Below are 70,328 nucleotides of genomic sequence, written 5' to 3'. Positions count from 1 at the left end.
CACAACTTCGGTAGTTGTAACAACAGCATACCCGGCCCTTCGTTTCCCACCCTGTACAAAACTGCTACCATCTGTAACTAGCTCCAACTCAGTGTTAGTCAAAAGTTCGTCATGCAGATCTGAGCGACTGGAATGGACTTAATTGTTTGCAGACAGTCGTGGCTCAAAGGGTCCTCGCTTTCCTCATTCAAGATTAAAAAAAAACTAGCCGGATTGACAGCAGAGGTGACTTTGAGCTCTACATCATCTTGTTTTAATAGTATCACTTGATATTTAAGCATTCTGCTGGGGGATAACCAATGTCCCCCCTTTTGTTCTAGAACTGTGGTAGCCATTTGGGGTGCATATACAAATTTTTTTTCTTTTTTTTTTCTTTTTTTTTTGGTTAATTTCCTGGCTTTCTGTATTAATAGGACGGTGGCCGCTACGGCTCGCAAACATCCCGGCCATCCCTTACTTACAGGGTCCAGTTGCTTAGAGAAGTACCCGACTGGTCTTTTCCAGTCCCCAATCTTCTGGGCCAGTACTCCCAAAGCGAGATGTTGCCTTTCATATACAAATAGTTCGAAGGGCTTAGATAAGTCCGGCAGCCCTAGTGCAGGCGCCATCATCAAAGCCTATTTTTTTAGTGCGCTGTGCCATATTTTCTTATGCCGCATTCAGGGTTCCAAGGCAGGTATTCTCCCTGTGCCTCCTTCAAGATGTTGTAAAGAGGTCTTACCAGCAGTCCACAGCTGGATATCCACACACGACACCATGCGGCCGTTCCCAGGAAAGCCCTCACAACTCTTGCTGTCTTCGGTTCTGGGATCTGACAAATGGCCTCTTGCCGATCCGTTCCCAATCTCTACCGGCCCTGTAAAATCTCAAGTCCCAGGTAAGTGACCATTGGTTTTGCCATCTGTGCCGCCTTCTTGGACACTTGGCATCCTTCTTGTCCTAAGAAGTTCAACAGTTATTTGTATACACTCCTCCCAGGTTTCTGCTGCTAATAGAATATCATCCACATATTGCAGCATAACTCCTCCAGGATGGTCTCTTCTCCATATTTCTAATTCTTTAACTAACTGGTTTCCAAAGATTGTTGGACTATTTTGAATCCTTGAGGCAACACAGTCCAGGTTAGTTGAGTTTTTCATCCCGTGGTGGGGCTCTCCCATTCAAAGGCAAAACCAGCCTGACTCTGTTTTTCGAGAGGTATGCAAAAGAAGGCATCCTTTAAATCTAGGACGGTGAACCATTTATGTTTTAATGTATAGGGATTTGCCACCACTGGGTGAATGTCCTGTGCTATTTGGTTCACAGCTTGTAAGTCTTGCACTAACCTGTATTCCTCACCCCCTGGCTTTTTAACAAGTAAGACTGGGGTGTTAAATTCTGATTCGCATTGTATGAGCAACTCATATTCTATAAAGTTGAGTAGTAACTTTTCTAATCCCTTTTTGGCCTCTATCCTCAATGGGTATTGTTTTTGTCTTACCGGATTTGTTCCAGGTTTAAGGATAATTCTTACTGGTTCCGGTCTTCTGGATCTACCTGGAACCTCACTAGCCCGTACCAAAGGTGTCACTGCATTCTCCACCTCCTCGGGAATTCCTTTGTTAGTCTGAGGTTGTTCCTGCAACATAAAAACTCTTGCCTCGATGGCTTTAGATGCAGGCGTTAATAATTGAACTTCCCCATCTTTAAGAGTGATCTGCATTTCCAATTTACTCAATAGGTGCCGTCCCAAGAGTGGTATAGGACATTCAGGCCTATATAAAAATTGGTGAGTTACCCTTTGTTTTCCGAGCTTAACATTTGGAGGATGGAAAAAGGCACGCTGTTCTGCTTTCCCTGTGGCACTCACAATGTTTACTGTAGCATTGCTCAATTTTCTTTGACAAGTATTTAAGAGAGTAAGTCGCCCCAGTAGCTACAAGAAAAATCTATTTTCCTTTTTCCCAGCTCTAGTGTAGCCAGGGGTTCCGCTGGGGAGGTTTCCCCCAGTCCCCTTCAGGACTTAAGGGGAACTGATGTGGCAAGGGAGCTGCTTCTTGATTGTATTGTGCCTCCTCCAGAACCTCTGGACTGATAGGCATAGGACCCCCTAAAACGGTCCTTAAATTTCTGACAATCCCATTTCCAATGTCCCAATTCTTTACAATGTGCACACTGATTATCTCCTAAGGTATTGCTGGGTTTTTTTTGTGCTGGAGGGGCCTCGCCTCTCCCCCCATAGTATTGCCATCCTCCCCTGAAGTTACTGTTTGCTGACTCCATGCAGTGCAGCTCTCAGGTTACCCTCTCTTTCCCTGTCTCTCCGTGCCTGTCTCCCCTCTCTTTTGTTTTCTTGTTGCTCTTCTCTAACTTCCTTCCCTTTCTGCCTGTTATCAAAAACCATCCATGCAACCTCCAACATCTTCCATTAATTCCAAATCATCCTCCTCATCACGCCCGCACTTCAAACACCTTTGCCCTGTACTACAACCAGAGCAACACCTTCACAGCCTCCCGCTGCCTTTTCCTGCTTTTCTAATGATGATGCCAATGCCAGGGGGTCTTGCGGGGTAAACCCCACAGTCCTTCAGCCACTCAGGATGATTTCGCAAGGTGAAAAAAAACAAATCAACATAAGGTACCTCACCCCATTTCTTCTCCCTTCTGCAAAACAACGTCAACTGTAATGGTGTATTATATTCCAAATTCTTATTCTTGGGCCATTTTTCCTGATCATCCAATTTATATGTCGGCCACCGGTGATTATAATATTCAATCAGTTGTCTTTTTACAAGAGGGTCCCCTCCTCTTTGTTTCCAAAGTTTTAAAATACACCCTAGGGGAGATTTCTTTACTATTCCCCCATCCACCGAAGGTTTGTTACCCATCGTAACACAAATACCACCAAAAAACCACAAAACAAAAATTGACAAGTGACAAAAGTGACAAAAGTAACACAAAACAAATACCACAAAAAAAAACACAAAACAAAAATTGACAAATGACAAAAGTGACAAAAGTAACACAAAACAATTAAAACACAAATTCTTGATTGATCAATATCTTTCAAAAGTTCTTACAAAATTCTTAAATTGCAGTACAATAGCCCCTCGCGTAGCTCACGCCACGGCTTACCTGAAGGCTAAGGGGGCCTCGAACCCAGAATGTGAATCAGAATTAAAAGTAAGAGAAATGCCTTTTACCTGTCCCAGGGAACGTGCTCAGAACTCTTCGGTCCGGGGGATCGAAGGGTCTCCCCGAGAATCCCTCGGTGCCGGCTGGAGGTCCTATGATCCCACGGATCCGTCGAGATTCTAAAGCCTTGTCCCATCTGGGTCGCCAAAACTGTCACCGAAATTCGGGAATGAAAGAAAACGCCTTAACACCAATTTAGCCTTAAGAGGCAGGCATTTCCTTTATTGCAGCGCTGGGTGTCAGGAGGATAGTTCCTCTAATCAGGCACCCCTAGCGCTAGTTCTCTTGTCATATTTATACACGTGTCACAAAGATTACAAAGTGGTACACTCCCCGTTACAATAATTGGTTCATATTTCTTCGCCTAGCATGCAAACTAGAACGCATGCTCAGTTCGGTTCTCCGCCTCTCTCTTTTGAGTAGGTGGGATAATTTGGGTAGGGGGCTTATGGGTCAGTGGTCGTGGGGACCCTGGCCCAAATTACCTTTCTCCTAGTTTCTCAGTACTTCCGTGTTGGGAATTGTTCGCTATATGCCTCAGCAAGATAAGGATGTTGCTGGAGGCAATTAATGTCCTCCCTTTCTGCAGGTATGTACATAAGGACCTTGAAGTGTCTTGCAGCTCCTCCTTTTTCTCATGATGTGTAGCAGGTGCTTATTCTAAGAATCGTTAGCCTTCTACCTAAAGTAATAATGAACAGTTTCTTACCACATATAATACAATTAGGCCTTCATTACAGGCCTTTCTTCTCGGCTACGTTTTCTTCTTATGTATAATAGAAGCAGGCCTTCATTACAGGCCTTTCCTTTTGGCTACAATAATTTCTAGAGCCGCTTGCAATCTGATTATCCGATTTAAGTTACAAATTGGTTCTCTTGCCCCTGATAGTTGTTCATTAGGGGTCCAGGTGGCAGGTCCGTAATGTTGAATTATTCGCTCAGGAGGCCACTCATTGTTTCCCCATTTTTGCGTCCCACCTAAATTTACCTCGATAGATCGTGTCTTACGGGCAATACTTCTATCTCCGAGGTTGTCATATAGTTTTATTCCTAACCGAGCTCCGCCTCTCTCCGGCAAAAGAAAAAATAAGGGCCGGATAATCCCTATGTTAGAGATTCCTGACCATCCTGCAGGTAAATGTTTATATGCGGTGTGTCTGCAGATCCAGCAATGCCCTTTCTTAGCCTTAACGCCATGAGCAAATGGTCCAGCTGCCCCTTTTGGGAGTTGAAAATAAGTTGTGTTGTCATCGCCCAGAGGGCTAAAAAACATGGTTGGGCAATTACTTGTTCGGCCGGTGCAATACCAAGCGCCAGAATTATTTTTCCACTCACAAATTTGCTTATAATTGGTTTGTGGGACAGACAGGTTTCATTTTTGTTTGACCAATATCCCTTGAATCCCTGAATGCGCCCCGTTTCATTAAGCCACATCCATATGTAGACTCTCCTATCTTTATCAACTAGCTTACGAGTGAGTGTCCATTGACATTTACTTTCCCCCACGTAAATCCCTCCCCTTTGAGTACGGTTTAGACAATACTGCCCTACAGTTGGATATTGAATTGGCCACGTCCCACTGTCGCCCCAAGTGTCGTCTGCGGTTTCACGATAGTTGCTTACGATCTGGTCGGGGGTGAGGGGTGCGGACGTCCATGGCCAACTCGACAACCCCAGAGGTCCTCCACAAACCCAACAATGACACAAATTGAAGGTTCGGCTCACTGCTTTAGCCAATAATACAAATTCGTTGTCCTTAAAGGGATCATATGGGTCGGGGGAAGGTAGAGGAATTGGTTTTCCATCGCTCATAAACACACGTCTGAATTAGAATAATCAAAAATAGCATGCGCATTCTGATCAAACCGCAATCGATGTCTGTCTGGCTTCTTCTGGGGCTATGTGTCTGGGTCAACTGCTTTGTCCTGAAAAACAAGAACAGAAACAAACTCACTCCTCGGGTTAGAAGGAAGGAATAATCCACTTAGCATGAATCTTCTGGATTTTCCCGCTGGCGTCTTTTGCTTTCCAAGTGTATTTATTTATTGGGGTGTCTAAGACTAACGGTAGTGCTCCCACGGTGGGGAGTTCAACTAAAACAGGTTGTCCGGGGAAGTGGGATGGGTTGTCAGGGTGATCAGGGCTATGTGAGGTGGGTATGATTGTCGGGGCTTGTGGGCAAAACGCCGTACTTTTTGGGCATCCATTCGTTCCCCAGCGGCTATTTACGCTGGTCACTGCGTCTCCCACCCGCTCAGCCCATGCTGGTCTGTGTGGTTTCAGGAAGCATTTGAGTAGCCCGTTTGTTCTTTCCATGATTCCATTCGCTTGCGGGTAGTAGGGGGTGTGGAACACCCATGAAATTCCCTCCCGGGCTGCCCATTCCTGAACTATCTTAACTGTAAAGTGAGAACCGTTGTCCGACTGAATCGACCGTGGTTTGGGGAAGGTACCAAACCACTCTTTCAATGCCTTCACCGTGTTCTCTCCAGTAGCTTTGGCAAATGCCACGGCTTGGACCAACCCTGACACTACCTCCACTCCGACCAACACATACTGCTTTCCTTCCGACTTCCGGAAAGGACCAATACAGTCCACTTGCCAGGTTTCCCACAGCCCCTTCCCCTCCCTCAAGTGTAGGGGATCGTCTTCCAGGGGGTGTCTTTCTAAGCAGGTACGGCATTGTTCGCAAGCGGACACACAAGTCTTACATTTCTCTCTAGTAACAGGCCAACCTCGAGCTTGGGCCTCACAGTAGAGGTCTTTGATCCCTGAATGTTTCTTCTTTACATGCAACCATTCCAACAATTGCTCCCAGTCTTCTGCTATTTGGGTGTTTTGAAGGGGAGCTAATCGGGCCAACTCATCTACTTCGGTGTTCCACCGGCTCGCTGGGGTGTCACTTTGTTGGTGGGAGGCCACCCACGCCACTGCAAATTCCCCACGTCTAGCAATTGCAAGGATGTCCTGCCATTTTTCCTTTTGCCATATCGGTACTCTGTTAACCTCCCATCCATTTTGCTCCCAGAATGGTAGCCATTCTATGCAACCTTTAAATACTGCATAAGTGTCAGTATAAATGTATACAGGGGAAGTGGTTTGGGCTTCATGTTGGAACACGCTCCATACCGCGACCAGTTCTCCCACTTGTGTGCTACCCTCCCCTTCCGTAATGATTTGTTCCTTGGTTTCTACTTGGAGTGCTACAGCTCGATATTTCCAGACCTTTCCTTCTCGCTTTGACGAGGCGTCTGTGAACCACACGTTGTGCATTTGTTCAGAAAACGGGGGAGCTATCTGTATCACAGGGGGAAGTTCAGCTGTTTCTCTATCTGGGCCCACCTCTTCTTGGATGGTTAACCTCTTTGTGGCTCCCTCAGACACTGTAAATATATCACAATAATGTTCTATTTGGGCATACCACTTTCGCACAGAGGCTCTCTGAGCCACCCCGTCAGGGGGTGGGGCTCCCACTAGGACTGCTTTAGTCACCTTAGACGGGCCCCAAAGAATTATGCGTTGCTTTCGAGTGGTTCGTTCGGCCTCTCTCAAAGCTAGACTAACTACAAATAGACCCTTCTCCCACACTGTGTATCTTTTTTCAGTGTCTTTAAAACTGCACGAATAAAACCCATAGGCCGAATGGGCCCCTCTGGCCCCTTTTGCCATAAATGAATCGAGAGCCCGGTCCGGGCAAACCCCCACTCAATTTGGATAGGATCTGTGGGGTGAATGGGACCGAGAGCTTGATGGGCAGTTGCTTCAAATATTAACAGTCGTAATGCCTCATCACGGACCGGGGTCCACTCCCATTGGGCCTTTTTTCGCAATAAGTCATACAGTGGCCTTGCAATAATCGAAAAATCAGGAATATGCTTTCTCCAAAACACAAATAATCCTAATACATGTTGCAAATCCTTTTTCGACTCTGGCATTTTAATCTGATCTAATGAGGAAAGGGTGTCCGGTGGAATGCGTGTCATTCCTCCTTTCCACCAGATTCCTAAAAACTTTACCTCGCTTGAGGGTGTTTGTACCTTCTCTGGTGGAATTTTCAACCCCAAACTTTCTCAGTGGGAAATTATATTGCCCTGAGTTATCCGCACTTTCTCTGTTTCATCCCCTCCCACAAGAATGTTGTCGATATATTGGTAAACACTGACTTCCTTCTCTGCTTGGACTACCTCGAGTTCCTGCGCTAACGCATGGTGGGCTAGAGTGGGAGAGTGCTTATATCCCTGTGGGAGTCGGGTGAAGGTGAATTGTTGGCCTTCCCACGTAAAAGCAAAGCGATCTTGGTCCTCAGGTTGCAGGGGAACCGTAAAAAACATATCTTTAACATCAATTGTTGCCATGATGGGGTGGGCTTGTTCCTGAATAGTCGCTATCAACTCGCCAATATTTGGTACCACTGCTGTCAATGGACCCGTATTTGCATTGAGCCTGCGATAATCTACTGTTAATCTCCACATGCCATCAGGTTTTTGTACTGGCCACACAGGAGAGTTAAAAGGAGATTGTGCCGGGACTACAACTCCTTGTTTTTTCAAATCCTCCGGTACTGGCGCAATACCTTCTCTTGCTCCCAACGGTAACGGATAGGGTTTTACATTGGTTAGCTGGGAAGGAGGGAGGGGAGGCGCCGCTTGTAGCAGGCGCACTGCCGCACCGAAGGTTCCGGTTAACTGCCTAATTTGAGGGACACCGAAAGACCATGAATTCCTCTGGGTATCCCGCCACTGTTTACCCTTCAGGATGTCTATACCTAAGAGGTTCATTTGGAAGGGCCCCACTGCTGCCATAGTGTTAACGGGACCTTCTTCTCCCGGTAGCCACAACGTCACCGGGGTCATAGGTACGGTTTGGCTTTTACCCAGGGCATTTAGGACTATGAGGCATTTGGACGGGATCGAGATACCGCATTGTTCCGCCTCAGTTTGTCTTAGCGCTGTAATTTGGGCTCCGGTGTCAATTAAAAAGGTTACAGGCCTTTTCTTTGGCCCTACCGCCACCGTAATCAATAAATCCCCTTTTTGTTGAGGTGAGTTGCCTTATAAACGTCCACCCTCCGCCTCCCCCCTCACCCTGGGGGGGGCGGAGGCTTTAGTTTCCCGCCATTCTTTCCTCCCCTTTTTGTTCCTCCCCCATGTTCACTACTGGTAAGGTATTACGACTTGGTCTAGGAGTAGTTCCCTGTGCGGACCATCTCTACACTAGCAACTCTGACTTCTTAGTCTGGAGTCCATCCATCAAATCCCGGGGAATGCCGTTTTGCAGCCCCAACTGCCATAACCCTTGTTGGGTTAGGGGCTTTCCTTTTCCAGTTAGATCTGGGCTCCTCCCAGAGAATGGCAGCCGCCCGCTTCCCTGTTCTGCCGCTCACACAGCTCTGGTTTCAACCTTCTGGTATGATCGGCTCACAGGGCCATACTTTCTCCCATAGTTAATTAACTCTTGCGCTATCTCCCCCCAGGTCCACACCTTCCTCCCTAGCCGCCAATGCTCGGGGGTCACCAGTCCCTCCAGGGCAGCCGCGATTCTCTCCTCCCTGGGTATATTCTGAATTTTCCCCCACAGTTGGATCCCGATAGGTTTTAAAGAATTGGGAAGTCCCTGTATCAGGGGCGTCATTCGTTCCGGATCTACTGGCAACAACATTGGGGAGCTCAGGTTGGGCTTGAGTTCCCGATCATACATCATTTGCAGACAAGCCGCTTTCTGCACACTTTCCAACAGCTGATCTACCGAGCCTGTTATGGCTAGGAGGTCTCCCCTTTCCAAGGGGTTCAACCCTCCTGCCCAATATGCAACCCTCTGAGTTAATGACCATGGGGCTCAGCGGTTGCCAGTGGTTAAAAACATGCCCGGGCCCCAATATCCTTCCGCCTCTTTCTCCGACAGCAAAATCCCATCTCGCCCCAACAGGGACACCCTCCAAACATATTCAGTTTCGGATTCTCTCACAGTCCTTGCAAAGTCCTTTTGCAGCTTGGCCAATTCGGTTGCCGTGAAAGGAGTTTCTTTGGTAATAACCTGGGGGCAATTGTCGTTATTGTCTTCATATACATATTCCGTCTTAACTAGTGGGCACATATGGGGGGGTTTCTTTACGGCCTCCTTTACTCCCTTTAGGTGTCCCCAGGGATAGACTTGCCATATCCCTTTCTCCTCGAGCAGTACTTCCGCTTCTGCTAGGGTGTCTGTCTCCCTTAGGAGTTGGTTTCTCAACTCCTCCTTCAAGATCAGGTTTTGGCGCTTCTCCTCCTCCAGCGCCCATTTATTTTCTTGTAGCTGTTCCTGCAGCGCTGTTATTGCTGCCTGCAGAGAAGCTACCACAGCCTCAGCCTGACAGGACCTCCGCTTCCTTTCCTCCACCACAGCTGCCAAACACACTCCCAACACGGCGCAAATTATAGCTTTTCCCTTCCCCTTTTTAACCTTAGCTTCCTTCTGCACTACTGTCATTCTGTCTATTACACTTCGCAACTGGAACCAATGGTCCCTTGCCCAATCTTGTCCCAGGAGCGAGGGACGAGATCAGTATAGTTCCAAAAAATCATCTAACTTACCAATTTCCCCAGTCTGTTCGGGCGCACAGTCACAAATATCTCCTGCCTTCTGGGCAGCCATATCCTACAAAGGGGATATCGTCCCAGGAGGGTCACGCCTTAAAGTCCAAATTTCCCCTATACACCCCCAGGACGCCAAGCTGTCTGCTACTACGCAAGTTATCAATAAAAAGGAACCAACATCCACTCCTTCCTTACGCTTCGTTCGTCTCCGGCTGCTTCCCTCGGGGGAGAGCAGAACCGCGGATCGGAACTCCGCACTCGCTTCGTACTTGCTTGTACGTCTCGTTCACACACACTCGCACAGCACACCACAACAAGGTTGTATGACACTCTCGTCTCAAGGGATCCTGTCCGTGACGCCAATTAAGATGTCCCGATCCGATATCGGGGAGGTTTCGATATGATCCCAAGAGCGAGATTAAGACAGAAACGAGGTCAGATGTGGTACAACGTTTTAGTTTTATTTTGTATGAACAGGGGGATAAGGACTGTATAGAAAGGGACAACCGGGAGAACGGGGGAGAGCAAAGGAGAGGGAGAGAGAGAGAGGGAGATAGAGAAATAGAGAGGTAGTGAGATAGAGAGGGGAAGGGACCAAGTCGGGGACGAGTCTAATTACCACCACTCCGAGTCCAGTGATGTTCCGTTGGCTCCCTCTGTGGTGCCCAAGCGTGGCAGGGTTTGTCGAAGCAGGTCCCGGAAGGTGCACGAGGAGGAGAGGAAGAAGGAGAAAAGCCCCGCCACTTACCGGAGCACGAGCACTCCTTTATAGAGGGTCCCACGCTCATGCGCAGATCGCGGCTGCGTACGTGCCGTTCGTGCGGCACGTGTGTTACGTGTTGCCTCCTCGGGAAGCCTTTTCACGCCCTGGCTCTCGCGCATGCGCACAGTGGCGCTCGTCCGCAGACCGCGGGTGGGGGGGGGGGGGGAGGGGGCAGTGCCCCCCGAGGCAGGACGGCAACGCAGGGAAATGGTGGTGCGACGGCAACGTCGAGACAAACTGCATACCGTAGCAGTCCGCTACCCACGAGTGGCTGTGAGCTCCATGGAGCAGTCTGCCCCTTACCAGCTGTGCTTCCACCACCTCCGGCAGCACAGTCTCCGGCGCCTCTGCCTCCTTCTTCCTCTGCTGCTGGCTGCAGGCAACAGGGCTTGCTTGGACGAGTTACGGACCTCCATGGTGTGGGATGCCGGACTAGTCCAGGCTTGTTGGTGCCGAATACAGGGCCATTAGGAGCCAGCAGAAGGGGCCCTGGGGGAGTCCAGCTTGGGCGAGAGCAGGGATTGAGCAACTTGCTTATCTTGCACTGATAAGCACCGGACCTGAACAGGGGCAGGAGATGAGCCCTTAACAAGGTGCAGCGCCTGACAGGTCTACTCCTCAATCAACTAAGTGACGCCTGGGGTGAGGGGGAGCCTTCACAGCTTGACGTCACTTTGGTAAAACTAAACAGACCACCGCTCCTCTGTACTGAACGCCTTTGTTCTCCGCCACTGCCCCCCCCAGCCCCGATCAACTGCGCAACAAGCCTTGTTAAGGGCCAATCGGCACACAATACCTGACTTAGTCCCGCCTCGCCAAAAGTATAAATCTGGCATTTAGAATCCTCTTTTTTGAGGATGAGAACTCCAACTATCCGGACGGGTCGACGGGCCTGGACCTCTCTCTCTCCTCCCCAAGCAGGGACGCCTCTTTGGTAAGACTTGCGCCTCCGATTATGTCGGATGTTACCCCGGGAAAACTATCATTAACAAAAGCGCTTGTCCTGGTTTTAGCTGAGAGGGTTGATTTTCTTCATAGTAGCTAGTGTGGGGATATGTTTTGGATTTGTGCTGGAGACAGTGTTGATAATACAGAGAAGTTTTTGTTCTATGGACTTACTGCTCAGCAGTGTTTACATGGGGCCAAGGCCTTTTCTGCTTCTTGCGCTGCCCTGCCAGCAGGATGGCTGGGGGTGCACAAGAAGTTGGGAGGAGACACAGACAGGACAGGTGACCCAAACTGACCAAAGGGATATTCCATACCATATGACATCATGCTCAGTTTATAAGGAGCTTGGGGGAAGAGGAGGGGGGGCGGCGGCGTTCGGAGCAATGGCGTTTGTCTTCCCAAGTAACCGCTGCGCGTGACAGAGCCCTGCTTTCCTGGAGAGGGCTGAACACCTGCCTGCCCATGGGAAGTGGTGAATGAATTCCTTGCTTTGCTTTGCTTGTGCGCGCAGCTTTTGCTTTACCTATTAAAATGTCTTTATCTCAACCCGTGAGTTTTCTCACTTTAACTTTTCCAATTCTCTCCCCCATCCCGATGGGGGGGAGTGAGCGAGAGGCTGCGTGGTGCTCAGCTTCCAGCTGGGGTAAAACCTATTAACTATTAACTTGAGCTCAAAATTGTTGCAGCAAGTGCATTTCTCAATGGCAATTCTGAACTTTTTATATCTGTCGCCTCAATAAATTACCTATTTTTCTTTTCGACTTTGTGAAGCTGTTTCAGTGAAAGTCCTTAGCGGGGCTCTGGCAGGCAAACGTTGACTCTGATATGTGGCTACACACATAATCCTTTAGACATAAACCGTTGACCAAGTCTGGGACTAAGACTGGACCTAGCTGCACCGAGGCTCCTCTCTGAGAAGGAGTTTAGAAAGCAAGGGGGTCCTTTCTGAACCTCGTGACTCAACGGGAGGGCCTCCCTCAGCCACACATCAGACTCGTACCCTTTCACGCGACAGTAAAATTGGCGTCACGGACAGGATTGCAATGGATAAACTGCTGCAAAAATATAAGAGTGCACCATCCCAAGTTTGGCCCCTTTCGGGGTCTAGGCGAGCCCGCAGCCCCAGTGTGAGTGGGGCCGTGCGAGGGCCGCTGAGGGAGGTTTGAGGCCAGGCAGCCCTTTTGGGGCTGGCACCTTTGGCCTGGGAGCAGGGGCTGGATGCTGACAGTTTGGAGGCTGGACGAGCGAGAGTGACAGTAAGCCATGCTCGCACTGTAGGTGTCTAGCCAAGCCCGCAGCCCCAGGTTTGGCCCTGGTGGGACCCCATGTCTCCATGTGTCCGCCCGTAGATGACAGCACCATCCCAGTTTGGCCAAGTCTGGCTGTGATGGCACCTCATGTCACCCCATGGTTGACAGTGCCATCCCAGTATGGCCCAGTCGTGCACTGGTGGGACCCCCACAGCACCCCACGTCCCCATCCAGGTGGCAGTGCCATCCCACTTTGTCCCGGTCACTTACTGGTTCTTCACATGCCAGTGTCCCAACACTTTCTTTTAGTTCTTTTTTTAGAGTTTTGCCCCTTTTGTGCAGTGTTTCGGCCCATTGAAGCTCATGGAGGTGAGATCAGCAGTGGCACTGTGTCCTGCCGGGGGGGACACTTGGGGACACTTGGGGGGGGCGGAGGGGATGTCCCCAAAAAAGGCCGGGAGGGTCCTGCGGGCGGTCAGGAGGACCCGGGGGGCGCCCGCTGCCGTTGCCATGGTCAGCCGTTGCCACGGCGCCCCCGCGGCGCGCGAGGCCGGAGTGCCATCCCCTTGGCAACGCTCGTCCCACCCCCCGCGCACCGCCATTGGCTGCCGTGCCCCCGCCTTGCGTGCGCTGATTGGCTGGTGCAGAAGAGGCGGTAAGCTGAGGGGGCCCTGAACTGGGAGCCGGCCCCAACCCAGTGCAGGGCGTGAAGTGGGAGCTGGCCTGAAAGTGGGAAAGGGCGTTAAACTGGAACGGAACCTCATCTGGGCCAGGTGCTGAGTGAAAGTGGGCTGGAGCCTTGAAGTGGCTGGGATGTTAAGTGGTACAGAGTCTGGGCTGGGCCTGGGCTGGACCTGTCACCGAAATTCGGGAATAAAGAAAACTCCTTAACACCAATTTAGCATTAAGAGGCAGGCATTTCCTTTATTGCAGCGCTGGGTGTCAGGAGGATAGTTCCTCTAATCAGGCACCCCTAGCGCTAGTTCTCTTGTCATATTTATACACAAATGTCACAAAGATTACAAAGTGGTACACTCCCCGTTACAATAATTGGTTCATATTTCTTCGCCTAGTATGCAAACTAGAACGCATGCTCAGTTCCATTCTCCGCCTCTCTGTCTTTTGAGTAGGTGGGATAATTTGGGTAGGGGGCTTATGGGTCGTTGGTCGTGGGGACCCTGGCCCAAATTACCTTTCCCCTAGTTTCTCAGTAGTACTTCCGTGTTGGGAATTGTTCGCTATACGCCTCAGCAAGATAAGGATGTTGCTGGAGGCAATTAATGTCCTCCCTTTCTGCAAAGTCTGTACATAAGGACCTTGAAGTGTCTTGTAGCTCCTTTTTCTCATGATGTGTAGCAGGTGCTTATTCTAAGAATCGTTAGCCTTCTACCTAAAGTAACAATGAATAGTTTCTTATCACATATAATACCAGTAGGCCTTCCTTACAGGCCCTTCTCCTTGGCTACATTTTCTTATTCTGTATAATAGAAGCAGGCCTTCGTTACAGGCCTATCTTTTTTGCTACAGGCCTAGAGGCCTGGGCTGAGTTGTGACTTGAACTGGTGCAGAGCCCTAAAGTGGAACAGCTGTCAGCTGGGCTGAGACCTGAACTGGGCCAGGAGCTGAGCTGGGACTGTTGAGAAATTCTTTTACCAAACAATGATTAGCTTTGAATGTAACAAGGCCTATGAGTAATTAATGTGTATGGAGAAGATATCCTGACCTTGAGAACAGAAACCTCCTGGCAGGATTGCCCAGACAGGGTTGATGAGGAAGAACAGCTTGGCCGGGCAACAGAGTTGGGAAAACTACAAGGAGAAGAAACTCTCCTCAAAGAATTGTGACCATAAAAGGGAAAAAGGAGTGCGGGGCTAACTCCCCAAACGACCACGTGAGACCCCCCCCACGCATGCGTAGTGTAGTTTTGCAATGCCAGCGTTATGTACTAAAAGAAAGTATTGGAGAGTTTCTTATCCCATAGTTTGTGACAAAGGCACCGGGGAGACCTAATTGTGGCCTTCCAGTACCCGAAGGGGCCTAGAGGAAAGATGGGGAGGGACTGTTTATCAGGGGGCGTGGTGGCAGGAGAAGGGGGAATGGGTTTGAGCTGCAGGAGGGGAGATGGAGATGAGATGTGAGGCAGAAATTCTTCCCTGTGAGGGTGGTGAGGCCCTGGCACAGGTTGCCCAGAGAGGTTGTGGCTGCCTCTGGCTCCCTGGCAGTGTTGAAGGCCAGGTTGGATGGGGCTTTGGGCAATCTGGGCTAGTGGAGGGTGTCCCTGCCCATGGCAGGGGGGTTGGAACTAGATGGGCTGTGAGGTCCCTTCCAACCCAAACCATTCTGGGATTCTCTGATTCTATGACGTCATGCTGAGCATAGAAGGGGGCTAGTCGGGGAGGGGCGACAGAGCTCCAGGCCTTGCAGACAGCGTGCTTGCAGAGTCTTGCTGGGTGAAAAAACTGGCTGGAAGGCCGAGCCCAGAGAGTTGTGGTGAACGGAGTTCAATGCAGTTGGTGGGTGGTCACAAGCGGTGTTCCCCAGGGCTCCGTCTTGGGGGCCAGTCTTGTTTAATATCTGTATCAATGATCTGGACGAGGGGATCGAGTACGCCCTCAGTAAGTTTGCTGATGACACCATATTGGTTGAGAGTGTCGATCCGCTCGAGGGTAGGAAAGCTCTGCAGAGGGATCTGGACAGGCTGGATGGCTGGGCCGAGGCCAGCTGGATGAGGTTTAAGAAGGCCAAGTGCCGGGTCCTGCCCTTGGGTCACACCAACCGCAGGCAAGGCTACAGGCTTGGGCCAGAGTGGCGTGAAAGCTGCCTGGAGGGAAAGGACCTGGGGGTGCTGGTTGCCAAGCGGCTGAACGTGAGCCAGCAGTGTGCCCAGGTGGCCGAGGCGGCCAACAGCATCCTGGCTTGGATCAGGAATAGTGTGGCCAGCAGGAGCAGGGAGGTGATTGTGCCCCTGCACTCTGCTGTGGCGAGGCCGCGCCTGGACTACTGTGTTCAGTTTTGGGCCCCTCACTCCAAGAAGGACACTGAGGTGCTGGAGCGAGTCCAGAGAAGGGCAACGAAGCTGGTGAAGAGTCTGGAGCACAACTCCTGTGAGGAGTGGCTGAGGGAACTGGGGTTGTTTAGCCTGGAGAAGAGGAGGCTGCGGGGAGACCTGATCGCTCTCTACAGCTGCCTCAAAGGAGGTTGTAGTGAGATGGCTATTGGTCTCTTCTCCCAAGTAACTAGCAAAAGGTTGAGAGGAAATGATCTCCAGTTGTGTCAGGGGAGGTTTAGATTGGCTCTTAGGAAAACTTTCTTCACCAAAAGTGTGTTCAGGCATTGGAACAGGCTGCCCAGAGAGGTGGTGGGGTCACCATCCCTGGAGGTGTTCAAAAGAGACGTGGACGTGGCACTCTGGGACATGGTTTAGTAGACATGGTGGTGTTGGGTTGACAGGTGGGCTCGATGATCTTAGAGGTCTTTTCTAAGCTTAACGATTCTATGATTCTCTGAGTCCCAGGAGGAAGGCGGTCTGTCCCGTGCTGAGAGAGCCGCGGCTGCCGCAGGCGGGGGGACAGCAGGAGGAAGGGGTGGGGGCACGTGGCAGAAGGCAGGCAGTGACCGCCGTGCTTCAGGCCTGGCCCCTCGAGTGGCTGCGTGCAGCAGCGCCGCATTCCGGAGTCGGCAGGCCGCATCGCTCCGGCCTCCATGCGACAGGGCCTTTCCCCTCGGCAGCCAAAGCGTGGGGCTGTGGGGAGGGAGAAGGGCAGGGCCTGTGGGGTGCTGTGGGGAGCTGTGGGGAGCTGTGGGGAGCTGTGGGTATGAGGGAGGGTCTTGGAGGGTCTGTGGGTGTGTGGGTGACAGCATTTGCCGGCCTCGGTGTAAATGAGTCCCCGGCTGCTGGAGCCTGAGCAGTCTCAGCCACGCTTACGGGGTGTCCTGCACATTGCTAAAGGGCTGCCGAAAAGGGGGAGTAAAACCCTGACCATGGCCGGAGGAGATGGGGGTTCCACCTGACTATCCAGCGCCATCAATCCTGCGGGGACAGAGGGAGGGAGAGAGGGAGGGAGGGAGGGAGGGAGGGAGGCCGGGTGAGGCTGACACGCAGGGGCCTGGCTTGCTGCAGGCAGGGCGGCAGCGCCCGGTGCCTTGCAGATGAGACTGGGCCTGGCCTGGAGGGGCTGGGGGGAGCGGCACGCGGGGCAGGACCCTCTCCCTGCGCCCCACCAAACACACCTGAGCCCATGGAGGTGGAGACAGAAAAGGCTTTATTGGCGGGGGCTGTCAAAAGGGCAGCAGCCCCTCACTGGCCACGGGGAGGATCTTTCCCAGGGCGTAGGCCAGGTCGGTGTAGGTCTCCTCACACAGCACACGCGGCAGCAGGCGGTAGAAGAGCTCGGGGTCGTAGGAGGAGGCGTAGAGCACCGCAGCAGCCAGAGCAAAGCCGACGGCCAGCTGCAGGCCGACCAGGAGCAGGCAGAGTATCCTGCGGGGCAGAAGAGGGATGGGAGACAGGGCAGGGTGGATGCATGCCAAGCCCATCTTGCCTATGGGATGGAGGGGGCTGTCCTGGGAGCCCCGGGGGCTGCCTCCCCAGCCGTTTTGCGTTGCAGCCTCGGGCAGGGTGGGACAGGAGACTCGGCAAGCCCGGGAGAACGCCCCGGCCCAGGGAAAACCGACGCTGAGCACTTGCCAGCGGCAAAGCCCACAGCCGGCCAGCAGCTCCCCAGCAGCCTGGACTTGTGAGCCGCGGCGGCTGGAGCAGGTGTCCGGCCCATCGCACCCGCTGCCTGGGAACGGGCCCCCGGGGACCCAGAGGGGACACTCACTGCAGCCAATACATGAAGCCGCGTCTCCTCGCCAGCAGGTCCCTCTCCTGCAGGTCAACACAGAGCAAGGACACTTGTCAGGCACTGCCGTGCGGTCGGGACAGCTGGGGGTGCGCGGTGCCCCTCCGCCTTGCGCAGGACTACAGCCCACGCGTGGCTGTGAGCTCCATGGAGCAGTCTGCCCCTTACCAGCTGTGCTTCCACCACCTCCGGCAGCACAGTCTCCGGCGCCTCTGCCTCCTTCTTCCTCTGCTGCTGGCTGCAGGCAACAGGGCTTGGTTGGACGAGTTACGGACCTCCATGGCTGCGCGGGAGGTCCCCTTGCAAACATACAGCACCCCAGGCAGGGACTGGGCTCCCCTGTCACACGTGCTGCACATGTGCGTGCTGCACGTCCCCCCCACCCCATTGCCTGGCACCGGCATTGGCAGCCCCATCGCTCCGGGTGCTGCAGAGACCCCCCCGGACACCCGTGTGGGGCTGGGGCTCAACTCACCAAATCTCTTCCTGCTCCACTGCCTCTTCAAGCTGCCCTATTTCCTGGCGCAGCACCTGGGAGAAGGAAGGGTCTGAGTCCCGGAGCCCGCCGCGGCCCTCCTCCAGCCCCCCCAGTCTCGCAGGGCCCGTGGGCACCCACCCGATTTCCCCCAGCCCTTTCGGCACTACCTCATTGTAGCGCTTCTCCTCCTGCAGCCAGGCCTTCATCTGGGCACAGTGCTTGTCCCCCTGCAAAACACCAGGCACATCATGCGGGCAGCTGGGCTGGGACCTGGGCACCCTCAGCCCCCTCCAGCCCCAGGGCCACACCCACTCGCTACCCCACTGCCCCAGGGCACTGGGAGACTGGGCGACTGGCAGGGCCAGGCAAAGGGAAGTAAGTGGTGGATGCCCCCCGCGTCTGGGGAAAACGTCCTCCCCGGTCACGCTCCTGCCCATAGCCGCTGGGCAACCGGCGTGAGGTGACCCTCCTTGAGCGGGGGGGTTTGGACAAGACAAGATGACCTCCAGAAGTCCCTTCAAAGCTCTCAGCCCCGGCTGACTCAGCCCTGGGACTTGTGCAGAGGAGAGGACACCCACCTTGCTGTTGAACTTCTCTATGGCTTCGCGCACCTCCCGATGGGTCTCCTCCTGCATGCGGAAAGGAGAGCAGGGGCTCAGGGCCTGCAGCCCCAGCCCCCGCGGACCAGGAGCCACTCCACACCTACCATATGCTGCAGTAGCTCCTTGCTCTTTGCCATGTTTGTGGAGCTCTGCACAGAACCTCTGCCGGCTGCTCCATCGGTCCCCAGAGCCTCTGCTGCCTGCAGGAATGGGGAACCATCAGATTCCCTGGCACAGCCGTGGACGCACCTCGCCCGTGGCGCTGCCCCAGCTTCCCAGGTCCCAGCGCCCATCAGCCACCTGCACACCCGCACCCGGCCAGCGGTCCTGCGCACCCTTCGCCCTGTGCCCGGCTCGGCCAGCGCTAGCTGGGTGCACTGGCACCCCCCTCCCTGACCCTGTCAGGACGGGCCTCCTTCTCCCCTCTACCTTCTGCGCCTCTTCCAGGTTCGCGGGTGTCTCCCTCGTCTCCATCCGAAAGTTCTGCTGTGGGAGAGGAGGGGAAGAGGAGCAGCCGTCAGGGCAGTGGCACACTCCCACGAGCGCGCTGCCCTCCTCCGCCTTATCCCCTCCCGGCTCCCTTTGGGCACTGCCTTTGCCCTCGCGTCCCCTCTGCTTCCCAGCCCTGCAGGCACTGTGGGCAGACAGAGGGACCCCCAGGCCCAACTCTGGACACGGTCCACGCCTGGACGTGGTCCCGAGCGCCTGGCTCTTGCTGACCCTGCTCGAGCAGGGGCAAGGGCACGAGACAAGATGGTCTCCAGAGGTGTCACAGCCCCAGGCCCCGGGGACACGGGGAACACTCCACACCTACCAGACACCGCAGCAGCTCCATGCGCCTTACTGACCACGCAAAGCGCTGCGCCAGTTGCTCCCAGAGCACGCAGAGGCCTTGCTTCACCACTTCTAGCTCCATGACTGGACCTGCGTGGTGGGAGCCATGGTCACGGTCACGGTCGGGGATGCCCAGGGCTGGCACGGGAGCCTCCCCCCAGAGAGGAGCACCGTCAGCCGCCTGCACTCACGCGCCTGCAGCCCCCACAGCCAGCGGTCCCGTGCGAGCACGCGCACTAGTTCTGTGCCCGGCTGGGTGTGCGCCAGCTGGGGGCTGGGCACGTGGCAGGAGGGGGTGGGGGGCACCCGGGACCAGTCCCCCCCCATCAGCCCCAGCAGCACACATGCGTCCTCCCCACCCGGCCCTGCCCCGGCCCAGGCAGCTGCCTTCCCCCCGCCGCTGGCAGACACGCGCAGACCCCCGGCCGAGGGCTGCAGGGACCATGGGCATCCTCTGCCCTCACCTCCTCTTTTCTGTGGGGCGCCTTCCACTGCACGGCGGACACAGGACAGGTCGTTGGTGACTCCTCTCCAAACTCCTGCCCAGTAGCACCGAGGTTGGGTTCTCCTCCAGATGCTTCCCCACCTCTGGGAGCAGCTCCCTTTATAGCAGCCAGGGCGCCCGTGTCACAAATGCGCAGTGACATCACAGTGACATGGCCACCGCTGCCCACTGTGACACGGCCATCACCTCCCTGGGGTGGTGCCAAGAGCTGAGGTGGGGCATGTCCCGGTTTCAGCTGAGAGACATTGAGCTGTTGGAGCGAGTGCAGAGGAGGCCACGAAGTTGATCCGAGGGCTGGAGCACCTGTGCTATGAGGACAGGCTGAGAGAGTTGGGATTGTTCAGCGTGGAGAAGGCTCCGGGGAGACCTAATTGTGGCCTTCCAGTACCCGAAGGGGCCTAGAGGAAAGATGGGGAGGGACTGTTTATCAGGGGGCGTGGTGGCAGGAGAAGGGGGAATGGGTTTGAGCTGCAGGAGGGGAGATGGAGATGAGATGTGAGGCAGAAATTCTTCCCTGTGAGGGTGGTGAGGCCCTGGCACAGGTTGCCCAGAGAGGTTGTGGCTGCCTCTGGCTCCCTGGCAGTGTTGAAGGCCAGGTTGGATGGGGCTTTGGGCAATCTGGGCTAGTGGAGGGTGTCCCTGCCCATGGCAGGGGGGTTGGAACTAGATGAGCTGTGAGGTCCCTTCCAACCCAAACCATTCTGGGATTCTCTGATTCTATGACGTCATGCTGAGCATAGAAGGGGGCTAGTCGGGGAGGGGCGACAGAGCTCCAGGCCTTGCAGACAGCGTGCTTGCAGAGTCTTGCTGGGTGAAAAAACTGGCTGGAAGGCCGAGCCCAGAGAGTTGTGGTGAACGGAGTTCAATGCAGTTGGTGGGCGGTCACAAGCGGTGTTCCCCAGGGCTCCGTCTTGGGGGCCAGTCTTGTTTAATATCTGTATCAATGATCTGGACGAGGGGATCGAGTACGCCCTCAGTAAGTTTGCTGATGACACCATATTGGTTGAGAGTGTCGATCCGCTCGAGGGTAGGAAAGCTCTGCAGAGGGATCTGGACAGGCTGGATGGCTGGGCCGAGGCCAGCTGGATGAGGTTTAAGAAGGCCAAGTGCCGGGTCCTGCCCTTGGGTCACACCAACCGCAGGCAAGGCTACAGGCTTGGGCCAGAGTGGCGTGAAAGCTGCCTGGAGGGAAAGGACCTGGGGGTGCTGGTTGCCAAGCGGCTGAACGTGAGCCAGCAGTGTGCCCAGGTGGCCGAGGCGGCCAACAGCATCCTGGCTTGGATCAGGAATAGTGTGGCCAGCAGGAGCAGGGAGGTGATTGTGCCCCTGCACTCTGCTGTGGCGAGGCCGCGCCTGGACTACTGTGTTCAGTTTTGGGCCCCTCACTCCAAGAAGGACACTGAGGTGCTGGAGCGAGTCCAGAGAAGGGCAACGAAGCTGGTGAAGAGTCTGGAGCACAACTCCTGTGAGGAGTGGCTGAGGGAACTGGGGTTGTTTAGCCTGGAGAAGAGGAGGCTGCGGGGAGACCTGATCGCTCTCTACAGCTGCCTCAAAGGAGGTTGTAGTGAGATGGCTATTGGTCTCTTCTCCCAAGTAACTAGCAAAAGGTTGAGAGGAAATGATCTCCAGTTGTGTCAGGGGAGGTTTAGATTGGCTCTTAGGAAAACTTTCTTCACCAAAAGTGTGTTCAGGCATTGGAACAGGCTGCCCAGAGAGGTGGTGGGGTCACCATCCCTGGAGGTGTTCAAAAGAGACGTGGACGTGGCACTCTGGGACATGGTTTAGTAGACATGGTGGTGTTGGGTTGACAGGTGGGCTCGATGATCTTAGAGGTCTTTTCTAAGCTTAACGATTCTATGATTCTCTGAGTCCCAGGAGGAAGGCGGTCTGTCCCGTGCTGAGAGAGCCGCAGCTGCCGCAGGCGGGGGGACAGCAGGAGGAAGGGGTGGGGACACGTGGCGGCAGGCAGGCAGTGACCGCCGTGCTTCAGGCCTGGCCCCTCGAGTGGCTGCGTGCAGCAGCGCCGCATTCCGGAGTCGGCAGGCCGCATCGCTCCGGCCTCCATGCGACAGGGCCTTTCCCCTCGGCAGCCAAAGCGTGGGGCTGTGGGGAGGGAGAAGGGCAGGGCCTGTGGGGTGCTGTGGGGAGCTGTGGGGAGCTGTGGGGAGCTGTGGGTATGAGGGAGGGTCTTGGAGGGTCTGTGGGTGTGTGGGTGACAGCATTTGCCGGCCTCGGTGTAAATGAGTCCCCGGCTGCTGGAGCCTGAGCAGTCTCAGCCACGCTTACGGGGTGTCCTGCACATTGCTAAAGGGCTGCCGAAAAGGGGGAGTAAAACCCTGACCATGGCCTGAGGAGATGGGGGTTCCACCTGACTATCCAGCGCCATCAATCCTGCGGGGACAGAGGGAGGGAGAGAGGGAGGGAGGGAGGGAGGGATGGAGGGAGGGAGAGAGTGAGGGAGGGAGGCCGGGTGAGGCTGGCACGCAGGGACCTGGCTTGCTGCAGGCAGGGCGGCAGCGCCCGGTGCCTTGCAGATGAGACTGGGCCTGGCCTGGAGGGGCTGGGGGGAGCGGCACGCGGGGCAGGACCCTCTCCCTGCGCCCCACCAAACACACCTGAGCCCATGGAGGTGGAGACAGAAAAGGCTTTATTGGCGGGGGCTGTCAAAAGGGCAGCAGCCCCTCACTGGCCACGGGGAGGATCTTTCCCAGGGCGTAGGCCAGGTCGGTGTAGGTCTCCTCACACAGCACACGCGGCAGCAGGCGGTAGAAGAGCTCGGGGTCGTAGGAGGAGGCGTAGAGCACCGCAGCAGCCAGAGCAAAGCCGACGGCCAGCTGCAGGCCGACCAGGAGCAGGCAGAGTATCCTGCGGGGCAGAAGAGGGATGGGAGACAGGGCAGGGTGGATGCATGCCAAGCCCATCTTGCCTATGGGATGGAGGGGGCTGTCCTGGGAGCCCCGGGGGCTGCCTCCCCAGCCATTTTGCGTTGCTGCCTCGGGCAGGGTGGGACAGGAGACTCGGCAAGCCCGGGAGAACGCCCCGGCCCAGGGAAAACCGACGCTGAGCACTTGCCAGCGGCAAAGCCCACAGCCGGCCAGCAGCTCCCCAGCAGCCTGGACTTGTGAGCCGCGGCGGCTGGAGCAGGTGTCCGGCCCATCGCACCCGCTGCCTGGGAACGGGCCCCCGGGGACCCAGAGGGGACACTCACTGCAGCCAATACATGAAGCCGCGTCTCCTCGCCAGCAGGTCCCTCTCCTGCAGGTCAACACAGAGCAAGGACACTTGTCAGGCACTGCCGTGCGGTCGGGACAGCTGGGGTTGCGCGGTGCCCCTCCGCCTTGCGCAGGACTACAGCCCACGCGTGGCTGTGAGCTCCATGGAGCAGTCTGCCCCTTACCAGCTGTGCTTCCACCACCTCCGGCAGCACAGTCTCCGGCGCCTCTGCCTCCTTCTTCCTCTGCTGCTGGCTGCAGGCAACAGGGCTTGGTTGGACGAGTTACGGACCTCCATGGCCGCGCGGGAGGTCCCCTTGCAAACATACAGCACCCCAGGCAGGGACTGGGCTCCCCTGTCACACATGCTGCACATGTGCGTGCTGCACGTTCCCCCCACCCCATTGCCTGGCACCGGCATTGGCAGCCCCATCGCTCCGGGTGCTGCAGAGACCCCCCCGGACACCCGTGTGGGGCTGGGGCTCAACTCACCGAATCTCTTCCTGCTCCACTGCCTCTTCAAGCTGCCCTATTTCCTGGCGCAGCACCTGGGAGAAGGAAGGGTCTGAGTCCCGGAGCCCGCCACGGCCCTCCTCCAGCCCCCCCAGTCTCGCAGGGCCCGTGGGCACCCACCCGATTTCCCCCAGCCCTTTCGGCACTACCTCATTGTAGCGCTTCTCCTCCTGCAGCCAGGCCTTCATCTGGGCACAGTGCTTGTCCCCCTGCAAAACACCGGGCGCATCATGCGGGCCGCTGCGCTGGGACCTGGGCACCCTGTCCCCATCCGATATGTTCCGTTGGCTCCCTCTGTGGTGCCCAAGCGTGGCAGGGTTTGTCGAAGCAGGTCCCGGAAGGTGCGCCAGGAGGACAGGAAGGAGCAGAAAAACCCCGCCGCTCACCGGAGCACGTGCGCCCCCTTATATAGGGTCCCACGCTCATGCGCAGATCGCGGCTGCGTACGTGCCGTTCGTGCGGCACGTGTGGTACGTGTTGCCTCCTCGGGAAGCCTTTTCGCGCCCTGGCTTTTGCGCATGCGCATGGCGGTTCCCGCCGCGCGGTACATGCTGCCTCCTCGGGAAGCCTTTTCGCGCCCTGGCTCTCGCGCATGCGCACGGTGGCACTCGTTCGCAGACCGCGGGGGAGGGGGGGAAGGGGGGGCAGTGCCCTCCGAGGCAGGACGGTGACGCAAGGAAATGGTGGTGTGACGGCAACGTCGAGACAAACTGCATACCGTAGCGGTCCGCTCCACCACCCCGTGGCTCGACATTGCAGTCTCCTTAGTGGTGGGGGAAAAGTGGAAAGAGAAGGAGAAGGTAGAGGGAAGAGAGTAAGAGTGAGAAATAGGGACGGGGCAAAGGGAAGTTGTGGGAAGGAAGAACGACGTGGGGTATGGTAGAAGAATGCTCAATAGCAAACGTTTAACTTTGCAGAACAAACTTGAAAAATGAGGTTAATGAGGTAGTTTTCCATTATAGCACACATAGAACAACTGGCAGGTACGATATGGGTACTAATATGAAGTCTTTCTCTCAGACAATTTGGGAATTTGAAAGGGTTTAAACAATGGGTACTGTGATTGGCTCTGACTGGTGAACGGCACGGATCCGTTTTATCAGGTGAGGTGGTAGGAACAAATTGCATATTAGATACTACATGTCGGATTAATTGAATAAAACAAGGGATTACACATGGCAAAAATATTAAAGCGACAACTGCGCATAACAAACACAATAGCAGCTGTTTTACCCACGGTGCTCCCGGTAACCAGGACCACAAATTACCATTCCAACCGTTCCAGGTTTGGACGGGGACATGGGCTAATTTTCTAATGTCTTTGGTCAGTTGGAGGACCACTTCACCTATGTCATTGTGGTGGATTGAGCCTGGCTGGGGGCCAGGTGCCCACCAGAGCCGCTCTATCACTCCCCTCTTCAGTAAGGCAGGGAGGGAAGAAAGGAGGATGAAAAAAAAAACAACCCCAAACTTGTGGGTCGAGATAAAGGCAGTTTAATGTAGCTAAAGCAAAAAAAGCCGCGCGCGGAAGCAAAGCAAAAAGCAAAAGATTATTCTCTACTTCCCATCAGCAGGCGATGTCCGGCCACTTCCTGGGAAGTAGGGCTTCAGTATGTGTACCCCTTACTCCGGAAGACAAACATTGTAAAAAAAAAACAACGAATGCCCCCGCCCTGTTCCTCCCCCTATTCTCAGTTTCTTATTGCTGAGCAGACGTCCTATGGTATGGAATATCTCTTTGGTCAGTTTGGGTCAGCTGTCCTAGCTGTGTCCCCTCCCAAGATCTTGCCTACCCCCAGCCTGCTGCTGGGGAAAAAGAAATGTTGGAAAGACAGCCTTGATGTGTGCTGGCACTACTCAGTAGTAGCCAAAACACTGGTGTGTTATCAACAGTTCGCTAGCTACCAATACACAGCACAGCACCATGAGGGCTGCTGTGGGGAGAATTAACTCCATCTCAGCCAGACCTAATACAATCTCCACCCCTTATTCCATACCATTTGTGTCATGCTCACGCTCCACACACTTTAATACATATATGTATATATTTTATAACCGTTTCATTGTATTTCGTTCTTATTAACTATAATCTCCAGTCCTTTAATAGATGGATGTTACTCTCCCGTTCCATGAGCTTCCTCTGCTCCTCCAGATGTTCATGAACCGACTATGACTTGGGCCCAATCTGTCAGGATGGCTGTTCAGGTTCAGTTGTTGGGCACCAACACCGGCTTGCTTCGGGCTGTTGTTGCATTCATCTGGCTCCTTGAGAAACTTGCTCTTCGTTGGTTTGGGTCATTCCTTTTACATTACTTCCTAGAACGTACAACTCACAGATTATTTTACCCCAAGGTTAAATCTCCTTGAGGCACACACCGGGTCTCCCCATCCTTCCGCATTACCCACCAAGTACACCCAGGTCCCTGAGCGAAGACAATCCCAGAAATGGGTTTGCCTTTTCCCATGGGAGGAGCAATCCACACCGCCTTCCCCAGCCACTTTCCCATGTGTACTACAGGGACCTTGTCTCCTCCCACAGTATGTAGGGGTTTCGTTTGGGCAGGACCAGGACGGTTAGCAGATCCTCTGGTATTAATCAGCCAAGTGGCTTCTGCTAAATTTGTATCCCAGTGCTTCCATGCCCCATTACCTAATGCCCTCAACATAGTCTTTAACAGTCCATTATATCTCTCGATCTTTCCAGAGGCTTGTGGGTGATAGGGGATGTGATACACCCAGTCAATACCATGTTTCTTTGCCCATGAGCTTATGACGTTATTTCGAAAATGAGTTCCATTGTCTGATTCAATCCTTTCTGGGGTACCATGTCGCCATAAAATTTGTCTTTCAAGGCCTAGGATGGTGTTTCGGGCAGTGGCATGGTTTACAGGAAATGTCTCTAGCCAACCAGTAGTTGCTTCCACCATGGTGAGTATGTAGCGCTTGCCTTGGCGTGTTCGTGGCAGTGGCCCAATATAGTCAATCTGCCAGGCCTCACCGTATCGAAAACCCAGCCACCGCCCTCTATTCCAGGGAGATTTTACTCGTGTCGCCCGCTTGATCGCAGCACATATTTCACATTCATGAGTGACTTGTGTGATGGCCTCCATGGTCAGGTCCACCCCTCGATCACGAGCCCATCTGTATGTTGCGTCTCTCCCTAGATGTCCTGATGTTTCATGGGCCCATCGAGCTACAAATAGCTCACCCTTACGCTCCCAGTCCAGGTCCACTTGAGCTACTTCAATTTTGGCAGCCTTGTCTACCTGTTGATTGTTTTGATGTTCTTCAGTGGCACAGCTTTTGGGTACGTGAGCATCTACATGACGTACCTTCACAGCCATGTTTTCTACTCGGGCAGCGATGTCCTGCCACAATGCAGCAGCCCAGATGGGTTTACCCCTGCGCTGCCAATTGGTCTTCTTCCACTGCTGTAGCCACCCCTATAGGGCATTTGCCACCATCCAGGAGTCAGTATAGAGATAGAGTACTGGCCACTTTTCTCGTTCAGCAATCTTTAGGGCTAGCTGAATGGCTTTCACTTCTGCGAACTGACTTGACTCACCTTCTCCTTCAGTGGCCTCAACGACTTGTCGTGTGGGACTCCATACAGCAGCTTTCCACTTCCGATGGTTTCCTACAACACGACAGGATCCATCAGTAAATAGAGCATAACGCCTTTCATCTTCTGGTAACTCATTATATGGTGGTGCCTCTTGGGCACGAGCTACCTCCTCAGGCAGTGCTCCAAAATCTCTACCTTCTGGCCAGTCCATAATCTCTTCCAGGATTCCTGGGTGATTGGGTTTCCCTAGTTGAGCTCGCTGCGTGATTAGTGCTACCCACTTCTCCATGTAGCGCTGGTTGCATGATGTGTAGAGGGCATGTTTCCTTTGAACATCCAGTGTAGCACAGGCAATCGCGGTGCCAAGAGGAGAGATGCTTCTGTACCAACAACTTCTGAAGCAGCTCGAATCCCTTCATAGGCTGCTAGGATCTCTTTTTCAGTTGGGGTGTAGTGGGCTCCTGATCCTCGATACCCCCGGCTCCAAAACCCTAATGGTCGACCTCGGGTTTCTCCTGCTGTTTTCTGCCAGAGGCTCCAGGTAAGGCCATGCTCCCCAGCTGCAGTGTAGAGTACATTTTGTACAGTTGGTCCTGTTCGGACAGGCCCAAGAGCTACAGCACGAGCTATTTCCTGTTTGATATGCTCAAAGGCTTGTTGTTGCTCAAGGCCCCATTCAAAATAGTTCTTTTTCCGGGTTACTTGATAGAGAGGGCTCACAAGCTGACTATAACCTGGAATATGCATTCTCCAGAACCCCACAAGGCCCAAGAAGGCTTGTGTCTCCTTCTTGTTAGCTGGTGGAGACATAGCTGCTATCTTGTTGACCACATCCATAGGCACATGACGGCGTCCATCCTGCCATTTTATTCCCAAGAACTGGATTTCTTGTGCAGGTCCCTTGACCTTACTTTTCTTTATGGCAAAACCAGCTTTCAGAAGAATCGGAATTATTCTTTTTCCCTTCTTGAATACTTCTTCTGCCTTATTACCCCACACAATGATGTCATCGATGTATTGTAGATGTTCTGGGGCACCACCCTTTTCCAGTGCAGTTTGGATTAGTCCATGACAAATAGTAGGACTATGCTTCCACCCCTGGGGCAATCGATTCCAGGTGTATTAGACACCTCTCCAAGTGGAAGCAAACTGTGGCCTGCATTCGGCTGCCAAAGGAATTGAGAAGAATGCATTGGCGATGTCAATTGTAGCATACCACTTGGCTGCTTTTGACTCCAGTTCATATTGGAGCTCTAACATATCTGGTACAGCAGCACTCAGTGGTGGTGTCACTTCATTCAGGCCACGATAGTCCACTGTTAACCTCCACCCTCCATCAGACTTTTGCACTGGCCATGTGGGACTATTAAAAGGTGAATGAGTCTTGCTGATGACTCCCTGGTTCTCCAGTTGATGAATCAGCTCATGGATGGGAGCCAGGGAGTCTCGATTTGTGCGGTATTGCCTCCGGTGCACTGTCCTTGTAGCAATTGGCACCTGTTGTTCTTCAACTTGCAGCAATCCCACAACAAAGGGATCTTCTGAGAGACCAGACAGTGTAGATAACTGTTTGATCTTCTCTGCGTTCACAGTGGCTACACCAAAAGCCCATCGGTACCCCTTTGGGTCCTTGAAGTACCCTCTCCTGAGGTAATCTATGCCAAGGATACAAGGGGCCTCTGGGCCAGTCACAATGGGGTGCTTCTCCCACTTGTCCCCTGTTAAGCTCACCTCAGCCTCCAATACGGACAGTTCTTGGCATCCCCCTGTCACTCCAGAGATCCGGATGGGTTCTGTGCCCCTATACCCTGATGGTATCAGTGTACACTGTGCACCAGTGTCTACCAAAGCCTTATACTTCTATGGGTCTGATGTGCCAGGCCATCGAATCCACACAGTCCAGTATACCCGGTCATCCCTTTCCTCCTCCTGGCCGAAGGCAGGGACCCTCTATTCCTGTTCCTGGTCAGAGTATTCACTGTCTGACCCTCGCAGTGACAGACCAGAAGTCCCCTCACCAGGATCAAGGGAGGTGATTTTAGTTTTACATCTGGGAGATCACTGTTTGCCTTCTCGGGTCTCTGTAGCAACTACACTGATGGCCTTCTTGGGTGTCCCCTTCTTAACAGCTGTCTTCCCTCTTAGTTCACAAACACGGGCTTCCAACTTAAAGGTGGGTTCACCATCCCACTTCCTCATGTCCTCCCCTTGGTCACGCAGGAAAAACCAGAGTGTACCACGTGACATATACCTGGGGCTCCCTTTCCCTCTGACCGGAGCAGGAGATGACTGATTTCTTGGGGTACCTCTGACAGCCAATGTGCTGGCCCGTAGGGAGGAGGAGGTACAGAGGTTTTCTTCAAAGTTCTGAAGCCAAGAAGACACCTTCTCCACAGTTGGTGTGTCCCTATCTGGGAAATACATTGCTGCCAAGCTGTTAGAATACGATGCTGGGGCACTTTGAATCACCTTCCTCCACATGGCCCGTGTGCACAGGACATCCTCTGGATCTTTGGAGACCTCCTCATCATCTAGATCACTATAGATGACTTCCAACACTGCTAGTTCTCTCAGGTACTGGATGCCTTCATCTGCGGTGGTCCACTTTCCTGGGAAGTTGACAAGATCTTCTTTGAATGGGTATCTTGTCCTCACACTTGAAAGCAGCCGTCTCCAGAGACTGCAAATTGCTGTCTCTTTTCCAATTCCCCTCTCAATTCCTCGGTTTCTAGCGAGGGATCCCAGCTGTTGGGCTTCCCTGCCTTCCAGTTGCTGACTGTCGGCCCCATTATCCCAGCATCGAAGCAGCCAGGCAGCAATTCGCTCACCAGGCTGACGGCTGTAATCTTTCCGCATATCTCGAAGTTCGGATGAGGTCAGAGACCGGGTAGTTTCTGCTTCTTGTCTGATTTCTCTCACTCCTTCCTCCTACTTCTTTGCTGAAGGACCGGCTTCCTGCTCAAACCTCTCCTCCTCTTCTTCCTCTTCCCTTACTAGTCGATGATATGGACCTGTTGACCTCCTGGTCCACTGTTTCTTTTTTACTACTGGGGCAATTACTGTAGTTGTCATTGTTTGTGTCCCTATCTCAGCCACGGTGTCCCCAGCTGCAGTTTGGGTGCCTTCCTCAACCACAGTCCTCTGGGAGTACTGCACTGTGGATCGATAGGCACAGGCCAGGCCCCAATACAGCGCTAGAAGCTGTTGGTTTTCGTTGGGGTAGGCAAGGCACCCTTCTATCAGGTGGCGTGTCAGTTTGCTGGGATTGCTTGCCTGTTCGGGTGTGAAGTCCCAGGCTATAGGAGGTGATAATCGCCCCAGGAACCTGCCCAAATCCTTCCATACACCCTGCCACCCAGGGACCGGCTGCCTCAGGGCACGTTTCACTATTGCTTCACTAAAAGTTGTCTCCCCTTAAACCAGGATGAAACCAAACTCCACAACACCCGTAATATGCCAGCAGTATTAATGAGCTTACATAAGGGTGAACAAGGACCTTGGGAGCCTGCATAATGAAACCATCCACGTCAAACCCAGGTAGAGAGAGAGAGATGTATTCCCCCATCATCTCCACAAGATAGCTCCCCCAGCACAGCAATAGCAACGATGCCAGGGCCATGCACATAACCATTGTTTGTACTAGCATGCTCCCAAGTTCCTTCATCATCCCCACAAAATAGCTCCCCCAGCACAGTAAGATCATCAACACTAGGCCAAAGCACAGAGCAGCCATTGTTTGTATCAGCATGTTCCTAAGTTTAGGAAAATAGAGATAAGCAGCACAGCTAACAAACCCCATGACCTGCACAGGAGCTTGCAACTTAATAACTACTATAGCTGTAGCACCCTTAATACTAAACTGCCTTTGTCGAACCCCACGTTGGGCGCCAAAAAGGACTGTGGTGGATTGAGCCTGGCTGGGAGCCAGGTGCCCACCAGAGCCGCTCTATCACTCCCCTCTTCAGTAAGGCAGGGAGGGAAGAAAGGAGGATGGAAAAAAAAAAACAACCCCAAACTCGTGGGTCGAGATAAAGGCAGTTTAATGTAGCTAAAGCAAAAAAAGCCGCGCGCAGAAGCAAAGCAAAAAGCAAAAGATTATTCTCTACTTCCCATCAGCAGGCGATGTCCGGCCACTTCCTGGGAAGTAGGGCTTCAGTATGCGTACCCCTTACTCCGGAAGACAAACATTGTAAAAAAAAAACAACGAATGCCCCCGCCCTGTTCCTCCCCCTATTCTCAGTTTCTTATTGCTGAGCAGACGTCATATGGTATGGAATATCTCTTTGGTCAGTTTGGGTCAGCTGTCCTAGCTGTGTCCCCTCCCAAGATCATGCCTACCCCCAGCCTGCTGCTGGGGAAAAAGAAATGTTGGAAAGACAGCCTTGATGTGTGCTGGCACTAGCTACCAATACACAGCACAGCACCATGAGGGCTGCTGTGGGGAGAATTAACTCCATCTCAGCCAGACCCAATACAATCATCTATTTCTAAACAGCAGTTGGAAGCGTTTAGCTTCCCGCACACCCCTCCATCTTCAGCTAACAGGTAATCTAGGACCATGCGGTGTTGAAGGATTACCGTGCGCATCTCTTGGGACTGCTGGGTTAAAAGATCTATTGCATTGGCAGTCTTATTGGTGATAATGTCACCGAAATTCGGGAATGAAAGAAAACTCCTTAACACCAATTTAGCCTTAAGAGGCAGGCATTTCCTTTATTGCAGCGCTGGGTGTCAGGAGGATAGTTCCTCTAATCAGGCACCCCTAGCGCTAGTTCTCTTGTCATATTTATACACATGTGTCACAAAGATCACAAAGTGGTACACTCCCCGTTACAATAATTGGTTCATATTTCTTCGCCTAGCATGCAAACTAGAACGCATGCTCAGTTCCTTTCTCTGCCTCTCTCTTTTGAGTAGGTGGGATAATTTGGGTAGGGGGCTTATGGGTCGTTGGTCGTGGGGACCCTGGCCCAAATTACCTTTCCCCTAGTTTCTCAGTACTTCCGTGTTGGGAATTGTTCGCTATATGCCTCAGCAAGATAAGGATGTTGCTGGAGGCAATTAATGTCCTCCCTTTCTGCAAGTATGTACATAAGGACCTTGAAGTGTCTTGCAGCTCCTCCTTTTTCTCATGATGTGCAGCAGGTGCTTATTCTAAGAATCGTTAGCCTTCTACCTAAAGTAATAATGAACAGTTTCTTACCACCTATAATACAAGTAGGCCTTCATTACAGGCCTTTCTTCTCGGCTACGTTTTCTTCTTATGTATAACAGAAGCAGGCCTTCATTACAGGCCTTTCTTTTTGGCTACAACTCCCCCCTTTTGAAACTTGTCAGATCCTTTCAGATTCTTATAAGTTTCACCTTCACCATTTTCTATCAATCAGAGCCATATATAAATCAGTAGATATATTACCAGTACTTGTTTGCAGACAGTCGTGGCTCAAAGGGTCCTCCCTTTCCTCATTGAAGATTAAAAAAACTAGCCGGATTGACAGCAGAGGTGACTTTGAGCTCTACATCATCTTGTTTTAATAGTATCACTCGATATTTAAGCATTCTGCTGGGGGATAACCAATGTCCCCCCTTTTGTTCTAGAACTGTGGTAGCCATTTGGGGTGCATATACAAATTTTTTCTTTTTTTTTTTCTTTCCCCCCCCCATGGTTAATTTCCTGGCTTTCTGTATTAATAGGACGGTGGCCGCTACGGCTCGCAAACATCCCGGCCATCCCTTACTTACAGGGTCCAGTTGCTTAGAGAAGTACCCGACTGGTCTTTTCCAGTCCCCAATCTTCTGGGCCAGTACTCCCAAAGCGAGATGTTGCCTTTCATATACAAATAGTTCGAAGGGCTTAGATAAGTCCGGCAGCCCTAGTGCAGGCGCCATCATCAAAGCCTTTTTTTTTTAGTGCGCTGTGCCGTATTTTCTTACGCCGCATTCAGGGTTCCAAGGCAGGTATTCTCCCTGTGCCTCCTTCAAGATGTTGTAAAGAGGTCTTACCAGCAGTCCACAGCTGGATATCCACACACGACACCATGCGGCCGTTCCCAGGAAAGCCCTCACAACTCTTGCTGTCTTCGGTTCTGGGATCTGACAAATGGCCTCTTGCCGATCCGTTCCCAATCTCTACCGGCCCTGTAAAATCTCAAGTCCCATGTAAAAGAGACCATTGGTTTTGCCATCTGTGCCGCCTTCTTGGACACTTGGCATCCTTCTTGTCCTAAGAAGTTCAACAGTCATTTGTATACACTCCTCCCAGGTTTCTGCTGCTAATAGAATATCATCCACATATTGCAGCATAACTCCTCCAGGATGGTCTCTTCTCCATATTTCTAAATCTTTAACTAACTGGTTTCCAAAGACTGTTGGACTATTTTGAATCCTTGAGGCAACACAGTCCAGGTTAGTTGAGTTTTTCATCCCGTGGTGGGGCTCTCCCATTCAAAGGCAAAACCAGCCTGACTCTGTTTTTCGAGAGGTATGCAAAAGAAGGCATCCTTTAAATCTAGGACGGTGAACCGTTCATGTTTCTCTCTGAGGGCTGTAAGTAATGTATAGGGGTTTGCCACCACTGGGTGAATGTCCGGTTCACAGCTTGTAAGTCTTGCACTAACCTGTATTCCTCACCCCCTGGCTTTTTAACAAGTAAGACTGGGGTGTTAAATTCTGATTCGCATTGTATGAGCAACTCATATTCTATAAAGTTGAGTAGTAACTTTTCTAATCCCTTTTTGGCCTCTATCCTCAATGGGTATTGTTTTTGTCTTACCGGATTTGTTCCAGGTTTAAGGATAATTCTTACTGGTTCCGGTCTTCTGGATCTACCTGGAACCTCACTAGCCCGTACCAAAGGTGTCACTGCATTCTCCACCTCCTCGGGAATTCCTTTGTTAGTCTGAGGTTGTTCCTGCAACATAAAAACTCTTGCCTCGATGGCTTTAGATGCAGGCGTTAATAATTGAACTTCCCCATCTTTAAGAGTGATCTGCATTTCCAATTTACTCAATAGGTGCCGTCCCAAGAGTGGTATAGGACATTCAGGCCTATATAAAAATTGGTGAGTTACCCTTTGTTTTCCGAGCTTAACATTTGGAGGATGGAAAAAGGCACGCTGTTCTGCTTTCCCTGTGGCACTCACAATGTTTACTGTAGCATTGCTCAATTTTCTTTGACAAGTATTTAAGAGAGTAAGTCGCCCCAGTAGCTACAAGAAAATCTATTTTCCTTTTTCCCAGCTCTAGTGTAGCCAGGGGTTCCGCTGGGGAGGTTTCCCCCAGTCCCCTTCAGGACTTAGTTAAGGGGAACTGATGTGGCAAGGGAGCTGCTTCTTGATTGTATTGTGCCTCCTCCAGAACCTCTGGACTGATAGGCATAGGACCCCCTAAAACGGTCCTTAAATTTCTGACAATCCCATTTCCAATGTCCCAATTCTTTACAATGTGCACACTGATTATCTCCTAAGGTACTGCTGGGTTTTTTTGTGCTGGAGGGGCCTCGCCTCTCCCCCCATAGTATTGCCGTCCTCCCCTGAAGTTACTGTTTGCTGACTCTCCCTGCAGTGCAGCTCTCAGGTTACCCTCTCTTTCCCTGTCTCTCCGTGCCTGTCTCCCCTCTCTTTTGTTTTCTCGTTGCTCTTCTCTAACTTCCTTCCCTTTCTGCCTGTTATCAAAAACCATCCATGCAACCTCCAACATCTTCCATTAATTCCAAATCATCCTCCTCATCACGCTCGCACTTCAAACACCTTTGCCCTGTACTACAAGCAGAGCAACACCTTCACAGCCTCCCGCTGCCTTTTCCTGCTTTTCTAATGCTGATGCCAATGCCAGGGGGTCTTGCGGGGTAAACCCACAGTCCTTCAGCCACTCAGGATGATTTCGCAAGGTGAAAAAAACAAATCAACATAAGGTACCTCACCCCATTTCTTCTCCCTTCTGCAAAACAACGTCAACTGTAATGGTGTATTATATTCCAAATTCTTATTCTTGGGCCATTTTTCCTGATCATCCAATTTATATGGCGGCCACCGGTGATTATAATATTCAATCAGTTGTCTTTTTACAAGAGGGTCCCCTCCTCTTTGTTTCCAAAGTTGTAAAATACACCCTAGGGGAGATTTCTTTACTATTCCCCCATCCACCGAAGGTTTGTTACCCATCGTAACACAAATACCACAAAAAAAAACCCACAAAACAAAAATTGACAAGTGACAAAAGTGACAAAAGTAACACAAAACAATTAAACCACAAATTCTTGATTGATCAATATCTTTCAAAAGTTCTTACAAAATTCTTAAATTACAGTACAATAGCCTCTCGCGTAGCTCACACCACGGCTTACCTGAAGGCTAAGGGGGCCTCTAACCCAGAATGTGAAATCAGAATTAAAAGTAAGAGAAATGCCTTTTACCTGTCCCAGGGAACGTGCTCAGAACTCTTCCGTCCGGGGGATCGAAGGGTCTCCCCGAGAATCCCTCGGTGCCGGCTGGAGGTCCTATGATCCCACGGATCCTTCGAGATTCAAAAGCCTCGTCCCATCTGGCTCGCCAAAACTGTCACCGAAATTCGGGAATGAAAGAAAACTCCTTAACACCAATTTAGCCTTAAGAGGCAGGCATTTCCTTTATTGCAGCGCTGGGTGTCAGGAGGATAGTTCCTCTAATCAGGCACCCCTAGCGCTAGTTCTCTTGTCATATTTATACACATGTGTCACAAAGATCACAAAGTGGTACACTCCCCGTTACAATAATTGGTTCATATTTCTTCGCCTAGCATGCAAACTAGAATGCATGCTCAGTTCCTTTCTCTGCCTCTCTCTTTTGAGTAGGTGGGATAATTTGGGTAGGGGGCTTATGGGTCGTTGGTCGTGGGGACCCTGGCCCAAATTACCTTTCCCCTAGTTTCTCAGTACTTCCGTGTTGGGAATTGTTCGCTATACGCCTCAGCAAGATAAGGATGCTGCTGGAGGCAATTAATGTCCTCCCTTTCTGCAAGTATGTACATAAGGACCTTGAAGTGTCTTGCAGCTCCTCCTTTTTCTCATGATGTGCAGCAGGTGCTTATTCTAAGAATCGTTAGCCTTCTACCTAAAGTAATGATGAACAGTTTCTTACCACCTATAATACAAGTAGGCCTTCATTACAGGCCTTTCTTCTCGGCTACGTTTTCTTCTTATGTATAACAGAAGCAGGCCTTCATTACAGGCCTTTCTTTTTGGCTACAACTCCCCCCTTTTGAAACTTGTCAGATCCTTTCAGATTCTTATAAGTTTCACCTTCACCATTTTCTATCAATCAGAGCCATATATAAATCAGTAGATATATTACCAGTACTTGTTTGCAGACAGTCGTGGCTCAAAGGGTCCTCCCTTTCCTCATTGAAGATTAAAAAAACTAGCCGGATTGACAGCAGAGGTGACTTTGAGCTCTACATCATCTTGTTTTAATAGTATCACTCGATATTTAAGCATTCTGCTGGGGGATAACCAATGTCCCCCCTTTTGTTCTAGAACTGTGGTAGCCATTTGGGGTGCATATACAAATTTTTTCTTTTTTTTTTTCTTTCCCCCCCCCATGGTTAATTTCCTGGCTTTCTGTATTAATAGGACGGTGGCCGCTACGGCTCGCAAACATCCCGGCCATCCCTTACTTACAGGGTCCAGTTGCTTAGAGAAGTACCCGACTGGTCTTTTCCAGTCCCCAATCTTCTGGGCCAGTACTCCCAAAGCAAGATGTTGCCTTTCATATACAAATAGTTCGAAGGGCTTAGATAAGTCCGGCAGCCCTAGTGCAGGCGCCATCATCAAAGCCTTTTTTTTTAGTGCGCTGTGCCATATTTTCTTATGCCGCATTCAGGGTTCCAAGGCAGGTATTCTCCCTGTGCCTCCTTCAAGATGTTGTAAAGAGGTCTTACCAGCAGTCCACAGCTGGATATCCACACACGACACCATGCGGCCGTTCCCAGGAAAGCCCTCACAACTCTTGCTGTCTTCGGTTCTGGGATCTGACAAATGGCCTCTTGCCGATCCGTTCCCAATCTCTACCGGCCCTGTAAAATCTCAAGTCCCAGGTAAGTGACCATTGGTTTTGCCATCTGTGCCGCCTTCTTGGACACTTGGCATCCTTCTTGTCCTAAGAAGTTCAACAGTCATTTGTATACACTCCTCCCAGGTTTCTGCTGCTAATAGAATATCATCCACATATTGTAGCATAACTCTTCCAGGATGGTCTCTTCTCCATATTTCTAAGTCTTTAACTAACTGGTTTCCAAAGACTGTTGGACTATTTTGAATCCTTGAGGCAACACAGTCCAGGTTAGTTGAGTTTTTCATCCCGTGGTGGGGCTCTCCCATTCAAAGGCAAAACCAGCCTGACTCTGTTTTTCGAGAGGTATGCAAAAGAAGGCATCCTTTAAATCTAGGACGGTGAACCGTTCATGTTTCTCTCTGAGGGCTGTAAGTAATGTATAGGGGTTTGCCACCACTGGGTGAATGTCCGGTTCACAGCTTGTAAGTCTTGCACTAACCTGTATTCCTCACCCCCTGGCTTTTTAACAAGTAAGACTGGGGTGTTAAATTCTGATTCGCATTGTATGAGCAACTCATATTCTATAAAGTTGAGTAGTAACTTTTCTAATCCCTTTTTGGCCTCTATCCTCAATGGGTATTGTTTTTGTCTTACCGGATTTGTTCCAGGTTTAAGGATAATTCTTACTGGTTCCGGTCTTCTGGATCTACCTGGAACCTCACTAGCCCGTACCAAAGGTGTCACTGCATTCTCCACCTCCTCGGGAATTCCTTTGTTAGTCTGAGGTTGTTCCTGCAACATAAAAACTCTTGCCTCGATGGCTTTAGATGCAGGCGTTAATAATTGAACTTCCCCATCTTTAAGAGTGATCTGCATTTCCAATTTACTCAATAGGTGCCGTCCCAAGAGTGGTATAGGACATTCAGGCCTATATAAAAATTGGTGAGTTACCCTTTGTTTTCCGAGCTTAACATTTGGAGGATGGAAAAAGGCACGCTGTTCTGCTTTCCCTGTGGCACTCACAATGTTTACTGTAGCATTGCTCAATTTTCTTTGACAAGTATTTAAGAGAGTAAGTCGCCCCAGTAGCTACAAGAAAATCTATTTTCCTTTTTCCCAGCTCTAGTGTAGCCAGGGGTTCCGCTGGGGAGGTTTCCCCCAGTCCCCTTCAGGACTTAGTTAAGGGGAACTGATGTGGCAAGGGAGCTGCTTCTTGATTGTATTGTGCCTCCTCCAGAACCTCTGGACTGATAGGCATAGGACCCCCTAAAACGGTCCTTAAATTTCTGACAATCCCATTTCCAATGTCCCAATTCTTTACAATGTGCACACTGATTATCTCCTAAGGTACTGCTGGGTTTTTTTGTGCTGGAGGGGCCTCGCCTCTCCCCCCATAGTATTGCCGTCCTCCCCTGAAGTTACTGTTTGCTGACTCTCCCTGCAGTGCAGCTCTCAGGTTACCCTCTCTTTCCCTGTCTCTCCGTGCCTGTCTCCCCTCTCTTTTGTTTTCTCGTTGCTCTTCTCTAACTTCCTTCCCTTTCTGCCTGTTATCAAAAACCATCCATGCAACCTCCAACATCTTCCATTAATTCCAAATCATCCTCCTCATCACGCTCGCACTTCAAACACCTTTGCCCTGTACTACAAGCAGAGCAACACCTTCACAGCCTCCCGCTGCCTTTTCCTGCTTTTCTAATGCTGATGCCAATGCCAGGGGGTCTTGCGGGGTAAACCCACAGTCCTTCAGCCACTCAGGATGATTTCGCAAGGTGAAAAAAACAAATCAACATAAGGTACCTCACCCCATTTCTTCTCCCTTCTGCAAAACAACGTCAACTGTAATGGTGTATTATATTCCAAATTCTTATTCTTGGGCCATTTTTCCTGATCATCCAATTTATATGGCGGCCACCGGTGATTATAATATTCAATCAGTTGTCTTTTTACAAGAGGGTCCCCTCCTCTTTGTTTCCAAAGTTGTAAAATACACCCTAGGGGAGATTTCTTTACTATTCCCCCATCCACCGAAGGTTTGTTACCCATCGTAACACAAATACCACAAAAAAAAAACCACAAAACAAAAATTGACAAGTGACAAAAGTGACAAAAGTAACACAAAACAATTAAACCACAAATTCTTGATTGATCAATATCTTTCAAAAGTTCTTACAAAATTCTTAAATTACAGTACAATAGCCTCTCGCGTAGCTCACACCACGGCTTACCTGAAGGCTAAGGGGGCCTCTAACCCAGAATGTGAAATCAGAATTAAAAGTAAGAGAAATGCCTTTTACCTGTCCCAGGGAACGTGCTCAGAACTCTTCCGTCCGGGGGATCGAAGGGTCTCCCCGAGAATCCCTCGGTGCCGGCTGGAGGTCCTATGATCCCACGGATCCTTCGAGATTCAAAAGCCTCGTCCCATCTGGCTCGCCAAAACTGTCACCGAAATTCGGGAATGAAAGAAAACTCCTTAACACCAATTTAGCCTTAAGAGGCAGGCATTTCCTTTATTGCAGCGCTGGGTGTCAGGAGGATAGTTCCTCTAATCAGGCACCCCTAGCGCTAGTTCTCTTGTCATATTTATACACATGTGTCACAAAGATCACAAAGTGGTACACTCCCCGTTACAATAATTGGTTCATATTTCTTCGCCTAGCATGCAAACTAGAATGCATGCTCAGTTCCTTTCTCTGCCTCTCTCTTTTGAGTAGGTGGGATAATTTGGGTAGGGGGCTTATGGGTCGTTGGTCGTGGGGACCCTGGCCCAAATTACCTTTCCCCTAGTTTCTCAGTACTTCCGTGTTGGGAATTGTTCGCTATACGCCTCAGCAAGATAAGGATGCTGCTGGAGGCAATTAATGTCCTCCCTTTCTGCAAGTATGTACATAAGGACCTTGAAGTGTCTTGCAGCTCCTCCTTTTTCTCATGATGTGCAGCAGGTGCTTATTCTAAGAATCGTTAGCCTTCTACCTAAAGTAATGATGAACAGTTTCTTACCACCTATAATACAAGTAGGCCTTCATTACAGGCCTTTCTTCTCGGCTACGTTTTCTTCTTATGTATAATAGAAGCAGGCCTTCATTACAGGCCTTTCTTTTTGGCTACAACTCCCCCTTTTGAAACTTGTCAGATCCTTTCAGATTCTTATAAGTTTCACCTTCACCATTTTCTATCAATCAGAGCCATATATAAATCAGTAGATATATTACCAGTACTTGTTTGCAGACAGTCGTGGCTCAAAGGGTCCTCCCTTTCCTCATTGAAGATTAAAAAAAAACTAGCCGGATTGACAGCAGAGGTGACTTTGAGCTCTACATCATCTTGTTTTAATAGTATCACTCGATATTTAAGCATTCTGCTGGGGGATAACCAATGTCCCCCCTTTTGTTCTAGAACTGTGGTAGCCATTTGGGGTGCATATACAATTTTTTTTTCTTTTTTTTTTCTTTTTTTTTTCTTTTTTTTGGTTAATTTCCTGGCTTTCTGTATTAATAGGACGGTGGCCGCTACGGCTCGCAAACATCCCGGCCATCCCTTACTTACAGGGTCCAGTTGCTTAGAGAAGTACCCGACTGGTCTTTTCCAGTCCCCAATCTTCTGGGCCAGTACTCCCAAAGCGAGATGTTGCCTTTCATATACAAATAGTTCGAAGGGCTTAGATAAGTCCGGCAGCCCTAGTGCAGGCGCCATCATCAAAGCCTTTTTTTTTAGTGCGCTGTGCCATATTTTCTTATGCCGCATTCAGGGTTCCAAGGCAGGTATTCTCCCTGTGCCTCCTTCAAGATGTTGTAAAGAGGTCTTACCAGCAGTCCACAGCTGGATATCCACACACGACACCATGCGGCCGTTCCCAGGAAAGCCCTCACAACTCTTGCTGTCTTCGGTTCTGGGATCTGACAAATGGCCTCTTGCCGATCCGTTCCCAATCTCTACCGGCCCTGTAAAATCTCAAGTCCCAGGTAAGTGACCATTGGTTTTGCCATCTGTGCCGCCTTCTTGGACACTTGGCATCCTTCTTGTCCTAAGAAGTTCAACAGTTATTTGTATACACTCCTCCCAGGTTTCTGCTGCTAATAGAATATCATCCACATATTGTAGCATAACTCTTCCAGGATGGTCTCTTCTCCATATTTCTAAGTCTTTAACTAACTGGTTTCCAAAGACTGTTGGACTATTTTGAATCCTTGAGGCAACACAGTCCAGGTTAGTTGAGTTTTTCATCCCGTGGTGGGGCTCTCCCATTCAAAGGCAAAACCAGCCTGACTCTGTTTTTCGAGAGGTATGCAAAAGAAGGCATCCTTTAAATCTAGGACGGTGAACCGTTCATGTTTCTCTCTGAGGGCTGTAAGTAATGTATAGGGGTTTGCCACCACTGGGTGAATGTCCTGTTCACAGCTTGTAAGTCTTGCACTAACCTGTATTCCTCACCCCCTGGCTTTTTAACAAGTAAGACTGGGGTGTTAAATTCTGATTCGCATTGTATGAGCAACTCATATTCTATAAAGTTGAGTAGTAACTTTTCTAATCCCTTTTTGGCCTCTATCCTCAATGGGTATTGTTTTTGTCTTACCGGATTTGTTCCAGGTTTAAGGATAATTCTTACTGGTTCCGGTCTTCTGGATCTACCTGGAACCTCACTAGCCCATACCAAAGGTGTCACTGCATTCTCCACCTCCTCGGGAATTCCTTTGTTAGTCTGAGGTTGTTCCTGCAACATAAAAACTCTTGCCTCGATGGCTTTAGATGCAGGCGTTAATAATTGAACTTCCCCATCTTTAAGAGTGATCTGCATTTCCAATTTACTCAATAGGTGCCGTCCCAAGAGTGGTATAGGACATTCAGGCCTATATAAAAATTGGTGAGTTACCCTTTGTTTTCCGAGCTTAACATTTGGAGGATGGAAAAAGGCACGCTGTTCTGCTTTCCCTGTGGCACTCACAATGTTTACTGTAGCATTGCTCAATTTTCTTTGACAAGTATTTAAGAGAGTAAGTCGCCCCAGTAGCTACAAGAAAATCTATTTTCCTTTTTCCCAGCTCTAGTGTAGCCAGGGGTTCCGCTGGGGAGGTTTCCCCCAGTCCCCTTCAGGACTTAGTTAAGGGGAACTGATGTGGCAAGGGAGCTGCTTCTTGATTGTATTGTGCCTCCTCCAGAACCTCTGGACTGATAGGCATAGGACCCCCTAAAACGGTCCTTAAATTTCTGACAATCCCATTTCCAATGTCCCAATTCTTTACAATGTGCACACTGATTATCTCCTAAGGTACTGCTGGGTTTTTTTGTGCTGGAGGGGCCTCGCCTCTCCCCCCATAGTATTGCCGTCCTCCCCTGAAGTTACTGTTTGCTGACTCTCCCTGCAGTGCAGCTCTCAGGTTACCCTCTCTTTCCCTGTCTCTCCGTGCCTGTCTCCCCTCTCTTTTGTTTTCTCGTTGCTCTTCTCTAACTTCCTTCCCTTTCTGCCTGTTATCAAAAACCATCCATGCAACCTCCAACATCTTCCATTAATTCCAAATCATCCTCCTCATCACGCTCGCACTTCAAACACCTTTGCCCTGTACTACAAGCAGAGCAACACCTTCACAGCCTCCCGCTGCCTTTTCCTGCTTTTCTAATGCTGATGCCAATGCCAGGGGGTCTTGCGGGGTAAACCCACAGTCCTTCAGCCACTCAGGATGATTTCGCAAGGTGAAAAAAACAAATCAACATAAGGTACCTCACCCCATTTCTTCTCCCTTCTGCAAAACAACGTCAACTGTAATGGTGTATTATATTCCAAATTCTTATTCTTGGGCCATTTTTCCTGATCATCCAATTTATATGGCGGCCACCGGTGATTATAATATTCAATCAGTTGTCTTTTTACAAGAGGGTCCCCTCCTCTTTGTTTCCAAAGTTGTAAAATACACCCTAGGGGAGATTTCTTTACTATTCCCCCATCCACCGAAGGTTTGTTACCCATCGTAACACAAATACCACAAAAAAAAAACCACAAAACAAAAATTGACAAGTGACAAAAGTGACAAAAGTAACACAAAACAATTAAACCACAAATTCTTGATTGATCAATATCTTTCAAAAGTTCTTACAAAATTCTTAAATTACAGTACAATAGCCTCTCGCGTAGCTCACACCACGGCTTACCTGAAGGCTAAGGGGGCCTCTAACCCAGAATGTGAAATCAGAATTAAAAGTAAGAGAAATGCCTTTTACCTGTCCCAGGGAACGTGCTCAGAACTCTTCCGTCCGGGGGATCGAAGGGTCTCCCCGAGAATCCCTCGGTGCCGGCTGGAGGTCCTATGATCCCACGGATCCTTCGAGATTCAAAAGCCTCGTCCCATCTGGCTCGCCAAAACTGTCACCGAAATTCGGGAATGAAAGAAAACTCCTTAACACCAATTTAGCCTTAAGAGGCAGGCATTTCCTTTATTGCAGCGCTGGGTGTCAGGAGGATAGTTCCTCTAATCAGGCACCCCTAGCGCTAGTTCTCTTGTCATATTTATACACATGTGTCACAAAGATCACAAAGTGGTACACTCCCCGTTACAATAATTGGTTCATATTTCTTCGCCTAGCATGCAAACTAGAATGCATGCTCAGTTCCTTTCTCTGCCTCTCTCTTTTGAGTAGGTGGGATAATTTGGGTAGGGGGCTTATGGGTCGTTGGTCGTGGGGACCCTGGCCCAAATTACCTTTCCCCTAGTTTCTCAGTACTTCCGTGTTGGGAATTGTTCGCTATACGCCTCAGCAAGATAAGGATGCTGCTGGAGGCAATTAATGTCCTCCCTTTCTGCAAGTATGTACATAAGGACCTTGAAGTGTCTTGCAGCTCCTCCTTTTTCTCATGATGTGCAGCAGGTGCTTATTCTAAAAAAACTTTAGCCTTCTACCTAAAGTAATAATGAACAGTTTCTTACCACCTATAATACAAGTAGGCCTTCATTACAGGCCTTTCTTCTCGGCTACGTTTTCTTCTTATGTATAATAGAAGCAGGCCTTCATTACAGGCCTTTCTTTTTGGCTACAACTCCCCCTTTTGAAACTTGTCAGATCCTTTCAGATTCTTATAAGTTTCACCTTCACCATTTTCTATCAATCAGAGCCATATATAAATCAGTAGATATATTACCAGTACTTGTTTGCAGACAGTCGTGGCTCAAAGGGTCCTCCCTTTCCTCATTGAAGATTAAAAAAAAACTAGCCGGATTGACAGCAGAGGTGACTTTGAGCTCTACATCATCTTGTTTTAATAGTATCACTCGATATTTAAGCATTCTGCTGGGGGATAACCAATGTCCCCCCTTTTGTTCTAGAACTGTGGTAGCCATTTGGGGTGCATATACAAATTTTTTTTCTTTTTTTTTTCTTTTTTTTTCCCCCATGGTTAATTTCCTGGCTTTCTGTATTAATAGGACGGTGGCCGCTACGGCTCGCAAACATCCCGGCCATCCCTTACTTACAGGGTCCAGTTGCTTAGAGAAGTACCCGACTGGTCTTTTCCAGTCCCCAATCTTCTGGGCCAGTACTCCCAAAGCGAGATGTTGCCTTTCATATACAAATAGTTCGAAGGGCTTAGATAAGTCCGGCAGCCCTAGTGCAGGCGCCATCATCAAAGCCTTTTTTTTTAGTGCGCTGTGCCATATTTTCTTACGCCGCATTCAGGGTTCCAAGGCAGGTATTCTCCCTGTGCCTCCTTCAAGATGTTGTAAAGAGGTCTTACCAGCAGTCCACAGCTGGATATCCACACACGACACCATGCGGCCGTTCCCAGGAAAGCCCTCACAACTCTTGCTGTCTTCGGTTCTGGGATCTGACAAATGGCCTCTTGCCGATCCGTTCCCAATCTCTACCGGCCCTGTAAAATCTCAAGTCCCAGGTAAGTGACCATTGGTTTTGCCATCTGTGCCGCCTTCTTGGACACTTGGCATCCTTCTTGTCCTAAGAAGTTCAACAGTCATTTGTATACACTCCTCCCAGGTTTCTGCTGCTAATAGAATATCATCCACATATTGTAGCATAACTCTTCCAGGATGGTCTCTTCTCCATATTTCTAAGTCTTTAACTAACTGGTTTCCAAAGACTGTTGGACTATTTTGAATCCTTGAGGCAACACAGTCCAGGTTAGTTGAGTTTTTCATCCCGTGGTGGGGCTCTCCCATTCAAAGGCAAAACCAGCCTGACTCTGTTTTTCGAGAGGTATGCAAAAGAAGGCATCCTTTAAATCTAGGACGGTGAACCGTTCATGTTTCTCTCTGAGGGCTGTAAGTAATGTATAGGGGTTTGCCACCACTGGGTGAATGTCCTGTTCACAGCTTGTAAGTCTTGCACTAACCTGTATTCCTCACCCCCTGGCTTTTTAACAAGTAAGACTGGGGTGTTAAATTCTGATTCGCATTGTATGAGCAACTCATATTCTATAAAGTTGAGTAGTAACTTTTCTAATCCCTTTTTGGCCTCTATCCTCAATGGGTATTGTTTTTGTCTTACCGGATTTGTTCCAGGTTTAAGGATAATTCTTACTGGTTCCGGTCTTCTGGATCTACCTGGAACCTCACTAGCCCATACCAAAGGTGTCACTGCATTCTCCACCTCCTCGGGAATTCCTTTGTTAGTCTGAGGTTGTTCCTGCAACATAAAAACTCTTGCCTCGATGGCTTTAGATGCAGGCGTTAATAATTGAACTTCCCCATCTTTAAGAGTGATCTGCATTTCCAATTTACTCAATAGGTGCCGTCCCAAGAGTGGTATAGGACATTCAGGCCTATATAAAAATTGGTGAGTTACCCTTTGTTTTCCGAGCTTAACATTTGGAGGATGGAAAAAGGCACGCTGTTCTGCTTTCCCTGTGGCACTCACAATGTTTACTGTAGCATTGCTCAATTTTCTTTGACAAGTATTTAAGAGAGTAAGTCGCCCCAGTAGCTACAAGAAAATCTATTTTCCTTTTTCCCAGCTCTAGTGTAGCCAGGGGTTCCGCTGGGGAGGTTTCCCCCAGTCCCCTTCAGGACTTAGTTAAGGGGAACTGATGTGGCAAGGGAGCTGCTTCTTGATTGTATTGTGCCTCCTCCAGAACCTCTGGACTGATAGGCATAGGACCCCCTAAAACGGTCCTTAAATTTCTGACAATCCCATTTCCAATGTCCCAATTCTTTACAATGTGCACACTGATTATCTCCTAAGGTACTGCTGGGTTTTTTTGTGCTGGAGGGGCCTCGCCTCTCCCCCCATAGTATTGCCGTCCTCCCCTGAAGTTACTGTTTGCTGACTCTCCCTGCAGTGCAGCTCTCAGGTTACCCTCTCTTTCCCTGTCTCTCCGTGCCTGTCTCCCCTCTCTTTTGTTTTCTCGTTGCTCTTCTCTAACTTCCTTCCCTTTCTGCCTGTTATCAAAAACCATCCATGCAACCTCCAACATCTTCCATTAATTCCAAATCATCCTCCTCATCACGCTCGCACTTCAAACACCTTTGCCCTGTACTACAAGCAGAGCAACACCTTCACAGCCTCCCGCTGCCTTTTCCTGCTTTTCTAATGCTGATGCCAATGCCAGGGGGTCTTGCGGGGTAAACCCACAGTCCTTCAGCCACTCAGGATGATTTCGCAAGGTGAAAAAAACAAATCAACATAAGGTACCTCACCCCATTTCTTCTCCCTTCTGCAAAACAACGTCAACTGTAATGGTGTATTATATTCCAAATTCTTATTCTTGGGCCATTTTTCCTGATGATCCAATTTATATGGCGGCCACCGGTGATTATAATATTCAATCAGTTGTCTTTTTACAAGAGGGTCCCCTCCTCTTTGTTTCCAAAGTTGTAAAATACACCCTAGGGGAGATTTCTTTACTATTCCCCCATCCACCGAAGGTTTGTTACCCATCGTAACACAAATACCACAAAAAAAAAAACCACAAAACAAAAATTGACAAGTGACAAAAGTGACAAAAGTAACACAAAACAATTAAACCACAAATTCTTGATTGATCAATATCTTTCAAAAGTTCTTACAAAATTCTTAAATTACAGTACAATAGCCTCTCGCGTAGCTCACACCACGGCTTACCTGAAGGCTAAGGGGGCCTCTAACCCAGAATGTGAAATCAGAATTAAAAGTAAGAGAAATGCCTTTTACCTGTCCCAGGGAACGTGCTCAGAACTCTTCCGTCCGGGGGATCGAAGGGTCTCCCCGAGAATCCCTCGGTGCCGGCTGGAGGTCCTATGATCCCACGGATCCTTCGAGATTCAAAAGCCTCGTCCCATCTGGCTCGCCAAAACTGTCACCGAAATTCGGGAATGAAAGAAAACTCCTTAACACCAATTTAGCCTTAAGAGGCAGGCATTTCCTTTATTGCAGCGCTGGGTGTCAGGAGGATAGTTCCTCTAATCAGGCACCCCTAGCGCTAGTTCTCTTGTCATATTTATACACATGTGTCACAAAGATCACAAAGTGGTACACTCCCCATTACAATAATTGGTTCATATTTCTTCGCCTAGCATGCAAACTAGAACGCATGCTCAGTTCCTTTCTCCGCCTCTCTCTTTTGAGTAGGTGGGATAATTTGGGTAGGGGGCTTATGGGTCGTTGGTCGTGGGGACCCTGGCCCAAATTACCTTTCCCCTAGTTTCTCAGTACTTCCGTGTTGGGAATTGTTCGCTATACGCCTCAGCAAGATAAGGATGCTGCTGGAGGCAATTAATGTCCTCCCTTTCTGCAAGTATGTACATAAGGACCTTGAAGTGTCTTGCAGCTCCTCCTTTTTCTCATGATGTGCAGCAGGTGCTTATTCTAAGAATCGTTAGCCTTCTACCTAAAGTAATAATGAACAGTTTCTTACCACCTATAATACAAGTAGGCCTTCATTACAGGCCTTTCTTCTCGGCTACGTTTTCTTCTTATGTATAACAGAAGCAGGCCTTCATTACAGGCCTTTCTTTTTGGCTACAACCCCCCCCCTTTTGAAACTTGTCAGATCCTTTCAGATTCTTATAAGTTTCACCTTCACCATTTTCTATCAATCAGAGCCATATATAAATCAGTAGATATATTACCAGTACTTGTTTGCAGACAGTCGTGGCTCAAAGGGTCCTCCCTTTCCTCATTGAAGATTAAAAAAAAACTAGCCGGATTGACAGCAGAGGTGACTTTGAGCTCTACATCATCTTGTTTTAATAGTATCACTCGATATTTAAGCATTCTGCTGGGGGATAACCAATGTCCCCCCTTTTGTTCTAGAACTGTGGTAGCCATTTGGGGTGCATATACAATTTTTTTTTCTTTTTTTTTTCTTTTTTTTTCCCCCATGGTTAATTTCCTGGCTTTCTGTATTAATAGGACGGTGGCCGCTACGGCTCGCAAACATCCCGGCCATCCCTTACTTACAGGGTCCAGTTGCTTAGAGAAGTACCCGACTGGTCTTTTCCAGTCCCCAATCTTCTGGGCCAGTACTCCCAAAGCGAGATGTTGCCTTTCATATACAAATAGTTCGAAGGGCTTAGATAAGTCCGGCAGCCCTAGTGCAGGCGCCATCATCAAAGCCTTTTTTTTTAGTGCGCTGTGCCATATTTTCTTATGCCGCATTCAGGGTTCCAAGGCAGGTATTCTCCCTGTGCCTCCTTCAAGATGTTGTAAAGAGGTCTTACCAGCAGTCCACAGCTGGATATCCACACACGACACCATGCGGCCGTTCCCAGGAAAGCCCTCACAACTCTTGCTGTCTTCGGTTCTGGGATCTGACAAATGGCCTCTTGCCGATCCGTTCCCAATCTCTACCGGCCCTGTAAAATCTCAAGTCCCAGGTAAGTGACCATTGGTTTTGCCATCTGTGCCGCCTTCTTGGACACTTGGCATCCTTCTTGTCCTAAGAAGTTCAACAGTCATTTGTATACACTCCTCCCAGGTTTCTGCTGCTAATAGAATATCATCCACATATTGTAGCATAACTCTTCCAGGATGGTCTCTTCTCCATATTTCTAAGTCTTTAACTAACTGGTTTCCAAAGACTGTTGGACTATTTTGAATCCTTGAGGCAACACAGTCCAGGTTAGTTGAGTTTTTCATCCCGTGGTGGGGCTCTCCCATTCAAAGGCAAAACCAGCCTGACTCTGTTTTTCGAGAGGTATGCAAAAGAAGGCATCCTTTAAATCTAGGACGGTGAACCGTTCATGTTTCTCTCTGAGGGCTGTAAGTAATGTATAGGGGTTTGCCACCACTGGGTGAATGTCCTGTTCACAGCTTGTAAGTCTTGCACTAACCTGTATTCCTCACCCCCTGGCTTTTTAACAAGTAAGACTGGGGTGTTAAATTCTGATTCGCATTGTATGAGCAACTCATATTCTATAAAGTTGAGTAGTAACTTTTCTAATCCCTTTTTGGCCTCTATCCTCAATGGGTATTGTTTTTGTCTTACCGGATTTGTTCCAGGTTTAAGGATAATTCTTACTGGTTCCGGTCTTCTGGATCTACCTGGAACCTCACTAGCCCATACCAAAGGTGTCACTGCATTCTCCACCTCCTCGGGAATTCCTTTGTTAGTCTTAGGTTGTTCCTGCAACATAAAAACTCTTGCCTCGATGGCTTTAGATGCAGGCGTTAATAATTGAACTTCCCCATCTTTAAGAGTGATCTGCATTTCCAATTTACTCAATAGGTGCCGTCCCAAGAGTGGTATAGGACATTCAGGCCTATATAAAAATTGGTGAGTTACCCTTTGTTTTCCGAGCTTAACATTTGGAGGATGGAAAAAGGCACGCTGTTCTGCTTTCCCTGTGGCACTCACAATGTTTACTGTAGCATTGCTCAATTTTCTTTGACAAGTATTTAAGAGAGTAAGTCGCCCCAGTAGCTACAAGAAAATCTATTTTCCTTTTTCCCAGCTCTAGTGTAGCCAGGGGTTCCGCTGGGGAGGTTTCCCCCAGTCCCCTTCAGGACTTAGTTAAGGGGAACTGATGTGGCAAGGGAGCTGCTTCTTGATTGTATTGTGCCTCCTCCAGAACCTCTGGACTGATAGGCATAGGACCCCCTAAAACGGTCCTTAAATTTCTGACAATCCCATTTCCAATGTCCCAATTCTTTACAATGTGCACACTGATTATCTCCTAAGGTACTGCTGGGTTTTTTTGTGCTGGAGGGGCCTCGCCTCTCCCCCCATAGTATTGCCGTCCTCCCCTGAAGTTACTGTTTGCTGACTCTCCCTGCAGTGCAGCTCTCAGGTTACCCTCTCTTTCCCTGTCTCTCCGTGCCTGTCTCCCCTCTCTTTTGTTTTCTCGTTGCTCTTCTCTAACTTCCTTCCCTTTCTGCCTGTTATCAAAAACCATCCATGCAACCTCCAACATCTTCCATTAATTCCAAATCATCCTCCTCATCACGCTCGCACTTCAAACACCTTTGCCCTGTACTACAAGCAGAGCAACACCTTCACAGCCTCCCGCTGCCTTTTCCTGCTTTTCTAATGCTGATGCCAATGCCAGGGGGTCTTGCGGGGTAAACCCACAGTCCTTCAGCCACTCAGGATGATTTCGCAAGGTGAAAAAAACAAATCAACATAAGGTACCTCACCCCATTTCTTCTCCCTTCTGCAAAACAACGTCAACTGTAATGGTGTATTATATTCCAAATTCTTATTCTTGGGCCATTTTTCCTGATGATCCAATTTATATGGCGGCCACCGGTGATTATAATATTCAATCAGTTGTCTTTTTACAAGAGGGTCCCCTCCTCTTTGTTTCCAAAGTTGTAAAATACACCCTAGGGGAGATTTCTTTACTATTCCCCCATCCACCGAAGGTTTGTTACCCATCGTAACACAAATACCACAAAAAAAAAAACCACAAAACAAAAATTGACAAGTGACAAAAGTGACAAAAGTAACACAAAACAATTAAACCACAAATTCTTGATTGATCAATATCTTTCAAAAGTTCTTACAAAATTCTTAAATTACAGTACAATAGCCTCTCGCGTAGCTCACACCACGGCTTACCTGAAGGCTAAGGGGGCCTCTAACCCAGAATGTGAAATCAGAATTAAAAGTAAGAGAAATGCCTTTTACCTGTCCCAGGGAACGTGCTCAGAACTCTTCCGTCCGGGGGATCGAAGGGTCTCCCCGAGAATCCCTCGGTGCCGGCTGGAGGTCCTATGATCCCACGGATCCTTCGAGATTCAAAAGCCTCGTCCCATCTGGCTCGCCAAAACTGTCACCGAAATTCGGGAATGAAAGAAAACTCCTTAACACCAATTTAGCCTTAAGAGGCAGGCATTTCCTTTATTGCAGCGCTGGGTGTCAGGAGGATAGTTCCTCTAATCAGGCACCCCTAGCGCTAGTTCTCTTGTCATATTTATACACATGTGTCACAAAGATCACAAAGTGGTACACTCCCCATTACAATAATTGGTTCATATTTCTTCGCCTAGCATGCAAACTAGAACGCATGCTCAGTTCCTTTCTCCGCCTCTCTCTTTTGAGTAGGTGGGATAATTTGGGTAGGGGGCTTATGGGTCGTTGGTCGTGGGGACCCTGGCCCAAATTACCTTTCCCCTAGTTTCTCAGTACTTCCGTGTTGGGAATTGTTCGCTATATGCCTCAGCAAGATAAGGATGCTGCTGGAGGCAATTAATGTCCTCCCTTTCTGCAAGTATGTACATAAGGACCTTGAAGTGTCTTGCAGCTCCTCCTTTTTCTCATGATGTGCAGCAGGTGCTTATTCTAAGAATCGTTAGCCTTCTACCTAAAGTAATAATGAACAGTTTCTTACCACCTATAATACAAGTAGGCCTTCATTACAGGCCTTTCTTCTCGGCTACGTTTTCTTCTTATGTATAATAGAAGCAGGCCTTCATTACAGGCCTTTCTTTTTGGCTACAACCCCCCCCCTTTTGAAACTTGTCAGATCCTTTCAGATTCTTATAAGTTTCACCTTCACCATTTTCTATCAATCAGAGCCATATATAAATCAGTAGATATATTACCAGTACTTGTTTGCAGACAGTCGTGGCTCAAAGGGTCCTCCCTTTCCTCATTGAAGATTAAAAAAAAACTAGCCGGATTGACAGCAGAGGTGACTTTGAGCTCTACATCATCTTGTTTTAATAGTATCACTCGATATTTAAGCATTCTGCTGGGGGATAACCAATGTCCCCCCTTTTGTTCTAGAACTGTGGTAGCCATTTGGGGTGCATATACAATTTTTTTTTCTTTTTTTTTTCTTTTTTTTTCCCCCATGGTTAATTTCCTGGCTTTCTGTATTAATAGGACGGTGGCCGCTACGGCTCGCAAACATCCCGGCCATCCCTTACTTACAGGGTCCAGTTGCTTAGAGAAGTACCCGACTGGTCTTTTCCAGTCCCCAATCTTCTGGGCCAGTACTCCCAAAGCGAGATGTTGCCTTTCATATACAAATAGTTCGAAGGGCTTAGATAAGTCCGGCAGCCCTAGTGCAGGCGCCATCATCAAAGCCTTTTTTTTTAGTGCGCTGTGCCATATTTTCTTATGCCGCATTCAGGGTTCCAAGGCAGGTATTCTCCCTGTGCCTCCTTCAAGATGTTGTAAAGAGGTCTTACCAGCAGTCCACAGCTGGATATCCACACACGACACCATGCGGCCGTTCCCAGGAAAGCCCTCACAACTCTTGCTGTCTTCGGTTCTGGGATCTGACAAATGGCCTCTTGCCGATCCGTTCCCAATCTCTACCGGCCCTGTAAAATCTCAAGTCCCAGGTAAGTGACCATTGGTTTTGCCATCTGTGCCGCCTTCTTGGACACTTGGCATCCTTCTTGTCCTAAGAAGTTCAACAGTCATTTGTATACACTCCTCCCAGGTTTCTGCTGCTAATAGAATATCATCCACATATTGTAGCATAACTCTTCCAGGATGGTCTCTTCTCCATATTTCTAAGTCTTTAACTAACTGGTTTCCAAAGACTGTTGGACTATTTTGAATCCTTGAGGCAACACAGTCCAGGTTAGTTGAGTTTTTCATCCCGTGGTGGGGCTCTCCCATTCAAAGGCAAAACCAGCCTGACTCTGTTTTTCGAGAGGTATGCAAAAGAAGGCATCCTTTAAATCTAGGACGGTGAACCGTTCATGTTTCTCTCTGAGGGCTGTAAGTAATGTATAGGGGTTTGCCACCACTGGGTGAATGTCCTGTTCACAGCTTGTAAGTCTTGCACTAACCTGTATTCCTCACCCCCTGGCTTTTTAACAAGTAAGACTGGGGTGTTAAATTCTGATTCGCATTGTATGAGCAACTCATATTCTATAAAGTTGAGTAGTAACTTTTCTAATCCCTTTTTGGCCTCTATCCTCAATGGGTATTGTTTTTGTCTTACCGGATTTGTTCCAGGTTTAAGGATAATTCTTACTGGTTCCGGTCTTCTGGATCTACCTGGAACCTCACTAGCCCATACCAAAGGTGTCACTGCATTCTCCACCTCCTCGGGAATTCCTTTGTTAGTCTGAGGTTGTTCCTGCAACATAAAAACTCTTGCCTCGATGGCTTTAGATGCAGGCGTTAATAATTGAACTTCCCCATCTTTAAGAGTGATCTGCATTTCCAATTTACTCAATAGGTGCCGTCCCAAGAGTGGTATAGGACATTCAGGCCTATATAAAAATTGGTGAGTTACCCTTTGTTTTCCGAGCTTAACATTTGGAGGATGGAAAAAGGCACGCTGTTCTGCTTTCCCTGTGGCACTCACAATGTTTACTGTAGCATTGCTCAATTTTCTTTGACAAGTATTTAAGAGAGTAAGTCGCCCCAGTAGCTACAAGAAAATCTATTTTCCTTTTTCCCAGCTCTAGTGTAGCCAGGGGTTCCGCTGGGGAGGTTTCCCCCAGTCCCCTTCAGGACTTAGTTAAGGGGAACTGATGTGGCAAGGGAGCTGCTTCTTGATTGTATTGTGCCTCCTCCAGAACCTCTGGACTGATAGGCATAGGACCCCCTAAAACGGTCCTTAAATTTCTGACAATCCCATTTCCAATGTCCCAATTCTTTACAATGTGCACACTGATTATCTCCTAAGGTACTGCTGGGTTTTTTTGTGCTGGAGGGGCCTCGCCTCTCCCCCCATAGTATTGCCGTCCTCCCCTGAAGTTACTGTTTGCTGACTCTCCCTGCAGTGCAGCTCTCAGGTTACCCTCTCTTTCCCTGTCTCTCCGTGCCTGTCTCCCCTCTCTTTTGTTTTCTCGTTGCTCTTCTCTAACTTCCTTCCCTTTCTGCCTGTTATCAAAAACCATCCATGCAACCTCCAACATCTTCCATTAATTCCAAATCATCCTCCTCATCACGCTCGCACTTCAAACACCTTTGCCCTGTACTACAAGCAGAGCAACACCTTCACAGCCTCCCGCTGCCTTTTCCTGCTTTTCTAATGCTGATGCCAATGCCAGGGGGTCTTGCGGGGTAAACCCACAGTCCTTCAGCCACTCAGGATGATTTCGCAAGGTGAAAAAAACAAATCAACATAAGGTACCTCACCCCATTTCTTCTCCCTTCTGCAAAACAACGTCAACTGTAATGGTGTATTATATTCCAAATTCTTATTCTTGGGCCATTTTTCCTGATGATCCAATTTATATGGCGGCCACCGGTGATTATAATATTCAATCAGTTGTCTTTTTACAAGAGGGTCCCCTCCTCTTTGTTTCCAAAGTTGTAAAATACACCCTAGGGGAGATTTCTTTACTATTCCCCCATCCACCGAAGGTTTGTTACCCATCGTAACACAAATACCACAAAAAAAAAACCACAAAACAAAAATTGACAAGTGACAAAAGTGACAAAAGTAACACAAAACAATTAAACCACAAATTCTTGATTGATCAATATCTTTCAAAAGTTCTTACAAAATTCTTAAATTACAGTACAATAGCCTCTCGCGTAGCTCACACCACGGCTTACCTGAAGGCTAAGGGGGCCTCTAACCCAGAATGTGAAATCAGAATTAAAAGTAAGAGAAATGCCTTTTACCTGTCCCAGGGAACGTGCTCAGAACTCTTCCGTCCGGGGGATCGAAGGGTCTCCCCGAGAATCCCTCGGTGCCGGCTGGAGGTCCTATGATCCCACGGATCCTTCGAGATTCAAAAGCCTCGTCCCATCTGGCTCGCCAAAACTGTCACCGAAATTCGGGAATGAAAGAAAACTCCTTAACACCAATTTAGCCTTAAGAGGCAGGCATTTCCTTTATTGCAGCGCTGGGTGTCAGGAGGATAGTTCCTCTAATCAGGCACCCCTAGCGCTAGTTCTCTTGTCATATTTATACACATGTGTCACAAAGATCACAAAGTGGTACACTCCCCGTTACAATAATTGGTTCATATTTCTTCGCCTAGCATGCAAACTAGAACGCATGCTCAGTTCCTTTCTCTGCCTCTCTCTTTTGAGTAGGTGGGATAATTTGGGTAGGGGGCTTATGGGTCGTTGGTCGTGGGGACCCTGGCCCAAATTACCTTTCCCCTAGTTTCTCAGTACTTCCGTGTTGGGAATTGTTCGCTATACGCCTCAGCAAGATAAGGATGTTGCTGGAGGCAATTAATGTCCTCCCTTTCTGCAAGTATGTACATAAGGACCTTGAAGTGTCTTGCAGCTCCTCCTTTTTCTCATGATGTGCAGCAGGTGCTTATTCTAAGAATCGTTAGCCTTCTACCTAAAGTAATAATGAACAGTTTCTTACCACCTATAATACAAGTAGGCCTTCATTACAGGCCTTTCTTCTCGGCTACGTTTTCTTCTTATGTATAATAGAAGCAGGCCTTCATTACAGGCCTTTCTTTTTGGCTACAACCCCCCCCCTTTTGAAACTTGTCAGATCCTTTCAGATTCTTATAAGTTTCACCTTCACCATTTTCTATCAATCAGAGCCATATATAAATCAGTAGATATATTACCAGTACTTGTTTGCAGACAGTCGTGGCTCAAAGGGTCCTCCCTTTCCTCATTGAAGATTAAAAAAAAACTAGCCGGATTGACAGCAGAGGTGACTTTGAGCTCTACATCATCTTGTTTTAATAGTATCACTCGATATTTAAGCATTCTGCTGGGGGATAACCAATGTCCCCCCTTTTGTTCTAGAACTGTGGTAGCCATTTGGGGTGCATATACAATTTTTTTTTCTTTTTTTTTTTCTTTTTTTTTCCCCCATGGTTAATTTCCTGGCTTTCTGTATTAATAGGACGGTGGCCGCTACGGCTCGCAAACATCCCGGCCATCCCTTACTTACAGGGTCCAGTTGCTTAGAGAAGTACCCGACTGGTCTTTTCCAGTCCCCAATCTTCTGGGCCAGTACTCCCAAAGCGAGATGTTGCCTTTCATATACAAATAGTTCGAAGGGCTTAGATAAGTCCGGCAGCCCTAGTGCAGGCGCCATCATCAAAGCCTTTTTTTTTAGTGCGCTGTGCCGTATTTTCTTATGCCGCATTCAGGGTTCCAAGGCAGGTATTCTCCCTGTGCCTCCTTCAAGATGTTGTAAAGAGGTCTTACCAGCAGTCCACAGCTGGATATCCACACACGACACCATGCGGCCGTTCCCAGGAAAGCCCTCACAACTCTTGCTGTCTTCGGTTCTGGGATCTGACAAATGGCCTCTTGCCGATCCGTTCCCAATCTCTACCGGCCCTGTAAAATCTCAAGTCCCAGGTAAGTGACCATTGGTTTTGCCATCTGTGCCGCCTTCTTGGACACTTGGCATCCTTCTTGTCCTAAGAAGTTCAACAGTCATTTGTATACACTCCTCCCAGGTTTCTGCTGCTAATAGAATATCATCCACATATTGTAGCATAACTCTTCCAGGATGGTCTCTTCTCCATATTTCTAAGTCTTTAACTAACTGGTTTCCAAAGACTGTTGGACTATTTTGAATCCTTGAGGCAACACAGTCCAGGTTAGTTGAGTTTTTCATCCCGTGGTGGGGCTCTCCCATTCAAAGGCAAAACCAGCCTGACTCTGTTTTTCGAGAGGTATGCAAAAGAAGGCATCCTTTAAATCTAGGACGGTGAACCGTTCATGTTTCTCTCTGAGGGCTGTAAGTAATGTATAGGGGTTTGCCACCACTGGGTGAATGTCCGGTTCACAGCTTGTAAGTCTTGCACTAACCTGTATTCCTCACCCCCTGGCTTTTTAACAAGTAAGACTGGGGTGTTAAATTCTGATTCGCATTGTATGAGCAACTCATATTCTATAAAGTTGAGTAGTAACTTTTCTAATCCCTTTTTGGCCTCTATCCTCAATGGGTATTGTTTTTGTCTTACCGGATTTGTTCCAGGTTTAAGGATAATTCTTACTGGTTCCGGTCTTCTGGATCTACCTGGAACCTCACTAGCCCGTACCAAAGGTGTCACTGCATTCTCCACCTCCTCGGGAATTCCTTTGTTAGTCTGAGGTTGTTCCTGCAACATAAAAACTCTTGCCTCGATGGCTTTAGATGCAGGCGTTAATAATTGAACTTCCCCATCTTTAAGAGTGATCTGCATTTCCAATTTACTCAATAGGTGCCGTCCCAAGAGTGGTATAGGACATTCAGGCCTATATAAAAATTGGTGAGTTACCCTTTGTTTTCCGAGCTTAACATTTGGAGGATGGAAAAAGGCACGCTGTTCTGCTTTCCCTGTGGCACTCACAATGTTTACTGTAGCATTGCTCAATTTTCTTTGACAAGTATTTAAGAGAGTAAGTCGCCCCAGTAGCTACAAGAAAATCTATTTTCCTTTTTCCCAGCTCTAGTGTAGCCAGGGGTTCCGCTGGGGAGGTTTCCCCCAGTCCCCTTCAGGACTTAGTTAAGGGGAACTGATGTGGCAAGGGAGCTGCTTCTTGATTGTATTGTGCCTCCTCCAGAACCTCTGGACTGATAGGCATAGGACCCCCTAAAACGGTCCTTAAATTTCTGACAATCCCATTTCCAATGTCCCAATTCTTTACAATGTGCACACTGATTATCTCCTAAGGTACTGCTGGGTTTTTTTGTGCTGGAGGGGCCTCGCCTCTCCCCCCATAGTATTGCCGTCCTCCCCTGAAGTTACTGTTTGCTGACTCTCCCTGCAGTGCAGCTCTCAGGTTACCCTCTCTTTCCCTGTCTCTCCGTGCCTGTCTCCCCTCTCTTTTGTTTTCTCGTTGCTCTTCTCTAACTTCCTTCCCTTTCTGCCTGTTATCAAAAACCATCCATGCAACCTCCAACATCTTCCATTAATTCCAAATCATCCTCCTCATCACGCTCGCACTTCAAACACCTTTGCCCTGTACTACAAGCAGAGCAACACCTTCACAGCCTCCCGCTGCCTTTTCCTGCTTTTCTAATGCTGATGCCAATGCCAGGGGGTCTTGCGGGGTAAACCCACAGTCCTTCAGCCACTCAGGATGATTTCGCAAGGTGAAAAAAACAAATCAACATAAGGTACCTCACCCCATTTCTTCTCCCTTCTGCAAAACAACGTCAACTGTAATGGTGTATTATATTCCAAATTCTTATTCTTGGGCCATTTTTCCTGATGATCCAATTTATATGGCGGCCACCGGTGATTATAATATTCAATCAGTTGTCTTTTTACAAGAGGGTCCCCTCCTCTTTGTTTCCAAAGTTGTAAAATACACCCTAGGGGAGATTTCTTTACTATTCCCCCATCCACCGAAGGTTTGTTACCCATCGTAACACAAATACCACAAAAAAAAAAAACCACAAAACAAAAATTGACAAGTGACAAAAGTGACAAAAGTAACACAAAACAATTAAACCACAAATTCTTGATTGATCAATATCTTTCAAAAGTTCTTACAAAATTCTTAAATTACAGTACAATAGCCTCTCGCGTAGCTCACACCACGGCTTACCTGAAGGCTAAGGGGGCCTCTAACCCAGAATGTGAAATCAGAATTAAAAGTAAGAGAAATGCCTTTTACCTGTCCCAGGGAACGTGCTCAGAACTCTTCCGTCCGGGGGATCGAAGGGTCTCCCCGAGAATCCCTCGGTGCCGGCTGGAGGTCCTATGATCCCACGGATCCTTCGAGATTCAAAAGCCTCGTCCCATCTGGCTCGCCAAAACTGTCACCGAAATTCGGGAATGAAAGAAAACTCCTTAACACCAATTTAGCCTTAAGAGGCAGGCATTTCCTTTATTGCAGCGCTGGGTGTCAGGAGGATAGTTCCTCTAATCAGGCACCCCTAGCGCTAGTTCTCTTGTCATATTTATACACATGTGTCACAAAGATCACAAAGTGGTACACTCCCCGTTACAATAATTGGTTCATATTTCTTCGCCTAGCATGCAAACTAGAACGCATGCTCAGTTCCTTTCTCTGCCTCTCTCTTTTGAGTAGGTGGGATAATTTGGGTAGGGGGCTTATGGGTCGTTGGTCGTGGGGACCCTGGCCCAAATTACCTTTCCCCTAGTTTCTCAGTACTTCCGTGTTGGGAATTGTTCGCTATACGCCTCAGCAAGATAAGGATGCTGCTGGAGGCAATTAATGTCCTCCCTTTCTGCAAGTATGTACATAAGGACCTTGAAGTGTCTTGCAGCTCCTCCTTTTTCTCATGATGTGCAGCAGGTGCTTATTCTAAGAATCGTTAGCCTTCTACCTAAAGTAATGATGAACAGTTTCTTACCACCTATAATACAAGTAGGCCTTCATTACAGGCCTTTCTTCTCGGCTACGTTTTCTTCTTATGTATAATAGAAGCAGGCCTTCATTACAGGCCTTTCTTTTTGGCTACAACTCCCCCTTTTGAAACTTGTCAGATCCTTTCAGATTCTTATAAGTTTCACCTTCACCATTTTCTATCAATCAGAGCCATATCTAAATCAGTAGATATATTACCAGTACTTGTTTGCAGACAGTCGTGGCTCAAAGGGTCCTCCCTTTCCTCATTGAAGATTAAAAAAAAACTAGCCGGATTGACAGCAGAGGTGACTTTGAGCTCTACATCATCTTGTTTTAATAGTATCACTCGATATTTAAGCATTCTGCTGGGGGATAACCAATGTCCCCCCTTTTGTTCTAGAACTGTGGTAGCCATTTGGGGTGCATATACAATTTTTTTTTCTTTTTTTTTTCTTTTTTTTTCCCCCATGGTTAATTTCCTGGCTTTCTGTATTAATAGGACGGTGGCCGCTACGGCTCGCAAACATCCCGGCCATCCCTTACTTACAGGGTCCAGTTGCTTAGAGAAGTACCCGACTGGTCTTTTCCAGTCCCCAATCTTCTGGGCCAGTACTCCCAAAGCGAGATGTTGCCTTTCATATACAAATAGTTCGAAGGGCTTAGATAAGTCCGGCAGCCCTAGTGCAGGCGCCATCATCAAAGCCTTTTTTTTTAGTGCGCTGTGCCATATTTTCTTACGCCGCATTCAGGGTTCCAAGGCAGGTATTCTCCCTGTGCCTCCTTCAAGATGTTGTAAAGAGGTCTTACCAGCAGTCCACAGCTGGATATCCACACACGACACCATGCGGCCGTTCCCAGGAAAGCCCTCACAACTCTTGCTGTCTTCGGTTCTGGGATCTGACAAATGGCCTCTTGCCGATCCGTTCCCAATCTCTACCGGCCCTGTAAAATCTCAAGTCCCAGGTAAGTGACCATTGGTTTTGCCATCTGTGCCGCCTTCTTGGACACTTGGCATCCTTCTTGTCCTAAGAAGTTCAACAGTCATTTGTATACACTCCTCCCAGGTTTCTGCTGCTAATAGAATATCATCCACATATTGTAGCATAACTCTTCCAGGATGGTCTCTTCTCCATATTTCTAAGTCTTTAACTAACTGGTTTCCAAAGACTGTTGGACTATTTTGAATCCTTGAGGCAACACAGTCCAGGTTAGTTGAGTTTTTCATCCCGTGGTGGGGCTCTCCCATTCAAAGGCAAAACCAGCCTGACTCTGTTTTTCGAGAGGTATGCAAAAGAAGGCATCCTTTAAATCTAGGACGGTGAACCGTTCATGTTTCTCTCTGAGGGCTGTAAGTAATGTATAGGGGTTTGCCACCACTGGGTGAATGTCCTGTTCACAGCTTGTAAGTCTTGCACTAACCTGTATTCCTCACCCCCTGGCTTTTTAACAAGTAAGACTGGGGTGTTAAATTCTGATTCGCATTGTATGAGCAACTCATATTCTATAAAGTTGAGTAGTAACTTTTCTAATCCCTTTTTGGCCTCTATCCTCAATGGGTATTGTTTTTGTCTTACCGGATTTGTTCCAGGTTTAAGGATAATTCTTACTGGTTCCGGTCTTCTGGATCTACCTGGAACCTCACTAGCCCGTACCAAAGGTGTCACTGCATTCTCCACCTCCTCGGGAATTCCTTTGTTAGTCTGAGGTTGTTCCTGCAACATAAAAACTCTTGCCTCGATGGCTTTAGATGCAGGCGTTAATAATTGAACTTCCCCATCTTTAAGAGTGATCTGCATTTCCAATTTACTCAATAGGTGCCGTCCCAAGAGTGGTATAGGACATTCAGGCCTATATAAAAATTGGTGAGTTACCCTTTGTTTTCCGAGCTTAACATTTGGAGGATGGAAAAAGGCACGCTGTTCTGCTTTCCCTGTGGCACTCACAATGTTTACTGTAGCATTGCTCAATTTTCTTTGACAAGTATTTAAGAGAGTAAGTCGCCCCAGTAGCTACAAGAAAATCTATTTTCCTTTTTCCCAGCTCTAGTGTAGCCAGGGGTTCCGCTGGGGAGGTTTCCCCCAGTCCCCTTCAGGACTTAGTTAAGGGGAACTGATGTGGCAAGGGAGCTGCTTCTTGATTGTATTGTGCCTCCTCCAGAACCTCTGGACTGATAGGCATAGGACCCCCTAAAACGGTCCTTAAATTTCTGACAATCCCATTTCCAATGTCCCAATTCTTTACAATGTGCACACTGATTATCTCCTAAGGTACTGCTGGGTTTTTTTGTGCTGGAGGGGCCTCGCCTCTCCCCCCATAGTATTGCCGTCCTCCCCTGAAGTTACTGTTTGCTGACTCTCCCTGCAGTGCAGCTCTCAGGTTACCCTCTCTTTCCCTGTCTCTCCGTGCCTGTCTCCCCTCTCTTTTGTTTTCTCGTTGCTCTTCTCTAACTTCCTTCCCTTTCTGCCTGTTATCAAAAACCATCCATGCAACCTCCAACATCTTCCATTAATTCCAAATCATCCTCCTCATCACGCTCGCACTTCAAACACCTTTGCCCTGTACTACAAGCAGAGCAACACCTTCACAGCCTCCCGCTGCCTTTTCCTGCTTTTCTAATGCTGATGCCAATGCCAGGGGGTCTTGCGGGGTAAACCCACAGTCCTTCAGCCACTCAGGATGATTTCGCAAGGTGAAAAAAACAAATCAACATAAGGTACCTCACCCCATTTCTTCTCCCTTCTGCAAAACAACGTCAACTGTAATGGTGTATTATATTCCAAATTCTTATTCTTGGGCCATTTTTCCTGATCATCCAATTTATATGGCGGCCACCGGTGATTATAATATTCAATCAGTTGTCTTTTTACAAGAGGGTCCCCTCCTCTTTGTTTCCAAAGTTGTAAAATACACCCTAGGGGAGATTTCTTTACTATTCCCCCATCCACCGAAGGTTTGTTACCCATCGTAACACAAATACCACAAAAAAAAAACCACAAAACAAAAATTGACAAGTGACAAAAGTGACAAAAGTAACACAAAACAATTAAACCACAAATTCTTGATTGATCAATATCTTTCAAAAGTTCTTACAAAATTCTTAAATTACAGTACAATAGCCTCTCGCGTAGCTCACACCACGGCTTACCTGAAGGCTAAGGGGGCCTCTAACCCAGAATGTGAAATCAGAATTAAAAGTAAGAGAAATGCCTTTTACCTGTCCCAGGGAACGTGCTCAGAACTCTTCCGTCCGGGGGATCGAAGGGTCTCCCCGAGAATCCCTCGGTGCCGGCTGGAGGTCCTATGATCCCACGGATCCTTCGAGATTCAAAAGCCTCGTCCCATCTGGCTCGCCAAAACTGTCACCGAAATTCGGGAATGAAAGAAAACTCCTTAACACCAATTTAGCCTTAAGAGGCAGGCATTTCCTTTATTGCAGCGCTGGGTGTCAGGAGGATAGTTCCTCTAATCAGGCACCCCTAGCGCTAGTTCTCTTGTCATATTTATACACATGTGTCACAAAGATCACAAAGTGGTACACTCCCCGTTACAATAATTGGTTCATATTTCTTCGCCTAGCATGCAAACTAGAACGCATGCTCAGTTCCTTTCTCTGCCTCTCTCTTTTGAGTAGGTGGGATAATTTGGGTAGGGGGCTTATGGGTCGTTGGTCGTGGGGACCCTGGCCCAAATTACCTTTCCCCTAGTTTCTCAGTACTTCCGTGTTGGGAATTGTTCGCTATACGCCTCAGCAAGATAAGGATGCTGCTGGAGGCAATTAATGTCCTCCCTTTCTGCAAAGTCTGTACATAAGGACCTTGAAGTGTCTTGCAGCTCCTCCTTTTTCTCATGATGTGCAGCAGGTGCTTATTCTAAAAAAACTTTAGCCTTCTACCTAAAGTAATAATGAACAGTTTCTTACCACCTATAATACAAGTAGGCCTTCATTACAGGCCTTTCTTCTCGGCTACGTTTTCTTCTTATGTATAATAGAAGCAGGCCTTCATTACAGGCCTTTCTTTTTGGCTACAACTCCCCCCTTTTGAAACTTGTCAGATCCTTTCAGATTCTTATAAGTTTCACCTTCACCATTTTCTATCAATCAGAGCCATATATAAATCAGTAGATATATTACCAGTACTTGTTTGCAGACAGTCGTGGCTCAAAGGGTCCTCCCTTTCCTCATTCAAGATTAAAAAAAACTAGCCAGATTGACAGCAGAGGTGACTTTGAGCTCTACATCATCTTGTTTTAATAGTATCACTCGATATTTAAGCATTCTGCTGGGGGATAACCAATGTCCCCCCTTTTGTTCTAGAACTGTGGTAGCCATTTGGGGTGCATATACAAATTTTTTTTCTTTTTTTTTTCTTTTTTTTTCCCCCATGGTTAATTTCCTGGCTTTCTGTATTAATAGGACGGTGGCCGCTACGGCTCGCAAACATCCCGGCCATCCCTTACTTACAGGGTCCAGTTGCTTAGAGAAGTACCCGACTGGTCTTTTCCAGTCCCCAATCTTCTGGGCCAGTACTCCCAAAGCGAGATGTTGCCTTTCATATACAAATAGTTCGAAGGGCTTAGATAAGTCCGGCAGCCCTAGTGCAGGCGCCATCATCAAAGCCTTTTTTTTTTAGTGCGCTGTGCCATATTTTCTTATGCCGCATTCAGGGTTCCAAGGCAGGTATTCTCCCTGTGCCTCCTTCAAGATGTTGTAAAGAGGTCTTACCAGCAGTCCACAGCTGGATATCCACACACGACACCATGCGGCCGTTCCCAGGAAAGCCCTCACAACTCTTGCTGTCTTCGGTTCTGGGATCTGACAAATGGCCTCTTGCCGATCCGTTCCCAATCTCTACCGGCCCTGTAAAATCTCAAGTCCCAGGTAAGTGACCATTGGTTTTGCCATCTGTGCCGCCTTCTTGGACACTTGGCATCCTTCTTGTCCTAAGAAGTTCAACAGTCATTTGTATACACTCCTCCCAGGTTTCTGCTGCTAATAGAATATCATCCACATATTGTAGCATAACTCTTCCAGGATGGTCTCTTCTCCATATTTCTAAGTCTTTAACTAACTGGTTTCCAAAGACTGTTGGACTATTTTGAATCCTTGAGGCAACACAGTCCAGGTTAGTTGAGTTTTTCATCCCGTGGTGGGGCTCTCCCATTCAAAGGCAAAACCAGCCTGACTCTGTTTTTCGAGAGGTATGCAAAAGAAGGCATCCTTTAAATCTAGGACGGTGAACCGTTCATGTTTCTCTCTGAGGGCTGTAAGTAATGTATAGGGGTTTGCCACCACTGGGTGAATGTCCTGTTCACAGCTTGTAAGTCTTGCACTAACCTGTATTCCTCACCCCCTGGCTTTTTAACAAGTAAGACTGGGGTGTTAAATTCTGATTCGCATTGTATGAGCAACTCATATTCTATAAAGTTGAGTAGTAACTTTTCTAATCCCTTTTTGGCCTCTATCCTCAATGGGTATTGTTTTTGTCTTACCGGATTTGTTCCAGGTTTAAGGATAATTCTTACTGGTTCCGGTCTTCTGGATCTACCTGGAACCTCACTAGCCCGTACCAAAGGTGTCACTGCATTCTCCACCTCCTCGGGAATTCCTTTGTTAGTCTGAGGTTGTTCCTGCAACATAAAAACTCTTGCCTCGATGGCTTTAGATGCAGGCATTAATAATTGAACTTCCCCATCTTTAAGAGTGATCTGCATTTCCAATTTACTCAATAGGTGCCGTCCCAAGAGTGGTATAGGACATTCAGGCCTATATAAAAATTGGTGAGTTACCCTTTGTTTTCCGAGCTTAACATTTGGAGGATGGAAAAAGGCACGCTGTTCTGCTTTCCCTGTGGCACTCACAATGTTTACTGTAGCATTGCTCAATTTTCTTTGACAAGTATTTAAGAGAGTAAGTCGCCCCAGTAGCTACAAGAAAATCTATTTTCCTTTTTCCCAGCTCTAGTGTAGCCAGGGGTTCCGCTGGGGAGGTTTCCCCCAGTCCCCTTCAGGACTTAGTTAAGGGGAACTGATGTGGCAAGGGAGCTGCTTCTTGATTGTATTGTGCCTCCTCCAGAACCTCTGGACTGATAGGCATAGGACCCCCTAAAACGGTCCTTAAATTTCTGACAATCCCATTTCCAATGTCCCAATTCTTTACAATGTGCACACTGATTATCTCCTAAGGTACTGCTGGGTTTTTTTGTGCTGGAGGGGCCTCGCCTCTCCCCCCATAGTATTGCCGTCCTCCCCTGAAGTTACTGTTTGCTGACTCTCCCTGCAGTGCAGCTCTCAGGTTACCCTCTCTTTCCCTGTCTCTCCGTGCCTGTCTCCCCTCTCTTTTGTTTTCTCGTTGCTCTTCTCTAACTTCCTTCCCTTTCTGCCTGTTATCAAAAACCATCCATGCAACCTCCAACATCTTCCATTAATTCCAAATCATCCTCCTCATCACGCTCGCACTTCAAACACCTTTGCCCTGTACTACAAGCAGAGCAACACCTTCACAGCCTCCCGCTGCCTTTTCCTGCTTTTCTAATGCTGATGCCAATGCCAGGGGGTCTTGCGGGGTAAACCCACAGTCCTTCAGCCACTCAGGATGATTTCGCAAGGTGAAAAAAACAAATCAACATAAGGTACCTCACCCCATTTCTTCTCCCTTCTGCAAAACAACGTCAACTGTAATGGTGTATTATATTCCAAATTCTTATTCTTGGGCCATTTTTCCTGATGATCCAATTTATATGGCGGCCACCGGTGATTATAATATTCAATCAGTTGTCTTTTTACAAGAGGGTCCCCTCCTCTTTGTTTCCAAAGTTGTAAAATACACCCTAGGGGAGATTTCTTTACTATTCCCCCATCCACCGAAGGTTTGTTACCCATCGTAACACAAATACCACAAAAAAAAAAAAACCACAAAACAAAAATTGACAAGTGACAAAAGTGACAAAAGTAACACAAAACAATTAAACCACAAATTCTTGATTGATCAATATCTTTCAAAAGTTCTTACAAAATTCTTAAATTACAGTACAATAGCCTCTCGCGTAGCTCACACCACGGCTTACCTGAAGGCTAAGGGGGCCTCTAACCCAGAATGTGAAATCAGAATTAAAAGTAAGAGAAATGCCTTTTACCTGTCCCAGGGAACGTGCTCAGAACTCTTCCGTCCGGGGGATCGAAGGGTCTCCCCGAGAATCCCTCGGTGCCGGCTGGAGGTCCTATGATCCCACGGATCCTTCGAGATTCAAAAGCCTCGTCCCATCTGGCTCGCCAAAACTGTCACCGAAATTCGGGAATGAAAGAAAACTCCTTAACACCAATTTAGCCTTAAGAGGCAGGCATTTCCTTTATTGCAGCGCTGGGTGTCAGGAGGATAGTTCCTCTAATCAGGCACCCCTAGCGCTAGTTCTCTTGTCATATTTATACACATGTGTCACAAAGATCACAAAGTGGTACACTCCCCGTTACAATAATTGGTTCATATTTCTTCGCCTAGCATGCAAACTAGAACGCATGCTCAGTTCCTTTCTCTGCCTCTCTCTTTTGAGTAGGTGGGATAATTTGGGTAGGGGGCTTATGGGTCGTTGGTCGTGGGGACCCTGGCCCAAATTACCTTTCCCCTAGTTTCTCAGTACTTCCGTGTTGGGAATTGTTCGCTATACGCCTCAGCAAGATAAGGATGCTGCTGGAGGCAATTAATGTCCTCCCTTTCTGCAAAGTCTGTACATAAGGACCTTGAAGTGTCTTGCAGCTCCTCCTTTTTCTCATGATGTGCAGCAGGTGCTTATTCTAAGAATCGTTAGCCTTCTACCTAAAGTAATAATGAACAGTTTCTTACCACCTATAATACAAGTAGGCCTTCATTACAGGCCTTTCTTCTCGGCTACGTTTTCTTCTTATGTATAATAGAAGCAGGCCTTCATTACAGGCCTTTCTTTTTGGCTACAACCCCCCCCTTTTGAAACTTGTCAGATCCTTTCAGATTCTTATAAGTTTCACCTTCACCATTTTCTATCAATCAGAGCCATATCTAAATCAGTAGATATATTACCAGTACTTGTTTGCAGACAGTCGTGGCTCAAAGGGTCCTCCCTTTCCTCATTGAAGATTAAAAAAAAACTAGCCGGATTGACAGCAGAGGTGACTTTGAGCTCTACATCATCTTGTTTTAATAGTATCACTCGATATTTAAGCATTCTGCTGGGGGATAACCAATGTCCCCCCTTTTGTTCTAGAACTGTGGTAGCCATTTGGGGTGCATATACAAATTTTTTTTCTTTTTTTTTTCTTTTTTTTTCCCCCATGGTTAATTTCCTGGCTTTCTGTATTAATAGGACGGTGGCCGCTACGGCTCGCAAACATCCCGGCCATCCCTTACTTACAGGGTCCAGTTGCTTAGAGAAGTACCCGACTGGTCTTTTCCAGTCCCCAATCTTCTGGGCCAGTACTCCCAAAGCGAGATGTTGCCTTTCATATACAAATAGTTCGAAGGGCTTAGATAAGTCCGGCAGCCCTAGTGCAGGCGCCATCATCAAAGCCTTTTTTTTTTAGTGCGCTGTGCCGTATTTTCTTACGCCGCATTCAGGGTTCCAAGGCAGGTATTCTCCCTGTGCCTCCTTCAAGATGTTGTAAAGAGGTCTTACCAGCAGTCCACAGCTGGATATCCACACACGACACCATGCGGCCATTCCCAGGAAAGCCCTCACAACTCTTGCTGTCTTCGGTTCTGGGATCTGACAAATGGCCTCTTGCCGATCCGTTCCCAATCTCTACCGGCCCTGTAAAATCTCAAGTCCCAGGTAAGTGACCATTGGTTTTGCCATCTGTGCCGCCTTCTTGGACACTTGGCATCCTTCTTGTCCTAAGAAGTTCAACAGTCATTTGTATACACTCCTCCCAGGTTTCTGCTGCTAATAGAATATCATCCACATATTGTAGCATAACTCTTCCAGGATGGTCTCTTCTCCATATTTCTAAGTCTTTAACTAACTGGTTTCCAAAGACTGTTGGACTATTTTGAATCCTTGAGGCAACACAGTCCAGGTTAGTTGAGTTTTTCATCCCGTGGTGGGGCTCTCCCATTCAAAGGCAAAACCAGCCTGACTCTGTTTTTCGAGAGGTATGCAAAAGAAGGCATCCTTTAAATCTAGGACGGTGAACCGTTCATGTTTCTCTCTGAGGGCTGTAAGTAATGTATAGGGGTTTGCCACCACTGGGTGAATGTCCTGTTCACAGCTTGTAAGTCTTGCACTAACCTGTATTCCTCACCCCCTGGCTTTTTAACAAGTAAGACTGGGGTGTTAAGTTCTGATTCGCATTGTATGAGCAACTCATATTCTATAAAGTTGAGTAGTAACTTTTCTAATCCCTTTTTGGCCTCTATCCTCAATGGGTATTGTTTTTGTCTTACCGGATTTGTTCCAGGTTTAAGGATAATTCTTACTGGTTCCGGTCTTCTGGATCTACCTGGAACCTCACTAGCCCGTACCAAAGGTGTCACTGCATTCTCCACCTCCTCGGGAATTCCTTTGTTAGTCTTAGGTTGTTCCTGCAACATAAAAACTCTTGCCTCGATGGCTTTAGATGCAGGCGTTAATAATTGAACTTCCCCATCTTTAAGAGTGATCTGCATTTCCAATTTACTCAATAGGTGCCGTCCCAAGAGTGGTATAGGACATTCAGGCCTATATAAAAATTGGTGAGTTACCCTTTGTTTTCCGAGCTTAACATTTGGAGGATGGAAAAAGGCACGCTGTTCTGCTTTCCCTGTGGCACTCACAATGTTTACTGTAGCATTGCTCAATTTTCTTTGACAAGTATTTAAGAGAGTAAGTCGCCCCAGTAGCTACAAGAAAATCTATTTTCCTTTTTCCCAGCTCTAGTGTAGCCAGGGGTTCCGCTGGGGAGGTTTCCCCCAGTCCCCTTCAGGACTTAGTTAAGGGGAACTGATGTGGCAAGGGAGCTGCTTCTTGATTGTATTGTGCCTCCTCCAGAACCTCTGGACTGATAGGCATAGGACCCCCTAAAACGGTCCTTAAATTTCTGACAATCCCATTTCCAATGTCCCAATTCTTTACAATGTGCACACTGATTATCTCCTAAGGTACTGCTGGGTTTTTTTGTGCTGGAGGGGCCTCGCCTCTCCCCCCATAGTATTGCCGTCCTCCCCTGAAGTTACTGTTTGCTGACTCTCCCTGCAGTGCAGCTCTCAGGTTACCCTCTCTTTCCCTGTCTCTCCGTGCCTGTCTCCCCTCTCTTTTGTTTTCTCGTTGCTCTTCTCTAACTTCCTTCCCTTTCTGCCTGTTATCAAAAACCATCCATGCAACCTCCAACATCTTCCATTAATTCCAAATCATCCTCCTCATCACGCTCGCACTTCAAACACCTTTGCCCTGTACTACAAGCAGAGCAACACCTTCACAGCCTCCCGCTGCCTTTTCCTGCTTTTCTAATGCTGATGCCAATGCCA

The 70,328-nt window shown here is 48.7% G+C and overlaps 2 protein-coding genes across 6 annotated transcripts; both read right to left on the bottom strand.

The window, feature by feature from the left end:
- Nucleotides 1–16,932: 16,932 nt before the first annotated feature.
- On the bottom strand, nucleotides 16,933–18,768 carry LOC129200736 (uncharacterized). Its single transcript, XM_054812011.1, has 6 exons — nucleotides 18,736–18,768; nucleotides 18,608–18,658; nucleotides 18,197–18,256; nucleotides 18,027–18,063; nucleotides 17,720–17,789; nucleotides 16,933–17,577 (listed from the first exon to the last, which is right to left on the bottom strand). The coding sequence occupies exons 1-6, from the start codon at nucleotides 18,766–18,768 to the stop codon at nucleotides 16,986–16,988; spliced, it is 843 nt and encodes a 280-aa protein (XP_054667986.1). The 3' UTR covers nucleotides 16,933–16,985.
- Nucleotides 18,769–22,580: 3,812 nt separating this feature from the next.
- On the bottom strand, nucleotides 22,581–35,726 carry LOC129200737 (uncharacterized). 5 transcript variants are annotated; one of them, XM_054812016.1, is made up of 6 exons: nucleotides 35,673–35,726; nucleotides 23,845–23,904; nucleotides 23,675–23,730; nucleotides 23,368–23,437; nucleotides 23,179–23,225; nucleotides 22,581–22,835 (listed from the first exon to the last, which is right to left on the bottom strand). In XM_054812016.1, exons 2-6 carry the CDS (start codon nucleotides 23,881–23,883, stop codon nucleotides 22,634–22,636), a joined length of 414 nt encoding a protein of 137 aa, XP_054667991.1. In that variant the 5' UTR covers nucleotides 23,884–23,904; nucleotides 35,673–35,726; the 3' UTR covers nucleotides 22,581–22,633. The 5 variants fall into 5 exon arrangements, with proteins under 5 accessions (XP_054667991.1, XP_054667990.1, XP_054667989.1 ...); XM_054812015.1 differs by lacking the exon at nucleotides 35,673–35,726 and adding an exon at nucleotides 24,082–24,244; XM_054812014.1 differs by lacking the exon at nucleotides 35,673–35,726 and having other exon boundaries at nucleotides 23,845–24,062.
- Between the last annotated feature and the right edge of the window lie 34,602 nt (nucleotides 35,727–70,328).

Source organism: Grus americana, unplaced genomic scaffold, assembly GCF_028858705.1.
Source record: "Grus americana isolate bGruAme1 unplaced genomic scaffold, bGruAme1.mat scaffold_43_1, whole genome shotgun sequence".
NCBI lineage: Eukaryota > Metazoa > Chordata > Aves > Gruiformes > Gruidae > Grus > Grus americana.
Note: the sequence above shows the minus strand (reverse complement) of the source record. Positions and strands in the feature narration are given on the sequence as shown.

What these genes read in the sequence shown, in the direction of transcription:
- LOC129200736 (XM_054812011.1), bottom strand. Translation starts at nt 18,768, where the DNA reads ATGGCAAAGAGCAAGGAGCTACTGCAGCATATG. An exon ending in AGGAGCTACTGCAGCATATG is followed by an intron (nt 18,659 to 18,735) that starts GTAGGTGTGGAG and finishes TTCCGCATGCAG; the next exon opens with GAGGAGACCCATCGGGAGGT. An exon ending in TAGAGAAGTTCAACAGCAAG is followed by an intron (nt 18,257 to 18,607) that starts GTGGGTGTCCTC and finishes GGTGTTTTGCAG; the next exon opens with GGGGACAAGCACTGTGCCCA.
- LOC129200737 (XM_054812012.1), bottom strand. Translation starts at nt 23,615, where the DNA reads ATGGGGCTGCCAATGCCGGTGCCAGGCAATGGGGTGGGGGGAACGTGC. An exon ending in AGGTGGTGGAAGCACAGCTG is followed by an intron (nt 23,226 to 23,367) that starts GTAAGGGGCAGA and finishes GTTGACCTGCAG; the next exon opens with GAGAGGGACCTGCTGGCGAG.